Genomic DNA, 72,089 nt, shown 5'->3' on the forward strand with positions numbered 1-72,089 from the left:
ATTTATTCAACGTACTACTAGAAGTCATAGATACAGCAATCAGACAGGGGAAGAAAAGAGATAAAAGACATGAAAATTTGAAAGATAGAGTAAAACTGTAACTATTTGCAGATGACATGATACTATATATAGAAAACTCCAATGATTCCACCAAAAACCTATTAGAACTAATAAATTAATTCAGTAATGTTTCAGGCTACAAAATCAAGATATACATAAATTTCTTGTGTTTCTATACACTAATAACAGAGTGTTAGAAAACAAAATTAAGAAAACAATTCTATTTACAATTGCATCAAAAAGAATAAAATAACTAAGAATAAATTTAATCAAGGAGGTGAAAGACCTATACTCAGAAAATTACAAGACACTATGAAAGAAATTGAAAACAATACAAATAAATGGAAAGGTATACCATGCTCATGCGTTGGAAGAATTAATATTGTCAAAATGACCATACTACCCAAAGCAATCTGCAGATTCAATGCAATCCCTATCAAAATACCAATAGCATTTTTCACAGAACTTAAATAATTTAAAAATTTGTGTGATACCACAAAATTAAGAGGTATTTAACATCACTAATTATTAGAGAAATTCAAATCAAAGTCACAATGAGGTATCACCTAGCACTAATCAAAGTGGCAATCATTGAAAAGTCTACAAATAATAAATGCTGACAATGTTGGGGAGAAAAGAGAACCTTTTTGCACTGCTGTTAGGAATGTAAATTTATGTAGCCCCCATGGAAAACAATATGGAGGTTCCTTAAAAAACTAAAAATAGAGCTACCCAGCAATCCCACTCCAGGGTATATGTCCAGAGAAAATGCTCACCAACCAATGATTTGTTTAAGAAGGTGTGGTATAGATATACAATGGAATATTACTCAGCCATAAAAAAGAATAAAATATTACTATTTGCAGAAATATGAATGGACCTAGAGAATATCATACTAAGTGAATTAAATCAGAAAGAGAAAGGCAAATATTATATCACTTATATGTGGAATCTAAAAAATAATACAAATGAATCTATATTAAAAACAGAAACAGGGGCTTCCCTGGTGGCGCAGTGGTTGAGAGTCCGCCTGCCAATGCAGGGGACACAGGTTGGTGCCCCGGTCCAGGAAGATCCCACATGCCACGGAGTGGCTGGGCTCGTGAGCTATGGTCACTGAGCCTGCGTGTCCAGAGCGTGTGCTCCGCAATGGGAGAGGCCACAACAGTGAGAGGCCTGCGTACTGCAAAAAAAAAAACAAAACAAACAAACAAACAAAAAAAACAGAAACAGACTCTTAGACATAGGAAAAAAAAAAAAACTTTTGGTCACCAAAGGAGAAAAGAAGGGTGGGTAGGGATAAATTAGGAGTATGGTATTAAGAGAGAGAAACTACTATACATAAAATATGTAAACAACAGTGATTAACTGTGTGACATAGGAAATAATATTAAATATCTTCTAATAACCTATAATGGAATGTAATCTGAAAAAATATATGAATAGCCTTATGATATACCAGAAACTAACACATTATTGTAAATTAAATATACTTCAGTAAAAAAAAATTGAACTACCATATGGTCCAGGGATTTCAATTTTTGTATATATATCCAAAGAAAATTAAATCACTGTCTCAAAAAATAACTGCATTCCGTATTTATCGTGACATTATTCTCAGTGGCTAAGATATGAAAACATCCTAAGTATCTCTCAATGGATATTAAAGAAAATGTGATTTATATATACAATGCAATCTTCTTCAGACATAAGAGAAGAAAATGTTGCCATTTGTAACAGTTTTAATAAACTGTGACCACTTATCCTAAGCAAAATAAGCAAGACACAGAAAGACAAATATTGTATGATCTCTTTTAATGTGAAATCCAGGATAGTCAAACTTAAAGAACTCAAAAGTAGAATGGTGGTTTGCCAGGTGCTGGGTGAGGTGAGAAAAATGAGCACATATTGGTCAAAGCATAAATATTTTCAACTACAAAATGAAAAAATTATGGAGACCTAATTAAAAATATGATGACTAGAGATAATAATTCTGAATTGTATACTCATAATTTGCTAAGAGAATAGATCTTATGTTTTCTCTCAAAACATGAATAAGTAAATGAATAAATAGATAAATAATGGTAAGTATGTGAGGCAATGGATGTGTTGATTTTCTTGTGTGTGGTAATCATCTCATAATGTGTATTAAACGGTCAGGTTGTGCATCTTAAATATATACAATTTATGTATCAATTTTACTTCAATAAATCCTTGGGAAAAAGAAAGAAAGATGGATTTGCTATATGAATTTCAAGCAAAGCTAACCTCAGAAATAGAAAAAATGTTAGGGATAAAGAGCTATTACGTATGATAAAGACATCAAGTTTTTAACATCTTTATTGGAGTATAATTGCTTTACAATGATGTGTTAGTTTCTGTTTTATAACAAAGTGAATCAGTTATACATATACATATATCACCATATCTCTTCCCTCTTGCGTCTCCCTCCCTCTCACCCTCTTTATTCCACCCTTCTAGGTGGTCACAAAGCACCGAGCTGATGTCCCTGTGCTATGTGGCTGCCTCCCACTAGCTGTCTATTTTACATTTGGTAGTGTATATAAGGATATCAATTATTGAATCCTATATGTGTATACACCTAACGAAAGAGATGAAAAGGCACGAGGCAAAAATGGAAACTTTCAAGAAGAAATGCATGAACTCGATATTATACTTTGAGACTTGAACACCTTATATCAATAACTGACAGATCCAGCAAGCAGAAAATCAGCAAGGATATAGTTGAACTGAATAGCACATTTTCTCAGTTGGATCCAGTTGACATTTGTTTTAAAAATATCGAACAACAACAGAAAACACTTTTTTTCAAACCTCACATGAAATGTTCACAATAATAAGATACACCCTGATCCATAATATGCCTTAACAAATTTAAAAGAATAAACATCATACAAAATATGGTATCTTGTGTGAAAAATGTCATTGGTAATTACAGGGATTAAACTCAATCTGTAGATTTCTTTGGGTCGTAGAGTCATTTTTGCAATGTTGATTCTTCCAATCCAAGGACATGGTATATCTCTCCATCTATTTGTATCATCTTTAATTTCTTTCATCAGTGTCTTATAATTTTCTGCATACAGGTCTTTTGTCTCCTTAGGTAGGTTTATTCCTAGATATTTCATTCTTTCTGTTCCAATGGTAAATGGGAGTGTTTTCTTGAATTCACTTTCAGATATTTCATCATTAGTGTATAGGAATGACAGAGATTTCTGTGCATTCATTTTGTATCCTGCAACTTTACCAAATTCATTGATTAGCTCTAGTAGTTTTCTGTTACAATCTTTAGTATTCTCTATGTATAGTATCATGTCATCTGCAAACAGTGACAGCTTTATTTCTTCTTTTCCAATTTGGATTCCTTTTACTTCTTTTCTTCTCTGATTGCTGTGGCTAAAACTTCAAAAACTATGTTGAATAATAGTGGTGAGAGTGGGCAACCTTGGCTTGTTACTGATCTTAGTGGAAATGCTTTCACTTTTTCACCATTGACAATGATGTTGGCTGTGGGTTTGTCATATATGGCCTTAATTATGTTGAGGAAAGTTCCCTCTACGCCTACTTTCTGGAGGGTTTTTATGTTAATGGGTGTTGAATTTTATCGACGTTTTCTCTGCCTCTATTCAGATGATCATATTGTTTTTCTCCTTCAATTTCTTAATACGGTGTATCACGTTGATTGATTTGCGTATACTGAAGAATCCTTGCATTCTTGGAATAAACACCACTTGATCAGGGTGTATGATCCTTTTAATGTGCTGTTGGATTCTGTTTGCTAGCATTTTGTTGAGGATTTTTGCATCTATGTTCATCAGTGATATTGGCCTATAGTTTTCTTTCTTTGTGACATCTTTGTGTGGTTTTGGTATCAGGGTGATGGTGGCCTCGGAGAATGAGTTTGGGAGTGTTCCTCCCTCTGCTATATTTTGGAAGAGTTTGAGAAAGATAGGTGTTAGCTCTTCTCTAAATGTTTGATAGAATTCGCCTGTGAAGGCATCAGGCCCTGGGCTTTAGTTTATTGGAAGATTTTTAATCACAGTTTCAATTTCAGTGCTTGCGATTGGTCTGTTCATATTTTCTATTTCTTCCTGCTTCAGTCTTGAAAGGTTGTGCATTTCTAAGAATTTGTCCATTTCTAACAGGGTATCCATTTTATTGGCATATAGTTGCTTGTAGTAATCTCTCATGATCCTTTGTATTTCTGCAGTGTCAGTAGTTACTTCTCGTTTTTCATTTCTAATTCTATTGATTTGAGTCTTCTCCCTTTTTTCTTGGTAAGTCTCGCTAATTGTTTATCAATTTTGTTTATTTTCTCAAAGAACCAGCTTTTAGTTTTATTGATCTTTACTATCATTTATTTCTTTTTCATTTATATCTCATCTGATATTTATGATTTCTTTCCTTCTGCTAACTTTGGGGATTTTTGTTCTTCTTTCTCTAACTGCTTTAGGTGCAAGGTTAGGTTGTTTATTTGAGATGTTTCTTGTTCCTTAAGGTAGGATTGTATTGTTATAAACTTCCCTCTTAGAACTGGTTTTGCTGCATCCCATAGGTTTCAGGTCATTGTGTTTTCATTGTCATTTGTTTCTAGGTATTTTTTGATTTCCTGTTTGATGTCTTCAGTGATCTCTTGGTTATTAAGTAGTGTGCTGTTTAGGCTCCATGTGTTTGTATTTCTTACAGATTTTTTCCTCTAATTGATATCTAGTCTCATGGTATTGTTGTCGGGAAAGATACTTGATAAGATTTCAATTTTCTTAAATTTACCAAGGATTGATTTGTGACCCAAGATATAATCTATCCTGGAGAAAGTTCCATGAGCACTTGAGAAGAATGTGTGTTCTGTTGGTTTTAGATGGAATGTCCTATAAATATCAATTCAGTCAATCTTGTTTAATGTACCATGTAAAGCTTTTGTTTCCTTATTTATTTTCATTTTGGATGATCTGTCCATTGGTGAAAGTTGAGTGTTAAAGTCCCCTACTATGAATATGTTACTGTTGATTTCCACTTTTATGGGTGTTAGTATTTGCCTAATGTATTGAGGTACTCCTATGTTGGGTGCGTAAGTATTTTAAATTGTTATATATTCTTCTTGGCTTGATCCTTTGATCATTATGTAGTGTCCTTCTTTGTCTCTTGTAATAGTCTTTGTTTTAAAGTCTATTTTGTCTGATATGAGAATTGCTAGTCCAGCTTTCTTTTCATTTCCACTTGCATGGAATATCTTTTTCCATACCCTCACTTTCAGTCTGTATGTGTCCGTACGTCTGAAGTGGGTCTCTTGTAGACAGCATATATACGGGTCTTATTTTTGTATCCATTCAGCCAGTCTATGTCTTTTGGTTGGAGCATTTAATCCATTTACATTTAAGGTAATTATTGATATGTATGTTCCTACTAACATTTTCTTAATTGCTTTGGGTTTATTATTGTAAAGGTCTTTTCCTTCTCTTGTGTTTCCCGCCTGGAGAAGTTCCTTTAGTATTTGCTGTAAAGCAGGTTTGGTAGTGCTGAATTCTCTTAGCTTTTGTTGTCTGTTAAGCTTTTAATTTCTCTGTCGGATCTGAATGAGATCATTGCTGGATAGAGTATACTTGGTTGTAGATTTTTCTCTTACATCACTTTAAATATGTCCTACCACTCCCTTCTGGCTTGCAGAGTTTCTGCTGAAAGATCAGCTGTTAACCTTATGGGGATTCCCTTATGTGTTATTTGTTGTTTTTCCCTTGCTGCTTTTAATATGTTTTCTTTGTATTTAATTTTTGATAGTTTGATTAATATGTGTCTTGGCGTGTTTCTGCTTGGATTTATCTTCTATGGGACTCTCTGTGCTTCCTGAACTTGATTAACTATTGCCTTTCCCATATTAGGGAAGTTTTCAACTATAATCTGTTCAAATATTTTCTCAGTCCCTTCTTTTTCTCTTCTTCGGGGACCCCTTGAATTCGATTGGTGGTGTGTTTAATGGTGCTCCAGAGGTCTCTGAGACTGTCCTCAATTCTCTTCATTCCTTTTTCTTTATTCTTCTCTGCCATAGTTATTTCCACTATTTTATCTTGCATTTCACTTATCCGTTCTTCTGCCTCAGTTATTCTGCTATTGATCCCTTCTAGAGAATTTTTAATTTCATTTATTTTGTTCCTCAACTCTGTTTGCTCGTTAGTTCTTCTAGGTCTTTGTTAAACGTGTCTTGTATTTTCTCCATTCTATTTCCAAGAATTTGTATCATCTTTACTCTCATTTTTCTGAATTCTTTTTCAGGTAGACTGCTGATTTCCTTTTTATTTGTTAGGTCTGGTGGGTTTTTGCCTTGCTCCTTCATCTGTTGTGTGTTTCTCTGTCTTCTCATTTTGTGTAACTTACTGTGTTTGGGGTCTCCTTTGCACAGGGTGCAGGTTCGTAGTTCCTGTTGTTTTTGGTGTCTGTCCCCAGTGGCTAAGGTTGGCTCAGTGGGTTGTGTAGGCTTCCTGGTGGAGGTGAGTAGTGTCTGTGTTATGGTGGATGAGGCTGGAACTTGTCTTTCTGGTGGGCAGGTCAACGTCTGGTGGTGTGTTTTTTGGTGTCTGTGGCCTCATTATGATTTTAGGCAGCCTCTGTGCTAAAGGATGGGGTTGTGTTCCTGTCTTGCTAGCTATTTGCATAGGGTGTCCTGCACTGTAGCTTGCTTGTCACTGAGTGGAGCTGGGTCTTGGTGTTGAGATGGAGATCGCTGGGAGATTTTCACCATTTGATATTACGTGGAGCTGGGACGTCTCTTGCATACCAGTTTTCTGAACTTGGCCCTCCCACCTCAGTGGCACAGTCCTGATGCCTGGCTGGAGTACCAAGAGACTGTCCTCCACATGGTTCAGAATAAAAGGGAGAAAAGAAAGAAAGAAAGAGGAAGATAAAATTAAATAAATAAAATAAAGTTATTAAAATAAAATATAAGTATTAATAAAAAAATTTTAAATAATAAAAACAAAGAAGCAAAAATGGACAGACAGAATCCTAGGACAAATGATACAAGCAAAGCTATACAGTGACAATAACACACAGAAGCTTACACATACACACTCACAAAGAGAGAAAAAGGGGGGAAACATATATATTGTTGCTCCCAAAGTCCACCCCCTCAATTTGGGATGGTTTGTTATCTATTCAGGTATTTCACAGATGCAGCATACATCAGGTTGATTGTGGACATTTAATATGCTTCTCCTGAGGCTGCTGGGAGAAATTTTCCTTTCTCTTCTTTGTTCACAGAGCTCCCGGGTTTCAGATTTGGATTTGGACCCGCTTCTGCATGTAGGTCGCCGGAGTTTAAGGAGAAGCTGATTCGGGGGCTCTGGCTCACTCAGACTGGGAGAGGGAGGGGTACGAATGAGGGGCGAGCCTGTGGCGGCAGAGCCCCTGCGTGACATTGCAACAACCTGAAGTTTGCCATGCGTTCTTCCGGGGCAGTTTTCCCTGGATCACGGGACCCTGGCAGTGGTGGGCTGCACAGGCTCCTGGGAGGGGAAGTTTGGAGAGTGACCTGTGCTTGCACACAGGCTTCTTGGTGGAGGCAGCAGCAGCCTTAGCATCCCATGCCCGGCTCTGTGGTAAGCGCTGATAGCCGCGGCTCCGCCCATCTCTGGAGCTCATTTAAGCAGCACTCTTAATTCCCTCTCCTCTTACATCATGAAACAAAGATGCAAAAATAAGTCTCCTGTCTCTTTGGCAACTCCAGACTTTTTCCCAGACTCCCTCCCGGCAAGCTGTGACACACTAGCCTCTTCAGGCTGTGTTCACGTAGCCAACACCAGTCCTCTTCCTGGGATCCAACCTCTGAAGTCCGAGTCTCAGCTCCCAGCCCCCACCCCTCCCGGCGGGTGAGCAGACAAGCCTCTCAGCTGGTGAGTGCTGGTCGGCACCGATCCTCTGTGCGGGAATCTCTCCACTTTGCCCTCTGCACCCCTGTTGCTGTGCTCTCCTCCATGGCTCTGAAGCTCCACCTTCCGCCAACTGCAGTCTCCACCTGCGTAGGGGTTCCTAGTGTGTAGAAACCTTTCCTCCTTCACAGCTCCCTCCCACTGGTGCAGGTCCTGTCCTTATTCTTTGTCTCTGTTTTTTCTTTTACCCTACCCAGGTGCGTGGGGAGTTTCTTGCCTTTGGGTAGGTCTGAGGTCTTCTGCCAGCATTCAGTAGGTATTCTTTAGGAGTTTTCCCACATGTAGATATATTTCTTATGTATTTGTGGGGAGGAAGGTGATCTCCGCGTCTTACTCTTCCGCCGTCTTGAAGCTCCTCCCTCCCTTTCATCATTCTTAGTCAACATTGTACTGGAAATCTTATCTAATGAAATAAGAGAAGCAGGGCAAAATAAAGATACACACTTTGTGTAGAAATATAACCATGTTTTTTTCAGGTTACATAGCTATGTAGAAAATGCCTAAGAATAATAATAAAAAATAACATTCTTGAACTAATGAATTATTATAGTAGGTTGCAGGATACAGGGATTTAATATACAAAAAATTTTGTTTTCTTATATACCATGAAAGAATAATTGGAAATAGAAACTAAAAGCACAACACCATAACATTAATACCAAAAAAATTTGTCATAAATCTATCAAATTATGTGCAAGAGCTATATGAGGAAATTGTTCATGGAAAAGAAGGTTCAATATGTTAAGATGTCAGTTCTTCCCAACTTCATCTATAGATTCACAATGCCAATCAAAATCCCAGCAAATTACTTTGTGGATATATTTTTTAAAGGATTCTAATGTTTAGAAAGACAAAAACCCATATTAGCCAATGAAAAATTGAAAAAAAAATTTAAAGTTTTAGAACTGACCCTTTCTGACAACAAGATAAAGTTATAAAAAGACAGTGTAATATTGGTGAAAGAATAGACAAATTAATCAATGGAGCAGAATAGAAAACTCAGAAATACACACACAGAACTATAGTCAACTGATGTTTGACAAAAGATCAAAGGCAATACACTGGAAAAAGAATATTCTTTAAACAAATAGAGCTGGAACAACTGGGCATTCACATGTTAAAAAATGAATATGGACAATGATCGTATGCTTTCCACAAAAATTAACTCAAAATGGATATCAGACCTAAGTGTAAAATGCAAAATTCTTAAAATTCTGAAATAAAACATAGGTGAAAATCTAGATAACCTTGGGTTTGACAGAAAGTTTTTTGATACAACATCAAAGGCAAGATCCATATAAGAAAAATAGATAAGCTGGACCTCCTTAAAATTTCAAACTTCTGCTGTGCCAATTACACTCTTAAAAGAATGAGAAGATAAGCCACAGACTGGGAGAAAATATTTGCAAAGACATATCTGATAAATAATTTGTGTCCAAAATATGCAAAAATCTATTAAAACTAAACAAGACAACACAGATGAAAAACGGGTGAAACATCTGACCAGAGTCCTCACTAAAGAAGATATAGAGATGGCAAATAAGCAAATGAAATGACATTCCACATCATGTGTCACTAGAAAAATGTAAATTTAAACAACAGTAAGATACTACTACACATCTATTAGAATACGCAAAAGCCAAAAGGCTGACAACACCAAATGTTGTTGAGAATGTGGAACAACCGGCACACTCATTTATTACTTGTGGAAATACAAAAGAGTACAACCACTTTGGAAGACAGTTTAACAGTCTCTTACAAAACTAAACATACTCTTACAATACAATCCAGCAATTGCACTTCCGGGTAGGTACCTAAATGAGTTTAAAACTTCCGAACACACAAAAACCTACATAGCAGCTGTATTCAAAATTGCCCCAAATTTAAAATAACCAAGATCCCTTTCAGAAGGTGAATGATTTCTAAAACAAAAAGAGAAAACTATGGGGAACTCCCTGGAAGTCCAGTAGTTAGAACCCCATGCTTTCACAGCGGAGAGTTTGGGTTCAATCCCTGGTTGAGGAACGAAGAACCTGCAAGCCATGCACAGTATGATCAAAAACAAATCAAAACAAAACAAAAACTATGGTATTCGTTAAAGGAAATATTACTAATAACTACAAAGAAATGAGATTTTAAACCAAGGAAGTGCATAGAGAACTCATAAATAAGTATTGCTAAGTAGAAGCAGTCAACTCAAAGGCTACGTACTGTATGATTCCAAATATATATTCTGGAAAAGGAAAAACTATAGATGGCTAAAAGATCAGTGTTTCATGAAATAATGCTCAATATCCTTAATCATTAGAGAAATGCAAATCGAAACTACAGTGAGATATCATATCACACCAGTCAGAATGGCCATTATCAAAAAATCTACAAACAATAAATGCTGGAGAGGGGGTGGAGAAAAGGCAACCCTCTTGCACTTTGGAGGGAATGTAAATTGATACAGCCACTATGGAGAACAGTACGGAGGTTCCTCAAAAAACTAAAAGTAGAACTACCATACGACCCAGGAATCCCACTACTGGGCATATAACCTGAGAAAAACATAATTCAAAAAGAATCATGTGGAGAGAGGGGGAAGATGGCAGAAGAGTAACACGCAGAGAGCACCTTCCTCCCCACAGATACACCAGAAATACATCTACACATGGAACAACTCTTACAGAACACCTACTGAATGCTGGCAGAAGACCTCAGACCTCGCAAAAGGCAAGAAACTCCCCACGTAACTGGGTAAGGCAAAAGAAAAAAGAATAAACAGAGACAAAAGAATAGGGACAGGAGGCAGCCGTGAAGCAGGAAAGGTTTCAACACACTAGAAGCCCCTTCGCAGGCGGAGAATGCGGGTGGCGGAGTGGGGTAGACTCAGTGCCGCGGGGGAGAGTGCAGCAACAGGGGTGGAGAGGGCAAAGCGGACAGATTCCCACACAGAGGATTGATGCCGACCAGCACTCACCAGGCCGAGAGGCTTTTCTGCTCACCCGCCGGGGCGGGCCGGGCTGGGAGCTGAGGCTCAGAATTCGGTTGGAGCGCAGAGAGAGGACTGGCGGTGTGAACACAGCCTGAAGGGGTTAGTGCACCATGGATAGCCATGAGGGAGTCCGGGGAAAAGGCTTCACCTGCCGAAGAGGCAAGAGACTTTTTCTTCCCTCTTCGTTTCCTGGTGTGTGAGGAGAGGGGATTAAGAGCACTGTTTAAAGGAGCTCCAGAGACAGGTGTGAGCCGCGGCTAACAGTGCGGACCACAGAGACGGGCATGAGACACTAAGGCTGCTGCTGTCACCATGAAGAAACCTGTGAGCGAGCACAGGTCACTCTCCACACCACCCTCCCGGGGAGCCTATGCAGCCCGGCACTGCGAGGGTCCCGAGATCCAGGGACAACTTCCCAGGAAGAAAGCATGGAGCGCCTCAGGCTGGTGCAACGTCTCGCCAGGCTCTGCCACCGCAGGCTCGCCCCATATCGTGCTCCTCTCTCCCACAGGCCTGAGTGAGCCACAGCCCCTGAAACAGCGGCACGATTAACCCGGTCTTGTCTGAGAGAAGAACAGATACCCCCCAGCGACCTAAACGCAGAGGCGGGGCCAAATCCAAAGCTGAACCCCGAGAGCAGTGTGAACAAAGAAGAGAAAGGGAAATCTATCCCAGTAGCCTCAGGAGCAGTGGATTAAATCTCGACAATCAACTTGATGTACCCTGCATCTGTGGAATACATGAATAGACAACGAATCATCCCAAATTGAGGCGAGGGACTTTGAGAGCAACATTTATTATTTTTCCCCTTTTCCTCTTTTTGTGAGTGTGTATGTATATGTTTCTGTGTGAGATTTTGTCTGTATAGCTTTGCTTTCGCCATTTGTCCTAGGGTTCTATCCATCCTTGTTTTTTACTTTTTAAAAAAATTTTTACTTAATAATTATTTTTTATATTTTAATAACTTTATTTTATTTTACCTTATTTTATTTTATTCTCTTTCTTTCATTTTTTTCTAATTTTCCCCCTTTTAATCCAACCCATGTGGATGAAAGGCTCTTGGTACTGCAGCCAGCAGTCAGTGCTGTGCCTCTGAGGTGGGAGAGCCAACTTAAGGGCACTGGTCCACAAGAGACTTCCCAGCTCCATGTAATATCAAATGGCAAAAATCTCCCAGAGACCTCCGTCTCGAAACCAACACCCAGCTTCACTCAACGACCAACAAGCTACAGTGCTGGACACTCTATGCCAAACAACTAGCAAGACAGGAACACAACCCCACCCATTAGCAGAGTGGCTGCCTAAAATCATAATAAGTCCACAGACACCCCAAAACACACCACCAGACATGGACCTGCCCATGAGAAAGACGAGATCCAGACTCATCCACCAGAACACAAAAACTAGTCCCCTCCACCAGGAAGCCTACACAAACCATTGAACCAACTTTAGCCACTGGGGACAGACACCAAAAACAACGGGAACTACAAACGTGCAGCCTGCAAAAAGGAGACCATAAACACAGTAACATAAGCAAAATGAGAAGACAGAAAAACAAACAGCAGATGAAGGAGCAACACAAAAACCCACCAGACCTAACAAAAGAAGAGTAAATAGGCAGTCTACCTGAAAAAGAATTCAGAATAATGATAATAAAGATGATCCAAAATCTTGGAAATAGAATAGAGTAAATGCAAGAAACATGTAACAAGGACCTAGAAGAAATAAAGATGAAACAAGCAACAATGAACAGCACAATATTGAAATTAAAAATACTGTGGATGGGATCAATAGCAGAATAACTGAGGCAGAAGAACGGATAAGTGACCTGGAAGATAAAATAGTGGAAATAAGTACTACAGAGCAGAATAAAGAAAAAAGAATGAAAAGAACTGAGGACAGTCTCAGAGACTTCTGGGACAGCATTAAACGCAGCAACATTTGAATTATAGGGTTCCAGAAGAAGAAGAAAAAAAGAAAGGGACTGAGAAAATATTTGAAGAAATTGTGGTTGAAAACTTCCCTAATATGGGAAAAGAAATAATTAATCAAGTCCAGAAAGCACAGAGAGTCCCATACAGGATAAATCGAAGGAAAAACACACAAAGACACATATTAATCAAACTGTCAAAAATTAAATACAAAGAAAACATTAAAAGCGCAAGGGAAAAATAACACACAAGGGAATCCCCATTAGGTTAACAGCTAATCATTCAGCAGAAACTCTGCAAGCCAGAAGGGAGTGGCAGGACATATTTAATGTGATGAAGGAGAAATACCTGCAACCAAGATTACTCTACCCAGCAAGGATCTCATTCAGATTTGATGGAGAAATTAAAAACTTTCTTTTTTACATATGTTCCCATATCTCTTCCCTCCTGCATCTCCTGCCTCACCCTTCCTATCCCACCCCTCCAGATGGTGACAAAGCACCGACCTGATCTCCCTGTGCTATGTGGCTGCTTCGCACTAGCTATCCACCTTACGTTTGGTAGTGTATATATGTCCATGCCCCTTTCTCGCTTTGTCACAGCTTACCCTTCCCCTCCCCATATACTCAAGTCCATTCTATAGTAGGTCTCTGTCTTTATTCCTGTTTTACCCCTAGGTAATTCATGACATTTTTTTTCTAAATTCCATATATATGTGTTAGCATATGGTATTTGTCTCTCTCTTTCTGACTTCCTTCATGCTGTATGACAGACTCTCCGTCTATCCACCTCATTAAAAATAGCTCAATTTCGTTTCTTTTTATGGCTGAGTAATATTCCATTGCATATATGTGCCACACCTTCATTTTCCATTCATCCCATCATGGACACTTAGGTTGTTTCCATGTCCTGGCTATTGTAAATAGAGCTGCAATGAACATTTTGCTACATGACTCTTTTTGAATACTGGTTTTCTCAGGGTATATGCCCAGTAGAGGGATGCTAGGTCATATGGTAGTTCTATTTGTAGTTTTATAAGGAAACTCCATACTATTCTCCACAGTGGCTGTATCAGTTTACATTCCCACAAGCAGTGCAAGAGTGTTCCCTTTTCTCCACACCCACTCCAGCATTTATAGTTTCTAGTTTTTTTGATGATCGCCATTCTGACTGGTGTGAGATGATATCTCATTGTAGTTTTGATATGCATTTGTCTAATGATTACTGATGTTGAGCATTCTTTCATGTGTTAGTTGGCAGTCTGTATATCTTCTTTGGATAAATGACTCTTTAGGTCTTCTGCCCATTTTTGCACGGGGTTGTTTGTTTGTTATTAAGGTGTATGAGCTGCTTATAAATTTTGGAGATTAATCCCTTGTCAGTTGCTTCCTTTGCAAATATTTTCTCCCATTCTGACGGTTGTCTTTTGGTCTTGTTTATGGTTTCATTTGCTGTCCAAAGCTTTGAAGTTTCATTAGGTCCCATTTGTTTTTTTGTTTTGTTTTGTTTTTATTTCCATTTCTCTAGGAGGTGGGTCACAAAGAATCTCTCTGTCATTTATGTCATAGAGTGTTCTGCCTAAATTTTTCTCTAAGAGTTTGATAGTTTCTGGACTTACATTTAGGTCTTTAATCCATTTTGAGCATATTTTCTTTGTATGGTGTTTGGGAGTGATCTAATCTCATACTTTTACATGCATCTGTCCAGTTTTCCCAGCACCACTTATTGAAGAGGCTGTCCTTTCTCCACTGTACATTTCTGCCCCCTTCATCAAAGATAAGGTGGCCATATGTGCGTGGGTTTATCTCTGGGCTTTCTATCCTGTTGCATTGATCTATCTTTCTGTTTTTGTGACAGTACCATACTGTCTTGATTACTGTAGCTTTGTAGTATGGTCTGAAGTCAGGGAGCCTGATTCCTCCAGCTCTGTTTATCTTTTTCAAGACTGCTTTGGCCATTCGGGGTCTTTTGTGTTTCAATACAAATTGTGAAATTTTTTGTTCTACTCCTGTGAAAAATTCCAGTGGTAGTTTCATAGGGATTGCATTCAATCAGTAGATTGCTTTGGGTAATAGAGTCATTTTCACAATATTGATTCTTCCAATCCAAGAACATGGTATATCTCTCCATCTATTTGTATCATCTTTAAAGAAAAATTAAAAACTTTACAGACAAACAAAAGCTGAGAGAGTTTTTCAGCACGAAACCAGCTTTACAACAAATGCAAAAGGATCTACTCTGGGCAAGAAACACAAGAGAAGGAAAAGACCTATAATAACAAACTGAAAATAATTACGAAAATGGGAATAGGAACATACATATCAATAAATTTCTTAAATGTAAATGGATTAATGCTCCCACCAAAAGACACAGAGTGGCTGAATGGATACAAAAACAAGACCCATATATATGCTGTCTACAAGAAACCGACCTCAGACCTAGAGACTAGAGACACATACAGCCTGAAAGTGAGGGGATCAAAAAAGATATTCCATGCAAATGGAAACCAAAAGAAAGCTGGTGTACCATTTCTCATATCAGACAAAATAGACTTTAAAATACAGAGTTTTAGAAGAGACAAAGAAGAACACTACATAATGATAAAGGGATCGATCCAAGAAGAAGATATAACAACTGTAAATATTTATGTACATAACATAGGAGCACCTCAATACATAAGGCAAATACTAACAGCCATAAAAGGGGAAATCGACAGTAACACAATCAGAGTAGCGGACCTTAACATCCCACTCTCACAAATGGACAGATCAAACAAAATGAAAATAAATAAGGAAACACAAGCTTTAAATCATACATTAAACAAGATGTACTTAATTGATATTTATAGGACATTCCATCCACAAACAACAGAATACACATTTTTCTCAAGTGCTCATGAAACATTCTCCAGGATAGATCATACCTTGAGTCACAAATCAAGCCTTGGTAAATTTAAGAAAATTGCAACTGTATCAAGTAACTTTTCCAACTAGATATCAATTACAGGAAAAGATCTGTAAAAAATACAAACACATGGAGGCTAAACAATACACTACTTAATAACGAAGTGATAACTGAAGAAATCAAAGAGGAAATCAAAAAATACCTAGAAACAAATGACAATGGAGACTGGACGACCCAAAACCTATGGGATGCAGGAAAAGCAGTTCCAAGAGGGACGTTTATAGCAATACAATCCTACCTTAAGAAACAGGAAACATCTCAAATAAACAACCTAACCTTGCACCTAAAGCAATTAGAAAAAAAGATCAAAAAAAACCCCCAAAGTTAGCAGAAGGAAAGAAATCATAGAAATCAGATAAGAAATAAATGAAAAAGGGAAATGAGGGAAATGATAGCACAGATCAATAAAACTAAAAGCTGGTTCTTTGAGAAGATAAAAAAATAGATAAACCATTAGCCAGACTCATCAAAAAAAATGGAGAAGACTCAAATCAATAGAATTAGAAAAGCAAAAGGAGAAGTAAAAACTGACACTGCAGAAATACAAAAGATCAAGAGATATTACTACCAGCAACTGTATGCCAATAAAATGGACAACATGGAAGAAATGGACAAATACTTAGAAAGGCACAACCTGCCAAGACTGAATCAGGAAGAAATAGAAAATATGAACAGATGAATCACAAGCACTGAAATTGAGCCTGTGATTAAAAATCTTCCAACAAACAAAAGCCCAGGACCAGATGGCTTTGTAGGCGAATTCTATCAAACATTTAGAGAAGAGTTGACACCTCTCCTCCTCAAACTCTTCCAAAATATAGCAGAAGGAGGAAAACTCCCAAACTCATTCTACGAAGCCACCATCACCCTGCTACCAAAACCAGACAAGGATGTCACAAAGAAAGAAAACTATAGACCAATATCACTGATAAACATAGATGCAAAAATCCTCAACAAGATACTAGCAAACAGAATCCAACAGCACATTAAAAGGATCATACACCATGATCAAGTGGGGTTTATTCCTGGAATGCAAGGATTCTTCAATATATGCAAATCAAACAATGCGATGTACCATATTAACAAATGGAAGGAAAAAAACCATATGGTCATCTCAATAGATGCAGAGAAAGCTTTCGACAAATTTCAACACCCATTTATGATAAAAATTCTGCAGAAAGTAGGCATAGAGGGAACTTTCCTCAACATAATAAAGGCCATATATGAAAAACCCACAGCCAACATCGTCCTCAATTGGGAAAATTGAAAGCATTTCCACTAAGATCAGGAACAAGACAAGGTTGCCCATTCTCACAACTCTTATTCAACATAGTTTTGTAAGTTTTAGCCATAGCAATCAGAGAAGAAAAGGAAATAAAAGGAATCCAAATCAGAAAAGAAGAAGTAAAGCTGTCACTGTTTACAGATGCCATGATCCTATACATATGGAATCCTAAAGATGCTACCAGAAAACTACTAGAGCTGATCAATGTATTTGGTAAATTACCAGGATACAAAATTAATGCTCAGAATTCTCTGGAATTCCTATACACTAATGATGAAAAATCTGGAAGTGAGTTCAAGAAACATTTGCATTTACCATTGCAGCAGAAAGAATAAAACATCTAGGGCTAAACCTACCTAAGTGGACAAATGACCTGTATGCAGAAACTTATAAGACACTGATGATAGGAATTAAGAGTGATACAAATAGATGGAGAGATATAACATGTTCTTGGATTGGAAGAATTAACATTGTGAAAATGATTCTACTACCCAAAGCAATCTACAGATTCAATGAAATCCATATCAAGCTACCACTGGCATTTTTCACAGAACTAGAACAAAAAGTTTCACAATTTGTATGTAAACATAAAAGATCCTGAAGAGCCAAAGCAATCTTGAGAACAAAAAATGGAGCTGGAGGAATCAGGCTCCCTGACTTCAGACCATACTACAAAGCTACAGTAATCAAGACAGTATGGTACTGGCACAAAAACAGAAAGATAGATCAATGTAACAGGATAATAATCCCAGAGATAAACCCACGCACATATGGTCACCTTATCTTTGATAAAGGAGGCAGGAATGTACAGTGGAGAAAGGACAGCCTCTTCAATAAGTGGTGCTGGGAAAACTGGACAGGTACATGTAAAAGTATGAGATTAGATCACTCCCAACACCATGCACAAAATAAGCTCAAAATGGATTAAAGACCTAAATGTAAGTCCAGAAACTATCAAACACTTAGAGGAAAACATAGGTAGAACACTCTATGACATATATCCCAGAACGATTCTTTTTGTCCCATCTCCTAGAGAAATGCAAATAAAAACAAAAATTAAAAAATGGGACCTGGGTCTTCCCTGGTGGCACAGTGGTTGAGAGTCCGTCTGCCGATGCACTGAACATGGGGTCGTGCCCCGGTCTGGGGAGATCCCACATGCTGCGGAGTGGCTGGGCCCTTGAGCCATGACTGCTGGGCCTGCGTGTCCGGAGCCTGTGCTCCGCAATGGGAGAGGCCACAACAGTGAGAGGCCCGCGTACCGCAAAGAAAAAAAAAAAGGACCTAATGAAACTTCAAAGCTTTTGCACAGCAAAGGAAACCATAAACAAGACCAAAAGACATCCCTCAGAATGGGAGAAAATATTTGCAAATGAAACAACTGACAAAGATTAATCTCCAAAATTTACAAGCTGCTCATTCAGCTCAATAACAAAAAAACCAACAACGCAATCCAAAAATAGATAGAAGACCTAAATAGACATTTCTCCAAAGAAGATATACAGGCTGTCAACAAACACATGAAAGAATTCTCAACATCATTAATCATTAGGGAAATGCAGATCAAAACTACAATGAGATATCATCTCACACCGGTCAGAATGGCCATCATCAAAAAATCTAGAAACAATAAATGCTGGAGAGGGTGTGGAGAAAGGGGAACACACTTTCACTGTTAGTGGGAATGTGAATTGGTACAGCCACTATGGAGAACAGTATGGAGGTTCCTTAAAAAACTGCAAATGGAACTATCATATGACCCAGCAATCCCACTACTGGGCATATACCCTGATAAAACCATAATTCAAAATAGTCATGTACCAAAATATTTTTTGCAGCTCTATTTACAATAGCTCAGAGATGGAAACGACCTAAGAGTCCATCATCGGATGAATGGATAAAGAAGATGTGGCACATATATAGAATGGAATATTACTCAGCCATAAAAATAAACGAAATTGAGTTATTTGTAATGAGGTGGATAGACCTAGAGTCTGTCATACACAGTGAAGTAAGTTAGAAAGAGAAAGACAAATACCGTCTGCTAACACATATGTATGGAATTTAAGGAAAAAATGTCATGAAGAACCTAGGGGTAAGACAGGAATAAAGACTCAAACCTAGTAGAGAATTGACTTGAGGATATGGGGAGGGGGAATGGTAAGCTGTGACAAAGCGAGAGAGAGCCCTCGACATATATACGCTATCAAACGTAAAATAGCTAGTGGGAAGCAGCCGCATAGCAGAGGGAGATCAGCTCAGTGGTTTGTGACCACATAGAGGGGTGGGATAGGGAGGGTGGGAGGGAGGGAGACGCAAGAGGGAAGAGATATGGGAACATACGTATATGTATAACTGCTTCACTTTGTTATAAAGCAGAAACTAACACAGCATTGTAAAGCAATTATACTCCAATAAACATATAAAAGAAAAAAAAAGAATCCGCCTGCTAATTCAGGGGACATGGGTTCAAGCCCTGGTCTGGCATGATCTCACGTACCACAGAACAGCTAAGCCCATGGACCACAACTACTGAGCCTGAGCCCTAGAACCCTCGAGCCACAACTACTGAAGCCCGCAAACCATAACTACTGAAGCCCACGCACTTAGACCCCGTACTCTGCAACAAGAGGAGCCACCACAATGAGAAGCCCATGTACCACAACAAAGAGTAGCCCCCACTCTCTGCAACTAGGGAAATCCCACATGCAGCAGTGAAGACCCAATGGAGCCAAAAATTAATATAAATGAATAAATAAATTTATTAAATAATATATTATGCTAAATAAAATAAGCCAGGCACAAAAGTACAAATATTGTATGATTCCACTTATATGAGGTATCTATAATAGGCAAATTCATAGATACAAAAAGTAGAACAGCAGTTAGCAAGGGCTGGGGAGAAGGAGGGATGGGGAATTGTTGTTTAATGGGTACAGACTTTCTATCTGGGATGATGAAAATTTTCTGGAGATGGATGGTGGAGATGGCTGCACAACATTATGAATGTATTTAATGCCACTGAATTGTACACTTAAAATGGTTAAAATGCAGACAAAGCTATAATTAAAAAAAAGAGTCATGTACCAAAATGTTCATTGCACCTCTATTTACAATAGCCAGGACGTGGAATCAACCTAACTGTCCATCAACAGATGAATGGATAAAGAAGATATGGCACATATATACAATGGAGTATTACTCAGCTGTACAAAGAAACGAAATTGAGTTATTTGTAATGAGGTAGATGGACCTAGAGTCTGTCATTTGTAGTGAGGTGGATGGACCTAGAGTCTGCGAAGTAAGTCAGAAAGAGAAAAACAAATACCATATGCTAACACATATATATGGAATCTAAAATTTAAAAAATGATCATGAAGAACCTAGGGGCAAGACGGGAAGAAAGACACCGACCTACTACAGAATGGACTTAGGGTATGGGGAGGGGAAGGGTAAGCTGTGACGAAGTGAGAGAGTGACATGTACATATATATACTACCAAACGTAAAATGGACAGCTAGTGGAAGCAGATGCATAGCACAGGGAGATCAGCTCGGTGCTTTGTGACCACTTACAGTAGTGGGATAGGGAGGGTGGGAGGGAGGGAGACAGAAGAGAGAAGGATATGGGAACATATGTATAACTGATTCACTTTCTTGTAAAGCAGAAACTAACACACCATTATAAAGCAATTATACTCCAATAAGGATGTTTAAAAAAAACATTGTTTGCTTTATGATATAAATCACAGCAAGACCCTTTTTAAGATCCTTTTTGACCCACCTCCTAGAGGAATGGAAATAAAAACAAAAATAAACAATTGAGACCTAATGAAACTTAAAAACTTTTGCACAGCAAAGGAAACCATAAAGAAGACAAAAAGACAATGCATTTTAGGGGAATGGGAGAAAATATTTGCAAATGCAGCAACTGAAAAAGGATTAATCTCCAAAATATACAAGCAGCTCATGCAGCTCAATATCCAAAAAAAAAAAAAAAAAAAAAAAAACTAATCCAAAAATGAGCAGAAGACCTAAATAGACATTTCTCCAAAGAAAATATACAGATTGCCAACAAACACATGAATGGATGTTCAACATCACTAATCATTAGAGAAATGCAAATCAAAACTACAATGAGGTATCACCTCACACCAGTCAGAATGGCCATTATCAAAAGATCTACAAACAATAAATGCTGGAGAGGTTGTGGAGAAAAGTGAACCCTCTTGCATTGTTGGTGGGAATGTAAATTGTTACAGCCACTATGGAGAACAGTATGGAGGTTCCTTAAAAAACTAAAAATAGAGCTACCATACCACCCAGCAATCCTACTACTGGGCATATACCCTGAGAAAACCATAATTCATAAAGAATCATGTACCACAATGTCCATCGCTCTATTTATAATAGAGAAAACAAATACGTATGCTAACACATGTATATGGAATCTAAAAAAAATAGACAGAGAACGGACTTGAGGACATGGGGGGGGAGGGTAAGCTGGGATTAAGTGAGAAAGTGGCATGGACATATATACACTACCAAATGTAAAAAAGATAGCTAGTAGGAAGCAGCCGCTTAGCACCGGGAGATCAGCTCCATGCTTTGTGACCACCTATAGGGGTGGGATAGGGAGGATGGGGGGTAGATGCAAGAGGGAGGAGATTTGGGAATATATGTGGATGTATAGCTGATTCACTTTGTTATAAAGCAGAAACTAACACACCATTGTAAAGCAATTATATTCCAATAAATATGTTAAAAAAAAAAGAAGAATGAACAAGTGTTGTGAAACCATGGGGGAAAAGAAAAATGAGTCATGTACCACAATGTTCATTGCAGCTCTATTTACAATAGCTAGGACATGGAAGCAACCTAAGTGTCCATTGACAGATGAATGGATAAAGATTAAGTGGCACATATATACAGTGGAATATTAGTCATAAAAAGAAACGAATATGAGTTTTTGTAGTGAGGTGGATGGACATAGAGACTCTCATACAGAGTGAAGTAAGTCAGAAAGAGAAAAACAAATACCGTATGCCAACACATTTTTATGGAATCTAAAAAAACAATAGTCTGAAGAATCTAAGGGCAGAACAGGAATAAAGACGCAGACATAGAGAATGGACTTGAGGACAAGGGGAGGGCGAAGGGTAAGCTGTGACGAAGTGAGAGAGTGGCATTGACATATATACACTACCAAATGTAAAATAGATAGCTAGTGGGAAGCAGCCACATAGAACAGGGAGATCAGCTCGATGCTTTTTGTTCACCTAGAGGGGTGGGATAGGGAGGGTGAGAAGGATACGCAAGAGAGAGGAGATATGGGGATTTATGTATATGTACTGCTGATTCACTTTGTTATAAAGCAGAAACTAACACATCATAGTAAAGCAATTATACTCCAATAAAGATGTTAACAAAAAAATTAAAGAGAACAATAGAAATTTTCTGATACATGAAGTGCGGTAATATAATAGAAACCATTCTTCTTAGACTCTGAATTATTTTGTTAATACTTAATTGTACACATAATGAAGGATCCTTATGTATCATAGAAGGGACAATGGTAGGGAATGATACAAGCTTTGATAATATAGACATTTTCTCTCCTAATTTCCTTATAGTGCCAACTCTCTTCTAGTGGAACAAATGAATTAATCAAACATAGCTCATTAAGAAAGCATTTGACCATTAAAAAAAGAAATAAAATATACATGCACCCTAATGTTCATTGCAGCACTCTTTACAGTAGCCAAGACATGGAAGCAACCGAAATATCCATTGACAGAGGAGTGAGGAGTGGATAAAGAACATGTGGTATATATATACAATACTCACTCATAAAAAAGAATGAAATAATCCCATTTGCAACAAATGGATCGACCTAGAAATTGCCACACTGAGTGAAGTAAGTCAGACAGAGAAAGACAAATGTCATATAATAATGCTTATATGTGGAATCTAAAAAAAAAGTACAAATGAACTTATTTACAAAACAATAATAGAATCACAGATGTAGAAAACATCTGTGGTTTCGTCCCTGGTTAGCAGGGATGAAAGAGTTGTAGGGATAAATTGGGATATTTAGATTGACATATACACACTATTATATATAAAATAGATAACTAATAAAGACCCACACTACTATATTTAAAATAGATAACTAATAAGGACCCACTGTGTAGCACAGTGAAGTCTACTCTGTAATGACCTATATGGGAAAAGAATCTAAAGCGAGTGGATATATATAACTGATTCACTTTGCTCTACACTTGAAACTAACACAACACTGTAAATCAACTGTATTTCAATGAAAAATTTAGGATTAGGGAAACAACTTAAGTGTCCATCAACATATGAATGGATAAAGAAATTGTGATATATATATGCATACACACACACAGTGGAATAGTACTCTGCCATAAAAAGAGTGAAATTTGCAGCAACATGGATGGACTTGGAGGTCATTATGCTTAGTGAAATAAGTCAGACAGGGAAAGACAAATACTGTATTCCATAGTTATATGTGGAATCTAAAACATAAAACAAACCACTTTTTATAACAAAAAAGAAGCAGTCACATATATAGAGAACAAACTAATGGTTACCAGATGGGGGAGGGGCAATATGGTGGTGAGGGAGTGGGAGGCACAAACTGTTGGGTACAAGATAGCCTCAAGGATGTATTGAACAGCACAGGGAAGGTGGCCAATATTTTGTAATAACTAAATGAAAAGTAACATTTAAAATTGTGTAAAACATTTTTAAATAACTGAAATAAAAAGCTTAGTAAGATTAGAATGTTAGAGTGAATTTTGTCTCTTAAAAATTCTCACCCATGCTGAGAAAGTCCAGAAGTCATACCTTTCACCACGACTGTCAGAAAAAATTTGTGAAGAGAGCCCTGGCATTCTTGAAGAGGTCTCTGGGAACTGCAGTCACTAAATTGAGAAACATAAATGCAATGGGAGTAATTAGATACCTGGATGACAGGGCAAAGTAGCAGCACTCAACTGCCAAAAGCAAGGTGGGTGTCATTACCATAATAAACAGCAATGTCAAAACAGCAATCAGAATTGTCTGACTCACAAAAATCTATGGCATTGGTTAGTTGATCATAATGTTCCTAGAGGTGAAATAGATAGGAAGTCTACTAAATTCTTACTTAGATCTGTATAAGCAGAAAACTTCGAGGTTAAAGAAAACAAAAATCTAACTTGAATCATGAGTCAAAGCCCCTTAATTGTTCCCAGATTTGAGCCAGTTTACAGAGCCAAACCCCTTGAGTGAAAGGGAGGCCAGAACCCCTTGTGGAAGGACTTTGGTCTAAAAATTTATGCTGTTAATCTTTCTCCCTGCCTTCCATAATGTGACTTATGATCTTTTACCAGGGAAATTGTGCATTGGGGGAAAGAAAATAACTGGATCTTTTGAAGACTATGAGACACTGACTCTGAACTGGCACTAAAATGTCACTGGTCCACTAGATTAAGTAGGGACTTTTAGAGGTCAGGTGATCAATGGAGCTTCAGCACAGATTTATCTCACAGTGGGGCCATGGGGGCCTCACACCCATCCTCTAGTTATTTCCCCAATTCTGAAATGTATATTTGGAATAGACATATACAGTAGCTGGGGGGAATCCCTATATTGGTTCCCTGACCTGTACAATGAGGACTATTATGGTGGTAAAGGCCAAATGCAGGATTTGTATGCAGAAAACTACAAAACACTGATGAAAAAATCAAAGACCTGCGCATATTTTACTAGATTTATTTCTAAGTACTGCACTTTTGGGTGATAGTATAAATGTAATTGTTTTACAATATCATATTCCAAATGTTTGTTGTTCGTATATAGAAATACCATTCACTTTTTTATATTGACTCTATATCTTGCAAATTTGCTAAACTCATTTATTAGTTCCAGGAGCTCTTTTGCAGGTACTTTGGGATTTTCTACATGGACAATCCTTGTCAATGAACAGAGAGTTTTATGAAGTAAGTCAGAAAGAGAAAAACAAATATCATATATGAATGCATATATGTAGAATCTAAAAAACTGGTACAGATGAACCTATTTGTAGGGCAGGAATAGAGATGCAGATGTAGAGAATGGACATGTGGATATGGGGGTGAAGGGGAGGGTGGGATGAATTGTGGGATTAGGATTGACATATATACACTACCACGTGTAAAATTGTAGGAACCTGCTGTATAGCACACAGGAGCTCAGCTCAGAGCTCTGTGATGACCTAGATGGCTGGGATGGGGGTTGGGGGAGGTCCAAGAGGGAGGGGATATATGTATACATATAGCTAATTCACTTCGGTGTACAGCAGAAACTAACACAACATTGTAAAGCAATTATACTCTAATTAAAAAAGGAAATCAAAGACCTAAGTAAATGTAGAGATACATCTTGATCATGGATTTGAATACTAATAGTGTTAGGATATTCAGTCCTTCATAGTTTAATCTACAGATTGAGCAAAATCCATCAATATTTTTGTAGATATCAACAAGTCTGTTATAAAATTTGTATAGAAAGACAAAGTAACTAAAATAGTCAAACAAGTGTGTAAAAAGAAAAGAAAAAAATAATAACATTTAAGGAGTCACACTGATTTCTAGACTTATTCTGAAGCTCTATAATCAAAAGACTGGGTTTTTACAAAAAAATGGGAAATATGTGAGGTGATGGATGTGCTAATTGACATGAATGTAGTTAATCACTCCATAATGTATGTGACTATTAGAACATTACATTGGACACCTTTAAAAAATCACATTGCACATGTACCATGCTTTAGTCAATCATATTTTAGTAAGGTTGGGAAAGTGAGTTGGTTGCTAGTGAAAAGTTAGAAAACTTGTTCAATGAAACAGTATAGAAATGGCCAAAATAGATGCACACAAATATAATCAATTGATTTTTGAAAAAAGGGACAAAAGCAATTCAATGAAGAATGGAGAGTCTTTTTAACAAATGGTGCTGAAAAACTAGACAACCATATGCAAAAAAAGAAAAAAAAAAGAACCTCAGCACATGTCTTATACCTTAAACAAAAGTTAACTCAAAATGGGTCATAGATCTAAATGTAAAATGTAAAACTCTAAAACTTACAGAAGAAAACACTGGAGAAAATCTACCTTGGTTTTACAAAGAGTTTTAGATATAAAACCAAAAACACAATCCATAAAAGAAAAAAATTAATTGGACTTCATTATAATTAAAAACTTTTGCTCTTTGAAGAACACTTAAAAGAGATGGAAAGGATTAGCCACAAACAGGGAGAAAAATATTTACAAATCACATAGATAAAAACTCTCAAAACTACAATGAGAACACAAAAACCTAGTATTTAAAAAGGCAAATATTCAGACAAGACACTTTACGAAAGAAAATATAACAATGACAAATAAACTTATGAAAAGATATTCACCATTATTAATCATTAGGGAAATACAAAAATTAAGACCACAATGCAGCTGGTCACTGCACACCTATGAATGTGGTTAAAATAAGAAATTCTGACAATACCAAATGCTGATGAGGATGCAGACCGAATGAAACTCTTGTACTTTGCTGGTAGGGATGCAAAATGATAAAACTACTTTGGAAAACTTCATAAGCTGTTTTTTATGCAGTTAAATATACACTTACCACACAATACAACAACCCCAATCCTATCTATTTATCCAAGTAAAAAAATCCAAAAAACTAATATCCACAAACAAAACCCCTGCACTCAGATGTTTATAACACCTTTATTCCTAAATGCCAACAACTGGAAATAACTCAAATGCCCATCAAAATGTAAATGAATAAACAAACTGTGATATATCCATATGATGGAATACTACTCAGAAATAAAAGGAATGAACTACTGATTCACATATATCATGAATCAAACTTAAGTATATTTTGCTAAGTGAAAGAAGCCAGACCCCAAATGCTACATAATGTATGATTCTGTTTACAAAGACCTTGTGGAAAAGGTAAAGAATATAGGGACGAGTGGTTGCCAGTGATTGGACGTGAGAGAAGGTGTTGATTACAAAGAGACAATATGAAGAAAATTTTAAAGTTGGTGGAACTGTTCTTTGTGGTACTATGATAATGGACATATTTCATGCATTTGTCAAACTCTTAAAACTGTACACCAAAAAGAAAAAACTTTACTGTATGCAAACTGAAATAAAACAACTAGAATATCAGGAGAACGAAAGATACAGACAGAGACAAATAAATGCAACTATATTACAAATGAATGCCATAAGCACACTGAAAGGGATGGGGAAGAAAATGACTCTGTAATTATTGACTTTGGAAAACTATCTTATCTGATAGTGAGGCTAGAGACAAAGAGAACTGTACACTAACACCAACACTGTATTTAAATTGGTAAGTTGGTAAACTTGTTTCTTACATGGGCATAGATTAGAAATTCTGAAACTACTTTACATGTGGAACAGGTTGAACAAATACTATATTGCAGATAATGGGACCCAGGTTTCTGACTTCTGGATAAGGAAGTAAGAACACAAGAATCAACCTGAACATGTTCCCAATTGTCACAGTGGAAAAAAATTGAACAGTAATATAAATATGGTACTTAGTTACTACCCAGATAATTCAATAAATATCTGAGTCCATACTGTTAATAAATGTTTGAATAAGTAAATAAATGGGAGAGAAAAATACACCTCTCTCAAGAACTATGAAGGATTCAATATTTTGCCCTACTTAATACTGTGACAGATGTTGTTATGCTCATCAGTACAGGTTTTTCTCCTCTTTTTCTGGAGTTTTTAGCTAATTTGCATTTCCTAAATCCCTTCCAGTAAGATTTGGACTTTGAGTTCTGGCCATATGGAATTTTGGTAAAAATTATAGGTACAATTTAAAGACCTACCCCATAAATGGCTAGAACTATGCCATCCAGTATGATTGTCTTTAGCCACATATGGCTATTGAGCACATGGAAAATGGATAGTCTGAATTGAGATGTGCTGTAAGTGCAACATACACGCTAGATTCTGAAGACTTTGTATGAAAATAAATTTAACTATCTCATTAATAATCTTTATATTGATTGTATGTTGAAGTTATAATTTTAGGAGCATGTTGGGTAAAGTGCATTACTAAAATTACTTTTTACGTATTTTCTTTCGCTTTTTAATGTGATAATTGACAAATTTTAAAATACATATGTGTCTGAAGTCAGGAAGCCTGATTCCTCCAGCTCCGTTTTTCTTTCTCAAGTGTTTTCCTGTTTAGTTTGATGTAGTCCCACTTGATTTTTGTTTTTGCTGCTTGTGCTTTGGGTGTCATATCCAAAAAAATCATTGCCAAGACCGATGTCAAGGAAGTTTCTCCCTGTGTTTTCTTCTAGAAATTTTATGGCTTCACATGTCTCATTTAAGTCATTAATCCATTTTGAGTTAATTTTTATTAATAGTGTAAGATAGGGGTTCATTTTCATTCTTTTGCATGTGAATATCCAGTTTTCCAAGCACAATTTATTGAAGAGACAATCTTTTCTCCATTGAGTATTCTTGGCTCCCTTGCACATATGACTTATCTTAATATTTCTATTAGACAGCACCACTCTAGTAAACTCTTTCTCATTCTTTGTTTGATGGCCAGCTGGATAAGATCTGGCTGAGGATCATGAAGTCAGAGAAAATGGCTAGGTTTGAAGAGATCAAGGTGCTTTGTTCTCTGAATTACCAATTCTAGGAAAGCTGCCTACTGACCAGAAATGCCTGCATTGTACTGTTTCACGTGTAAGAAATTATTTTTTATATTGCACTACTAAGGTTTGGATGGTATTTGTAGAAGAAGTAAGCATATATTAATTAGTACAAATAGTGTGAGAAAGAGTCGAGCAAAATAAAAAGGATTCGGAGCATTGAGACAAGAATTTTAAACGAAGTCCTCAATGTGGCTCTCATTGTGACTATGATGAGTAGAGAAATTAAGGTAGTGAAAAAGGACATTAAATGAGAAGGAATGCAAACACAACAGCCTGAATGTAAGAGAACATTTTGTTTGTTCAAGGAGTACCAATGATTCCAGTGTGGAAGGAGCACAGTTAGATGATAGTTTGAACCTTTTGGAACTGCTGATATTCAATGTATTCTGACCTATGAACACAGAAATTTTATATACTTCAGCATCATGGTAGTGAGAGTGGTAGTGTTATCAGAAAGATAACAGAGTAGGGAAAAAAGAGTTGGACCATATATAGTCTTGTAAGAAACCCTAAGTACTTTGACTTTTCTTATGAGTGAAATGAGGAGCCGTTATAGGTTTTGTCTGATGTATGTGATCTGGCTATTAAGAAACAAGATCACGGAGGGCTCACAAGGACCTCCCTTTGCAGAGGGCTGCTGAGGCTTGTCCTCCGTCTATGCTTGATACACCAGAAATACATCTACACGTGGAACAACTCCTACAGAACATCTACTGAACGCTGGCAGAAGACCTCAGACCTCAAAAAAGCAAGAAACCCCCACGTACCTGGGTAGGGCAAAAGAAAAAAGAATAAACAGAGACAAAAGGATAGGGACAGGACCTGCACCAGTGGGAGGGAGCTGTGAAGGAGGAAAGGTTTCCACACACTAGCAAGCACCTTCGCGGGCGGAGACTGCGGGTGGTGGAGGGGGAAAGCTTCGGAGCCGCGGAGGAGAGCACAGTAACAGTGGTGCGGGGGGCAAAGTGGAGAGATTCCCGCACAGAGGATCGGTGCTGACCAGCACTCACCAGCCCGAAAGGCTTGTCTGCTCGCCTGCGGGAGCGGGCGGAGCTGGGAGCTGATGCTCCGGCTTCGGTCAGAGCGCTGGGAGAAGACTGGGGTTGGCAGCGTGAACACAGCCTGCAAGGGGTTAGTGTGCCACGGCTGGCCGGAAGGGAGTCCGGGGAAAATTCTGGACCCACCGAAGAGGCAAGAAACTTTTTTTTCCCTCTTTGTTTCCTGGTGCGTGAGGAGAGGGGATTAAGAACGCTGCTTAAAGGCGCTCAAGAGACAGGCGCGAGCTGCGGCTAAAAGTGCGGACCCCAGAGACAGGTATGAGACGCTAAGGCTGCTGATGCCGCCACCAAGAAGCCCGTGTGCGAGCACAGGTCACTATCCACACCTCCCCACCCGGGAGCCTGTGCAGCACGCCACTGCCAGGGTCCCGTGAACCAGGTACAACTCCCCAGGGAGAACGCACACTGCGCCTGAGGCTGGTGCAACGTCACGCCGGCCTCTGCCGCCGCAGGCTCGCCCCACATTCCGTGCCCCTCCCTACCCCAGGCCTGAGTGAGCCAGAGCCCCCGAATCAGCTGCTCCTTTAACCCCGTCCTGTCTGAGCGAAACACAGACGTCCTCCAGCGACCTACACGCAGAGGCGGGGCCAAATCCAAAGCTGAGCCCCTGGGAGCTGTGAGAACAAAGAAGAGAAAGGGAAATCTCTCCCAGCAGCCTCAAAAGCAGCGGATTAAAGCTTCACAATCAATCTGAAGTACCCTGCATCTGTGGAATGTATGAATAGACAACGAATCATCCCAAATTGAGGAGGTGGACTTTGAGAGCAAGATTTATGATTTTTTCCCCTTATCCTTTTTTTGTGAGTGTGTATGTGTATGCTTCTGTGTGAGATTTTGTCTGTATAGCTTTGCTTCCACCAATTGTCCGAGGGTGCTATCCGTCCGTTTTTTTACTTTAATCAAAGAAAGAAAACTACAGGCCAATATCACTGATGAACATAGATGCAAAAATCCTCAACAAAATACTAGCAAACAGAATCCAACAGCACATTAAAAGGATCATACACCATGATCAAGTGGGATTTATTCCAGAAATGCAAGGATTCTTCAATATACGCAAATCTATCAATGTGATAAACCATATTAACAAATTGAAGGAGAAAAACCATATGATCATCTCAATAGATGCAGAGAAAGCTTTTGACAAAATTCAACACTGATTTATGATAAAAACCCTGCAGAAAGTAGGCATAGAGGGAACTTTCCTCAACATAATAAAGGCCATATATGACAAGCCCACAGCAAACATCATCCTCAATGGTGAAAAACTGAAAGAATTTCCACTAAGATCAGGAACAAGACAAGGTTGCCCACTCTCACCACTCTTACTCAACATAGTTTTGGAAGTTTTAGCCACAGCAATCAGAGAAGAAAAGGAAATAAAAGGAATCCAAATCGGAAAAGAAGAAGTAAAGCTGTCACTGTTTGCAGATGACATGATCCTATACATAGAGAATCCTAAAGATGCTCCCAGAAAACTACTAGAGGTAATCAATGAATTTGGTAAAGTGGCAGGATACAAAATTAATGCACAGAAATCTCTGGCATTCCTATATACTAATGATGAAAAATCTGAAAGTGAAATCAAGAAAACACTCCCATTTACCGTTGCAACAAAAAGAATAAAATACCTAGGAATAAACCTACCTAAGGAGACAAAAGGCCTGTATGCAGAAAATTATAAGACACTGATGAAAGAAATTAAAGATGATACAAATAGATGGAAAGATATACCATGTTCTTGGATTGGAAGAATCAACATTGTGAAAATGACTCTACGACCCAAAGCAATCTATAGATTCAATGCAATCCCTATCACACTACCACTGGCATTTTTCACAGAACAAGAACAAAAAATTTCACAATTTGTATGGAAACACAAAAGACCCCGAATAGCCAAAGCAATCTTGAGAACGAAAAAAGGAGCTGGAGGAATCAGGCTCCCTGACGTCAGACTGTACTACAAAGCTACAGTAATCAAGACAGTATGGTACTGGCACAAAAACAGAAATATAGATCAATGGAACAGGATAGAAAGCCCAGAGATAAACCCATGCACATATGGACACGTTATCTTTGATAAAGGTGGCAGGAATGTACAGTGGAGAAAGGACAGCTTCTTCAATAAGTGGTGCTGGGAAAACTGGACAGGTACATATAAAAGTATGAGATTAGATCACTCATTAACACCATACACAAAAATAAGTTCAAAATGGATTAAAGACCTAAATGTAAGGCCAGAAACTATCAAACTCTTAGAGGAAAACATAGGCAGAACACTCTATGACATAAATCACAGCAAGATCCTTTCTGACCCACCTCCTAGAGTAATGGAAATAAAAACAAAAATAAACAAATGGGACCTAATGAAACTTCAAAGCTTTTGCACAGCAAAGGAAACCATAAACAAGACCAAAAGACAACCCTCAGAATGGGAGAAAATATTTGCAAATGAAGCAAATGACAAAGGATTAATCTCCAAAATTTACAAGCAGCTCATGCAGCTCAATAACAAAAAAGCAAACAACCCAATCCAAAAATAGGCAGAAGACCTAAATAGATATTTCTCCAAAGAAGATATACAGACTGCCAACAAACACATGAAAGAATGCTCAACATCATTAATCATTAGAGAAATGCAAATCAAAACTACAATGAGATATCATCTCACACCAGTCAGAATGGCCATCATCAAAAAATCTAGAAACAATAAATGCTAGAGAGGGTGTGGAGAAAAGGGAACACTCTTGCACTGCTGGTGGGAATGTGAATGGGTTCAGCCACTATGGAGAACAGTATGGAGGTTCCTTAAAAAGCTACAAATAGAACTACCATATGACCCAGCAATCCCACTACTGGGCATATACCCTGAGAAAACCATAATTTAAAAAGAGTCATGTACCAAAATGTTCATTGCAGCTCTATTTACAGTAGCCCAGAGATGGAAACAACCTAAGTGCCCATCATCGGATGCATGGATAAAGAAGATGTGGCACATATATACAATGGAATATTACTCAGCCATATAAAGAAACGAAATTGAGCTATTTGTAATGAGATGGATAGACCTAGAGTCTGTCATACAGAGTGAAGTAAGTCAGAAAGAAAAAGACAAATACCGTATGCTAACACATATATATGGAATTTAAGAAAAAAAAATGTCATGAAGAACCTAGTGGTAAGGCAGGAATAAAGACGGAGACCTACTAGAGAACAGACTTGAGGTTATGGGGAGGGGCAAGGGTGAGCTGTGACAGGGTTATAGAGGGTCATGGACATATACACACTAACAAACGTAGTAAGGTAGATAGCTAGTGGGAAGCAGCCGCATGGCACAGGGGTATTGGCTCGGTGCTTTGTGACAGCCTGGAGGGGTGGGATAGGGAGGGTGGGAGGGAGGGAGACGCAAGAGGGAAGAGATATGGGAACATATGTATATGTATAACTGATTCACTTTGTTATAAAGCAGAAACTAACACACCATTGTAAAGCAATTATACCCCAATAAAGATGTTAAAATAAATAAATAAAAATAAAGATTCTCCCGAAAAAAAAAAATAAATAAATAAATAAAAACAAAATATTGAGTAATAAAAGCAAGATGCAGAAAAATAACATACACATGTTTAAACTTATGTTCAGAATAAAGCTGAACCAAGTTAGATTACAAGACTTATCAGAGTTCTATTTCAGGCTTGCTTAAAAGGTCTTTTAAAAAAAAAAAACAAACATTTTCTTGAATATATGTGAGTGGACATATACATACACTTTAAAAAGGAATTGCTAAATAAGGTTGTTTAAGTACATGATTGGTTAGTTTTACAAAGTGTAGAGATGTCATATTCTTATCAGTTGCACAGTATATATATATATACCTGGGTCATAAGGACTCAGAGCCACCTTCCAGAAATATCAGGTGTGGTCCATTGAAAGAGAATGATTCTCTTTCCCTCACAGTATAGAGTAATTAATTATCCTTCATAATGAAATTTTTAAAAATAATTATGGAAAACAAAATGAATAATATCCATTTGTAAATAATATATGTATGAATATAAATATAAAGAGGGTTAGGATATGCAAAATTTGAATGATGATTGTTAGCGTTAGAGAGGAGGAAGGGAATAGGATCAGGGTTATAGAATAAAGGATTACATTTTATTGACAATATTTTATTTTAAAATGCTTCAATAAAAACAAGTAAAAATTTTAATGGAGAGTATTTAGTACTTGTAATATTGCTGTATACACTGTATTTTCAAAATACCATAAAAATGATGCTACAAAGAATTATTAAGACCTGAGTTTGCAAAATGACCACAGATTTCTAAGAGATTTTAGAAAAAAGGTTAGGGAAATAATGAGTGTTCATATTTTGCTTGAAGCCCTACGGAATGAGATTTACAGTGGATTTAGGGTGGATTATTTTCTTCAAGTGAATTTTCTGAATTTTACAGTGTCCACATTGTGCATGCAATTCTTTTGCAATCTGTGAAAAAGAAAAAAGAAGAAAAGGAATAAAAAATCTTCAAGAAGTAAAGTCTGAAAATGACCAGACAGTAAAAATTACTTGGATTGTGTCAAGATGGCAGACGAAGCACAAGCGCATTTCTCCTGTCCTACCTCAAATCCCTTTAAATGGCAGGAAAGGCAGGTTTCCGTATATAGAGAATAACATCCGAAGGGCACAGGGGGAAAAGAAAAGGGGAATTCTTGGAAGATGGAAAGCAGATGGGGCAGGGACACTGAGGTGGGGGTGGGGTAGGGGTGGGGAAAACGGGGGCCCTGAACTTGAGAGTGGGGGCAAAGCAGTCGGGGTGGGGAGTTGTGGGCAAGGAAAGGCGGCTCCAGATTTTGGAAAGGGGGTGGGGGCGGGAGATAGAAACTCCTCCCAGACCCAGGGCAGAGGTGGGCTTGAGAGTGGCGGGGGCGGGGAGGGTGGCAGTGTTTGGCAGGAAGGGGAGGCCTCTCTCCTGGCAGGAAGCTGCGCGACGGTGGTAAGAGGGAGGAGACTGCGGCTGCGGCAGCGGCTTCTGGGATCCCGATGTGGCAGAGGGGCCGTCACCGCCAACAAGGAGGTGGAGGGCCCGCGAGCCCGGTGTTGGAGACACTGCTGCCATCCTTTTCTCCTGGCCTGCTGTCCTCCTAGACACGCTCGTCGCCTAAGGATCCTCCCCTCCCAGCTCTTGCAAACTCCGAACTCGTCGCCTGCTGATTCTCTTTCACCACGGGTTCACAGCGGAGGCAGCAGTGAGGTGTCCGATTTGGACACGTGAGGCCTGCGATCCCCGGAATTGGGGAGGTGGGCGCTGGACTAGAGAATCGGAGGATGAGGGTTGGTGGATGCCAGGAGGGAAGATTGGGGTGTGTGCTGGGACAGGAGATGAGGGAGACTGACAAGGGTGATTTGGGGACGGGAGGGTGGGGGTAGGGGGAGCCAAAGAGCACCTGGATGGTATACAAAGGTGGCCCCAGAAAGAGAAATAGATTTGTTCTGGGCACCCAACAGCAAAATGGAGATGACCAGGAAGAGATACGAAGGAGAGGTGAACAACAAGCAGAAGCCATGGGGATGGGAGGCAAAACAGATGAAGAGCAGACGACAATGAGCAGGGGAAAAGGAGACTATGTAAGTGCAAATGGAGAGACAGGGTGGGAGCTAATAAACGGTGAATATCTGTGCCTGGTGTGGGGACCGCAGTATGCTAACAGGATAAGGCATTAGCCAAAGGAGCCTGCTCCCTCATGCTGGGGCCTCAACCACCAAAACCATCACCACTCCAACCCTCCAGCACAGCCAAATAAGTTTGGAGGGAGGACAATGTTGGCAAGCATCGAATAGCATTTTGATAGCCAGCATCCCTGCTGCACACATGAATAACTTGGGCTGTAATACATATACCTGGTGCCCAGGGAATTTGCAATGCAGAGAAAAAAACCTCACACTATAGTACACTAAATGTTTCTCCCTAGCCTCTTCCTCCCCCTGCAGGTATGAAGACCCCTCACAAAAAGGCAGCTGCAGGGCAGCAAACCAGGGAAATTGTCGATGGCCACAAAGGGTCTGAAAGTATGAGGAAGAAAAAGACTTCTCAAAAGAAGCAGAGAGGCAGACCTTCCTCCCAGCCCCGCAGGAAAATCGTGGGCTGCAGAATTTCACACGGATGGAAGGAAGGCGATGAGCCCATCACCCAGTGGAAAGGAACCGTTCTGGATCAGGTGCCTATAAATCCTTCTCTTTATCTGGTGAAATATGATGGAATTGACTGTGTCTACGGACTGGAACTTCACAGAGATGAAAGGATTTTAAAGCTTAAAATCCTTCCTGATAAGGTGCCATTATCTCGACTCAGAGATGTGCACCTTGCAAACACCATAATTGGTAAAGCTGTGGAACATATGTTTGAGGGTGAGCATGGTTCTAAGGATGAATGGAGAGGAATGGTCTTGGCCCAAGCACCTATCATGAAAGCCTGGTTTTATATTACCTATGAGAAAGATCCTGTCTTGTACATGTACCAGCTTCTAGATGATTATAAAGAAGGAGACCTCCGTATCATGCCAGAGTCCGGTGAGTCTCCTCCAGCAGAGAGGGAGCCAGGAGGAGTTGTAGATGGCCTGATAGGTAAACATGTGGAATATACCAAAGAAGATGGCTCCAAACGGATCGGCATGGTCATTCACCAAGTGGAAGCCAAACCCTCTGTGTATTTCATCAAGTTTGATGATGATTTCCATATCTATGTCTATGATTTGGTGAAAAAGTCCTAACTGTTAGGGTAAACTTTGCCACATTTGTGAAAACAAATGTGTACTTTGTAGACATGCAAAATAATGTTACTTTTCAGTGTATTGAAAGCTTTAGGGTCCCTGTTAATCTGACATCTTTGCCAGCATAACTGTTGTTTTGTCCTGAAAAATACAAATTTATGTGGCCATGACACGCTGTGTGTAAGGAATTTGTCATGTTGAAACGTTTGGGTGTGTTTGGTGGATGGGGCATGAAAGGAAGGAACAGCTGTAAATTCAGACTGTGAATAAAGATCAGCTAGTATCATAATCAGTCATCTAAAAATGGAATAGGACTTAGCTGGTCTGGTCTAGGGAGGGAGGAGGAGAAGGAACTAGAGATGAGCTGTGGGGGAAGGGAGAAGGGGAGGTGGCTGCTTAGCAGGAGGTGGGGAGGGGTCAAAAATGGAGAGGCTCCCTAGCAGGCGGGATGACCTAAGAGGGGGAGGCACACAACTGGGAGGGGGTGAAGAATAACAGAGGGAGAGTGAGATCTTGAGACTTAGAGGAAAACAGACAGAATAAATTGAGTAGAGAGGGACACAAGGACGTTTAGAAGAGATCCAGAGCAAGGGAGAGAAAGATGAAGTTGGCAGAGATCTGGGGAGAGGCTAAAATGATACTCAAATGGAGTTCTATGCATGAGTGAGGGGCCAGAAGGGGAGGGACATCGAGGAAAGAGGAATTCTAAGATGAAAGACTGACAGAGGGAGTGAGAATACAGACAACAAGATATGGGAAGTGTGGTCCATGAGAGATGGGAAGACCCAAGGAAAAATAGGACTTCTGGCAGTATCCAAATTGCCCTCCCTAGCTCTGTGCCCAAAGGAGGTGGCAACAGTCAAAGAAACCAGATGGACTGGAGCTTCCCTAGAAGGACATTTTGACAGGAATGTCTCAAGAGTTAAGCAGGAGCCAAGTTTATACCTAAAAGCCTTTTATAATATCAGGGAGTTCATGCCACACCCGCTGAGCAGAACCCAAACCCTCAGCCTAAACACACTAACATGGCACTCCATAAGCAGGGGCCTGTGGGCAGCTTCCTCGTATTTTCCAGAGGACCCAAGAGCAGTAAATCTCAGACCTGAAGGTCTTGGTTCCCTTCGCCTACACTGAATAAACGATTCTTGAGGGGAACAGGTCAGTGGGGTGCTCAGAACTTAAGAGATGTGCCACCTTGCATTTGGAAAGCATTTTATCCAGAAAAATGGAAACTTGCTAAACCCAGGTACAGCAGTCTCCTCACTGTTCTTCCTCCTCCTGGACTATACCTGGCCTCCTTACAGAGGAGGAGCATCAGAGGATTGAGCTTAATGTTTCTCTCCCGGGTGTGGGGAATACTTGACTGTCCATGCTTCTCTCAGCAGTTGCCTGAAATCACAGGTGACTTCACCCAATGCTTCACCAGATGGAGGTCTGCTGCCTCCAGAAGCCCCATTCTGGTTATATCCCAACAAAGCCATTGGCTACTGGCATTTCACAGGTACCTCCTGACCAGTCTTGCCCACTTCACGCACACGGGGAGCTGTGATGGAAATTTGTGCAGCTCTATTTCCTGGCGAGATAGATGGCATGCGCAGTTGGGCAGGGAGTTGTGACTTTGTATAACTAAGTCCTCCGACTGTATGGTACCACATAGGTGGTTGGTGGGGAGAGGGTGTGGTAACCCCCAATAAATTCCCTCAGAGGTACAATGTCCCAACACATGGGTCTTTGTCCTTCTCTCCTTCTTTCCTTTCCCTGGTCCAGCTGTGGAAGTTTCCTTCAAAACCCTCTCTCTGGTTTTCCTACTCCACACTTCACTGAAATATACCCCTACCCTCAAAGAAACAGTTCTGGTGACTCCCCACTGCCCAGGTTTCCTTAACTCCAGGCATAGCAGGGAGGTGGGGAGGCACGGAGCTTCCAGGAGTTGATAGAAGTTGGTAATTCCAGTTCATTCTCTCCACCCAACATGGCCTGAAGCTGTTTGTCTCAAGAATTACACAAGGCAAGCCCACCTCACCAGAACAGGGATAAGTTTTCTTTCATACAGCACATAATTCAGCCTAGCAAACACCTGCAGGCCACTCATGGGCCAATTTCAGCCCGCTGTCATATTTTGCTTGATCGTCATGTTTTTATCATTCTCCATTTTAAAATTAGCTACTTAGACATTTGGGGGATTTCACATTTCAAAAATCCACATTTCTGGCTTACCTGAAAAAATAAAAACAAAATCAATAGACCAAGGATTAGGGCCCACATTCCAATAAGGATACAAGCAGCTGGCTCTGAGGAAGGGCTCAGCCATTTTAGACTCAGAATGCTCTCTCAGTGGGGCCACACCCCAAGTTGGCCTTCTTCACTCTAATAAAATGCCCAGTTGTCTCCTGGAAGCACTTGCATTGGTAGTTTTGGGGCTAGACCCAAGGAAAACTGCCTAACCCCACTTTGGCTTACTTTAACCCCATTTGCTTTTTAATTTATTTGCTCTATCTTCATCTCACCAATACTTAGTTCAGGTGGTCTCTCTGCCAGGCAGTGTTCTAGACACAGGTCCTTATGATATGGTTATAAACAAAAGAAACAAATAAATAATCTTATCTTCATGGAACTTTCATATTAGTGTGGGAGACAGACAGTATCCAAGAGACAATAAGTAAAATATAAAGTAGTTTCAAAGTGATAAGTGTTAAGAAGGAAAAAATGAACAGGGGGACTGAAATTCCAGGGAGGAGGTTGAAGAGATGGCCTCACTGAGAGCCTGGATTTTGCGTAAAGACCTGAAGGCAGTGAGAGAGCTGACCCTGTGGCTGTCTGGGGAATGAGGATTCCAATTAGCAGGGACAGCACGTGCTGAGGTCCCAAGGCAGAGGTAGGCCTGGCATGTTCAAGGAACACTGAGGATACCAGCATGGCTGGAGCTGAGTTAGCAAGGTAGAGAATATCAGGAAGTGAGTTCAGAGAGGTGATGTGGATCTGGGAGAAGCAGATAGCTTGGAGCCTTGGAGGGTCTATAATGGAATTTGACTTTTACAGTGAGTGTGGGGAGGAGTCATTCGAGTATTTTCAGCAGAGGCTGGATATGATTTGTTTTATATTTTTCACAGGATCATTCTGGAAAGTCTGGAGTGTTATCTGTTTGTGGTCAAGTTTGGGAAAAGGAAGATAAAATATACCAATGAAACAGAGTAGAGACCTAAAAATAGATTTACATATAGGAAACTTATGTCATAATAGAGGTGATATTTCAGATGAATGATGAAAAGACATTTTATTCAATAAATGGTGCTCCATTAATCTGTTTCCCATATGGCAAAAAAATAAGCATAAATCCCTTCAACGCATCCTACACACAAAAGGAAAATGGAAAAATGTTAATGCTTAAATTTAGAAGGTAATACTTATAAAAATTTTAGTATAAGATGAAAGTGAGTGTTTTTTTCCCTATGTAAATGGGAAAGATTTATTTTACAGGCAAAATATGCGCAAGTAATGAAGGGAAAGTTTGATATGTTTATTTTAAAATATGCAAGCCCCAAATATCAAAAATCATCATATACCAAGTGGAGTCAATGTGATAAGGTTACAAACTGTGATAGTCAAAATGAATTAAAGAAAAATATATTCAGTGAGAAAATAATAGAGTCCATAGAACACTGGGTAAATATATGAATAGGGAATTCAAATAGATCACAGTCAACAAATATACATTACCTTGATCTGCTGCTCATTACCTTAATCTTGTCCATAATATGTCATCTTCTAACATACTACATAGTTTACTTAGTTAATATGTTTATTGTTTCCCTACCAGAATGTAAACCCTGAAAGTGCATGAGTTTTCTTCCTTAGAATAGTATCTGGCATAACGTAAGTGTTTAATAAACATTTGTTAACTATATGAATCTCATCAGTAACTAGGGAAATGAAAATTAAAGTAACATGATCTCACACACATTAGATCAGCTACACATGTGAAGTTTGAAAATACATATTGACCAGTTAAACAAGTGGGAGATCCTATACACTCTAGGTGAGCATTTGTCAGAGAGAAATTTGCCATTATCTAGTGATAGCCTAGATAGAAGCCGGCATATTTCCAGCAATTTCATGTTTATATATTGTTGGAAGGCAATTCTGTGTGTGTCTCACATGTTACTGTACATATGGCAAGTAAAACACCGAGAATTCTTTCTTTTGAGGTGTCTTTTGAAAGATGTTTGAGTGGTGAACAGCTTTGGAAGATAGACATAGTATCTCTCTCTCTGAAGTAAAAAGCAGGATTGCTTAGTCTTTGGAAGATAGTGATTTCCTCTGGGACAAAGGGCAGGAATGCTTACTCCAATATAATAAAGATAATGTCTCTTTCAAGAGCAAAGGAAAGGGATGCTTACTGCTCCATATAAAAGTTTGAGGTTCCCAAACTGATGTTTCCTCCTTTGTAATTCAACTTACCTTATATGTATGTGTCATGTAACCATTCTTCATAACTCTGTAGGAAGTGGGACTCAGGCTTATAGGGTAAAAACACTGATATTCAGGCTATTTTTATTACTGTGAATAATAAACTATCCTTTGTCTCTGACCAAAAGTCTCATATGTTCTACTGGCACCCAAGAAACTGTGGCTGGTAACTTGTTAGCTCACAAATATGGTAAAATTTCATAATCTTCAATCTTCTTGATACTTGTAGCGATGAGGATAAAAGCTGACAGAGACATGGCTTTCTGTAAGAGGAAGAATGAGGACCTCACGAGCCAGTTAATGGAATTTGAGGGTAATTTATGAGAATTTATGGTGAATGTACAAATCAATTATGCATAAATAGTCCTTAATCTTTTAATGAGGTGGAATTGGGGAAGTAGTTGCAGGATGAGAGCTGAGGGCTCCCTGTCCCCAATGAGGTCAAAGGTCATATGCACCTGTCTGAGTATGATGGGAAATTTTGGCAAAGGGAAAGTGTCAAACTTCTGTGGGCCTGTTAGATATGGATGCTCAAGTCACTATTTTACCCAGATCGCTGGAAGAAAATGGCATAAAAATGAGCTAATGGGGATTGGGCTGGTGGGAAAGGAAGGTGGGAAAAGGAAGCCAGTATGACCTTCTGAGTGAATCCTTTTGGGCCAATTCAGTGCACTCTAGTTGTTACCTCTAATCTGAATATATAGTGGGAACAGATATTTGTATTTCTCTGCCCCATAAGTGCCAGATGAAATTCAGCCACATGTAGAGGAGTATTAGTAAGGTGCATAAATCATTCTCCCACCAACCTCCCTGTTCCCTTCTGGGTGCAGAGAATCCCAAGAGGAAAAAAAATCACAGTCCAGATTTAAAGAATTGAAGGAAGCTTAGGTGGTAAGAAGTTCAAGGACAGCCATATGCAAAAAAGCTGCAGCCTTAGAGAGGGTTATTGTCAAATTCACTTGTTTCTGCTATACTCTCAGCTGTTGCAGACAATGTGACTGTAGTTGAATCCATTACACAGACTAATGGTACATGGTACACTTTTAAATGTTGACAACACCTTCTTTCCCGTACTACTGACATCTGAGGATCAAGATCTTTTAGCATTCACATGAAAAGGTCTCCAATATATGTTTCTTGTACTTCTTCAGGGTTACTTAAACTCCACTGATGTTTGCCAAACTTGGATAGGTCAGAATTTAGAACAAGTGCTTCTACACTCTGATTTCCAAACTTTTTACTATATACTTGATATCCTGATGGTTGATAGTCAGAAGCCTTAGTTTCAACTGCCCAGGCCAGAAAGAGTGGCTGAAAATCCCCAACAAAATTCAAGAGCCTGCTTACTAAGTAATGTTTCTCAGTAGTATGTGGGCAGATTTATAATATTCAGTCCTTCAAACAGTCAAAGAAAACTTGCCTTTTTAAACCCCCTCCCCACCAAAAAGGAAGCTCAGCAGCTAACTGGATCCTCTGGATATTGAAAACTGTTATTACTTGGACATCGTATTTGGTTCTTTATATCAGGTACTCACAAATTAGCATCTTTAATTGTGGCCCAAAACAACATTCTGCTGTGGATATTGTCCAACAACCTGTGTCATACTCTCTACCTTTGGGGCCCCACAACTATAATGACCCCTTTGAGATTTAAGTCTCTGGGACTGATGACTATCCAATTGGAATCAATAACAAAGGGAAGCAACATCTGCCTGTTTGCAGATAGCCAACATTAATAAAATTTTTAAAACATTCAAGACAATGATGTCTTTTTTGTAGATATAACCATATACTAAAAGCATAATAACATATGAAAAACGTATGAATGAAAATAATTGACCTAGAAAAGGGCCCTCACCAGAATCCAACCATGCTGAGTTCCATGCTCAGTTTCTTGGACTTCCAGCCTGCAAAACTGTAAGAAATAAGTTTCTGGTGCTTATATGACACACACTTTATGGTATTTTGTTATAGCAACCTAAATTGACTAAGATATATAATATATACTTACAATAGAATATTACTCAGTAAGAAAATGGAATAAAGTTCTAATAGATGCTACAATGATGATGAACCATAAAAAAGCTGTGCTAAGTGAAAAAAGCCAGACAGTAAAGGACAAATACTATATGACTTCATTTGTAAGGATTATCTGAATAGGCAAATTCAGAGAGACAGTAAGTTAACAATGATTAAAAGGCAAATTTTATGTTCTATAAATTTTATCACAATAAAAGGAGGTTAATAGTAAAGGCATCCATGAAATGGCAAAGTAAGCACCTCCAAAAGTTTGCCTGTATATAAAGGCAATATCAGAAAAAGTTATCAGAATCAACATTTTGAGAGCTCTGGAAATTTATCAAAGGCTTGCAGCAACCCAGGGAATATTTTGTTAAGAAAAATAAATGAATCTCAGTAAGAACAGTGAGCTTCATGGTATTACAAATTATCCCAATCTAATCTCCCAGTTTCCAGTCCTCAGTACCTTGAACAATAACAGGCCACATTCTGAGTATTGGAAAGAGCAGAATGAGGCTGGAGCTTCCCCCCAAAAGACATAATTTGACTTGTTTGGTGGTTCCATTGAAGATGTCAATCAAAAGACTTGTTTTTATTATACCTCACTCAAACTTATCCAATACTAATAGCTTCTGGGGAGGCGGGGAGAGCATTTGTTCAATGTTTTAAGAGCACAACTGGCTGAGTCAATGGATAACAGTTTGAGGCAAACAGTAGACTAAATAAAATAAATGAGGAATGAAGTGTCCTTAGGGGCTTTGAAAATCTCTGACATATTCCTGGGGATATGGAAAGCCACCTTCATGTGTAGGGCTTTGTGCATAATCAGGAAAGACATTATTCCCCTAAACTCTCATTTATGGTGGACATTTAGGCTCTCTGAAAGCAGTAAGTGAAGGCTAATGCAAAGTGGTAAACTACCTGGTTCTATATATGCCAACATACACAAAGTGACTGGAAGACTTATTGGTAACAAGTGATTAAAGTTTAATCAGATTATTTGTTGACAGATTACTTGTTGACTGCTAAGCTCATTGAATTTGAGACCTCAATAGACATACATGAAAAAGTACAAATATTACAGAATTAGTTCAGAAAAGTCATGAAACAAACAACAACTATTATAACGAACAGCAATAAAACAAACCTTGGGGATGGGGGGAGAAACATAATTCTAACATTGCCATATTATGTTATTTTAAATGTCCAGTTCTCAAACAAAAATACAAAGCATGTAAGAAATAAGAAGGTATATACCATATACAAGAAAAAGAGCAATCGGTATAAACTGTCCCTGAGGAAGGGCAAAGATTGGACTTAAAGACATAAATCAGCTATTTTTAAAATATTCATAGGAGGACACTGGCCAAGATGGTGGAGTATAAAGACCCTGAGTTCACCTCCTCTCACAAACCCACCAAAATCACAAATATTTGCAGAACAACCATGAATGAAAAAGACTGGAACCTACCAGAGAAGATATTCTACAAGTAAAAACATAAAGAAGGAAGCAAAAGGAGACAGGTAGGAGGGGTGGACTTGCAATATAATCAAGTCCACACCCCTGGGTGGGTGACCTACAAAATGAAGAATAGTTATATTGCAGAGGTTCTCCCACAGGATGAGAGTTCTAAGCCTCATGGCAGGTTCCCCAGCCCAGGGCGTCCTGCACCAGGAAGACAAGCCCACAGAGCAGGCCAGTGGGGCTTAATTTCAGGAATCACACAGGAATAGGAGAAATAGAGACTTTACTCTTAAAGGGTACACACAAACCTCAAATACACCAAGACTCAGGGCAAAAGCAGTAATTTGATAAGAGCCTGGGCCAGACCTACCTGCTGGTATTGGAGAGTCTCCTGGAGAGGCAGGAGGAGAGGGTAGCTCTGGCATACCCTGGGGACATAGACACTGGTGTAGTCATATTTGGGAACATTCTACCACATGAAAACTGCTGCTAGGTGCTGCCACTTTGGGATCCTGCCTCTAGCTCATTAGCCCCAAGACCTGGCCCCACCCAACAGCCTGTAAGTGCCAGTGCTGGGACACCTCAGGCCACCCAACTAAAAGGGCAAGAACACAGTCCAAACCATCAGCAGACAGGCTTCCTAAAGAATTACTGGGCCCACAGCTGCCTCTAGACACATCCCTAGGCATAGCCATGCCCACCAGAGGATCAAGACCCAGCTCCACTAACCAGTGGGCAGACAACATCCCTGCCCTCCAGGAACCCTGCATGAGCCCCTAGAACAGCCTCACCGACCAAGGGGCAGATTCCAGATGCAAGAAAACCATGATACGGCAGCCTACAAACCCAGGCCGCCCACAGAGGCCAGACCTACCCTGGGACCAGGTGGACCTTGGCACTGACACTAGCAGTCCAACACAAGCTTGAGGACACCCCAGACAACATACCTAACGATGTTAGGAACCACCCCCAATACCAGCTATCTGAAACAAGCTCTGGGATTCCTAGGTCCTGCAGCCAGACTCCAGGATGAGCTCTGTGTGCCAGTAGTCCAGCACTAACCTAAGGATGTGACTTTACCTGCCAGTGGGCAGGCAACAACCCTGGAGTCTTCAGAACACAGAATCCACACACCAAGGAGCCAGCACTAGCACAAGAACTCCCTAGGGTTCTGCAGAAAGCCTCCTCAAGATCAGGCTCTGAAACAGCAGCTAGCAGCAACAACATAAGGCAAGGCCTGGCAACCAATCAGGTTAGGGGCCAACCAAGCCTTCTGGACTGTGCAGACAGTAAGCCTGCCACAACAGAGGGACCTACGCAGCCCTCTTACAGGGGACACTTTGAGCATATAGGTGAGTGACAAGAGGGGAAGTAAACTGCTGGGGTGCATAGGACATCTCCTAAACAGGCAATTTCTCCAAAGTCAAAAAACATAACTAACACACCACATACTTAAAAATACAAATAGTAACTTAGACAAAAAGAAGTGCAGAGTACTATGTTCTACATGAAGGAATAAGAAAACAAACCCAGAAGAAAAACTAACTGAAGTGCAGATAGACAATCTACCTGGGAAAGAGTTCAGGGTAGTGATCAGAAAGATGATCAAAGAACTCAGGAGAAGGCTGGATGCACAGAGCAAGAAGTTAGAAGTTTTTAACAAAGACAAAATATAAAGAACAACTAAACAGAGATGAAGAATACAGTAACCAAATGAAAAATACACTAGAAGGAATCAGAAAAAAAGAAGAAAAGAATGAAAAGAATTTACGGGCATGTTAAGAGACTTCTGGAAAAACATCAAGTGCACTAACATTTTCATTATAGGGGTCCCAGAAAGAAAAGAGAGAGAGAAAGAGCCTGAGAAAATATTTGAAGACATACTAGCTGGAAACCTCCCTAACCTGGAAAATGAAAGAGTAACTCAAATCCAGGAAGCTCAGGGAGTCCCAGACAGGTTTGAACTAAGTGGAAAAAACCAAGACACATTATAATTGAAATGACAAAAGTGAAAGTCAAAGAGAGAATATTAAAAACATCAAGGATAAAGAAACAAATAATATACAAGGGAGACAAGAAGCCTCAGATCAACTCTGATGTCGCAAATGGACATACTTCCCTGCTAGCAACATTTCCAAAAAGCTTAACAGTTCATCAGTCCTCTGATTTTAAAGGAAAGGCATAAGGGAGCAAAAACAATAGGGCTGTGTGAGGCTTGGAAATAGCAAGTGATGTATAAAAGATGCTCAACCAGCGACAGCTGTGTTTCCAATATGCAGAGCCACAGACTGAAAACCCCACGACATGCTTAATGTTGAGAGTGAAAATGGCACCCTCGCACACACAGTCTTGAATCCAGACCATGTTACAGTAAGTGACAACCCAGTAGTTCTTGGAACTCTGAAATAGCTGTGCTGCTGATGGGGTCTTGGTGCTCCGGCCTGGTGTCAGGGAGAGCCAAGTTAAGGACTTTGGACCACCAGAGACCTCCCAGTCCCACATAATGACAATCGGTGAGAGCTCTCCCAGAGATCTCCACGTCAAACAAGACACAGCTCCACCCAGCAGCCAGCAAGGTCCAGCACTGGATGCCCCATGCCAAACAACTAACAAGACAGGAACATAACCCTACCAATTAGCAGAGAGATTGCCCACTACCTACATACTATGCTGCAATACTATGTTCGCAGGCACCCCAAAACACACCACAAGACATAAAACTGCCCACTAGAAAGACAAGATCCAGCCCCACCCACCAGAACAAAGACACCATTGCCCTCCACAAAGAAGCCTATACCACAAGCCACTGGACCAACCTTACCCACTGGGGGCAGACACCTAAAACAAGGGAAACTACGAACCTGCAGATTTTGAAAAGGAGACCACAAACACAGTAAGTTAAACAAAATGAGAAGACAGAGATATATGCAGCAGATGAAGGAGCAAGGTAAAAATCCACCACACCAAACAAATGAAGAGAAAATAGGCATTTTACCTGAATAAGAATTCAGACTACTGATAATAAAGATGATCCAAAATATTGGAAATAAAACGGAGTAAACAAAAGAAATGATTAACAAGGAACTAGAAGAACTAAAGAGCAAACAAACAATGATGAACAACACAATAAATGAAATTAAAAATGATCTAGAAGGAATCAATAGCAGAATAACTGAAGCAGAAGAATGGATAAGTGACTTGGAAGATAAAATAGTGGAAATAACTACTGCAGACCAGAATAAAGAAAACAGAATGAAAAGAATTGAGGACAGTCTCAGAGACCACTGGGGTAACATTAAATGCAACAACATTCGAATGATAGGGGTCCCAGAAGAAGAAGAGAAAAAGAAAGGGACTGAGAAAATATTTGAAGAGATTATAGTTGAAAACTTCCCTAATAAGGGAAAGGAAATAGTCAGTCAAGTCAGGAAGAACAGAGAGGCACATACAGGATATATCCAAGGAGAAACATGCCAAACCACATATTAATCAAACTATCAAAAATTAAATACAAAGAGAAAATATTAAAATCAACAACGGAAAAGCAACAAATAACATAAAAGGGAACCCACATAAGGTTAACAGCTGAACATTCAGCAGAAACTCTGCAAGCCAGAAGGCAGTGGCAGGACATATTTAAAGTGATGAAAGGGAAAAAACTACAACTAAGATTACCCTACCCAGCAAAGATCTCATTCAGATTCAATGCAGAAATTAAAATTTTACAAATAAGCAAACATCAAGGGAATTCAGCACCACAAAACAGCTTTACAAAAAAATGCTAAAGGGACTGCTGTAGGCAGGAAACCCAAGAGAAGGAGGAGACCTACAATGACAAACACAAAACAATTAACAAAATCATAATATGAACACACATATCGATAACTACCTTAAATGTAAATGGATTAAATGCTCCAACCAACAGACATAGACTGGCTGAATGGATACAAAAAAAAAAAAAAAACACCCATATATATGTTGTCTACAAGAGACCCACTTCAGACCTAGGGACAGATGCAGACTGAAAGTGATGGGATGGGAAAAGATATTCCATGCAAGTGGAAATCAGAAGAAAACTGGAGTACCTATTCTCATGTCAGACAAAATAGACTTTAAAATAAAGACTATTACAAGACACAAAGAAAGACACTACATAATGATCAAGGGCTTATCCAAGAAGAAGATAAAACAATTGTAAATGTATATGCACTCAACATAGGAGCACCTCAATACATAAGGCAAATGCTAACAGTCATAAAGGGGGAAATCAACAGTAACACAAAAATAGTATGGAACTTTAACACCCAACTATCACCAATGGACAGATCATCCCAACTAAAAATAAATAAGGAAACAAACTTTAAACAACACATTAAACAAGATGGACTTAATTGATTTTTATAGTACATTCCATTCAAAAACAAAAGAATACACACTTTCTTCTCAAGTGCTCATGGAACATTCTCCAGCATAGATCATATCATGGGTAACAAATCAAGACTCCATAAATTTAAGAAAATTAAAATTGTATCAAGTATATTTTCTGACCACAATGCTTTGAAACCAGATATAAATTAGAGGCAAAAAAACCTGTAAAAAATACACATACATGGAGGCCAAACAACACACTAAAAAATAAGCAAGAGATCGCTGAAGAAATCAAATATGAAATCAAAAAATACCTAGAATCAAACGACAATGAAAACAGGAGGGCCCAAAACCTATGTGATGCAGCAAAAGCAGTTTGTTTTTTTCTTAAACATCTTTATTGGACTATAATTGCATTACAATGGTGTGTTAGTTTCTCCTTTATAACAAAGTAAATCCATTATACATATACATATACCCCATATCTTTCCCCTCTTGCGTCTCCCTCCCTTCCACCATCCCTATCCCACCTCTCTAGGTGGTCACAAAGCACTGAGCTGATCTACCTATGCTATGCGGCTGCTTCCCACTAGCGATCTATTTTACATTTGGTAGTGTATATATACCCATGCCACTCTCTCACTTTGTCCCAGCTTACCCTTCCCACTAACTGTGTGCTCAAATCCATTCTGTAGTAGGTCTCCATCTTTATTCCCGTCTTGCCCCTAGGTTCTTCATGACAATTTCTTTTTTTAATTATTTTTTTACTTTCCATATATATGAGTTAGAATATGGTATTTGTTTTTCTCTTTCTGACTTACTTCACTGTGTATGACAGACTCTAGGTCCATCCACGTCACTACAAATAACTCAGTTTTGTTTCTTTTCATGGCTCAGTAATATTGCATTGTATATATGTGCCAAATCTTCTTTATTCATTCATCTGTCAAAGGACAGTTAGGTTTTTTCCATGTCCTGATTCCTGTAAACAGAGCTGTAATGAATATTGTGGTACATGACTCTTTTTGAATTATGGTTTCTCGGGGTATATGCCCAGTAGTGGAATCGCTAGGTAATATGGTAGTTATATTTGTAGTTTTTTAAGGAATCTCCATACTGTTGTCCATAGTGGCTGTATCAAATTATATTCCCACCAGACATGCAAGAGAGTTCCCTTTTATCCACTCCGTAACCAGCATTTATTGTTTGTAGATATTTTGATGATGGCCATTCTGACAGGTGTGAGATGATATCTCATTGCAGTTGTGAGTTACATTACTCTAATGATTAATGATGTTAAGCATTCTTTCATGAGTTTGTTGGCAATCTGTATATCTTAGGAGAAATGTCTATTTACGTATTCTGCCCACTTTTGGATTGGCTTGTTTGTTCTTTTGATAATGAGCGGCATGTGCTGCTTGTAAATTTTGGAGATTACTCCTTTGTCAGTTGCTTCATTTGCAAATATTTTCTCCCATACTTAGGGTTGTCTATTCCTCTTATTTATGGTTTCCTTTGCTGTGCAAAAGCTTTCAACTTTGATTAGGTCCCAATTGTTGACTTTGCCTTTATTCAAATTTTTCTAGGAGGTGGGTCAAAAAGGATCTTGCTGTGATTTATATCATAGAGTTTTCTGCCTATGTTTTTCCTCTAAAAGTTCTATAGTATCTGGACTTACATTTAGGTCTTTAATCCATTTTTTTTACATCTTTATTGGAGTATAATTGCTTTACAATGGTATGTTAGTTTCTGCTTTATAACAAAGTGAATCAGTTATACATATACATATGTTCCCATATCTCTTCCCTCTTGCGTCTCCCTCCCTCCCACACTCCCTATCCCACCTCTCTAGGTGGTCACAAAGCACCGAGCTGATCTCTCTGTGTTATGAGGCTGCTTCCCACTAACTATCTATTTTATGTTTGGCAGTGTATATATGTCCATGCCACTCTCTCACTTGGTCACAGCTTACACATCCCCCTGCCCATATCCTTAAGTCCACTCTCTAGTAGGTCTGTGTCTTTATTCCTATCTTACACCAAGGTTTTTCATGACATTTTTTTCTTAAATTCCATATATATGTGTTAGCATACAGTATTTGCCTTTCTCTTTCTGACTTCACTCTGTATGACAGACGCTATGTCCATTCACCTCACTACAAATAGCTCAATTTCGTTTCTTTTAATGGCTGAGTAATATTCCATTGTGTATATGTGCCACATCTTCTTTATCCATTCATCCGATGATGGACACTTAGGTTGCTTCCATCTCCTGGCTATTGTAAATAGAGCTGCAATGAACATTTTGGTACATGACTCTTCTAGAATTATGGTTTCCTCAGGGTATATGCCCAATAGTGGGATTGCTGGGTCATATGGTAGTTCTATTTGTAGATTTTTAAGGAACCTCCATACTGTTCTCCATAGTGGCTGAACCAATTCACATTCCCACCAGCAGTGCAAGAGTGTTCCCTTTTCTCCACACCCTCTCCAGCATTTACTGTTTCTAGATTTTTTGATGATGGCCATTCTGACTGGTGTGAGATGATATCTCACCGTAGTTTTGATTTGCATTTCTCTAATGATTAATGATGTCGAGCATTCTTTCATGTGTTTGCTGGCAATCTGTATATCTTCTTTGGAGAAATGTCTATTTGAGTGTTCTGCCGTAATTGGATTGGATTGTTGGGTTTTTTTTGTTATTGAGTTGCATGAGCTGCTTGTAAATCGTAGAGATTAATCCTTTGTCAGTTGCTTCATTTGCTAATATTTTCTCCCATTCTGAGGGTTTTCTTTTGGTCTTGTTTATGATTTCCTTTGCTGAGCAAAAGCCTTTAAATTTCACTAGGTCCATTTGTTTATTTCTGTTTTTATTTCCATTTCTCTAGGAGGTGGGTCAAAATGGATCTTGCTGTGATATATGTCATAGAGTGTTCTGCCAATGTTTTCCTCTAAAAGTTTGATAGTTTTTGGCCTTACATTTAGGTCTTTAGCCCATTTTGAGCTTTTTTCTGTATATGGTGTTAGGGAGTGTTCTAATCTCATACTTTTACATGTACATGTCCAGTGTTCCCAGCACCAATTATTGAAAAGGCTGTCCTTCTCCACTGTACTTTCCTGCCTCTTTTATCAAAGATAAGGCGACCACATGTGCGTGGGTATATCTCTCGGCTCTCTATCCTGTTCTACTGACCTATATTTCTGCTTTTGTGCCAGTACCAAACTGTCTTCATTACTGTAACTTTGTGGTATAATCTGAAGTCAGGGAGCCTGATTCTTCCAGCTCTGTGTTTCGGTCTCCAGATTGCCTTGGCTATTCGGAGCCTTTTTGTTTCCATACAAATTGTGAAAATATTTGTTCTAGTTCTGTGAAAAATGGCAGTGACAGTTTGATAGGGATTGCATTCAATATGCAGATTGCTTTCGGTAGTAGAGTCATTTTCACAATGTTGATTCTTCCAATCCAAGAACATGGTAAATCTCTCCATCTATTTGTATCATCTTAGTTCTTTCATCAGTGTCTTATAATTTTCTGTATAGAGGTCTTTTTTCTTCTTAGGTAGGTTTATTCCAAGATATTTTATTATTTTTGTTGCAATGGTAAATGGGAGTGTTTTTTTAAATCATTATTACAGTATAATTGCTTTACAATTGTGTGTTAGTTTCTGCTTTAGAACAAAGTGAATCAGTTATATATATACATATGTTCCCATATCTCTTCTTTCTTGCATCTCCTTCCCTCCAACTCTACCTATGCAACCCCTCTAGGTGGTCACAAAGCACTGAGCTGATCTCCCTGTGCTATGCGGCTGCTTCTCATAGCTATCTACCGTACGTTTGGTAATGCATATATGTCAAAGCCTCTCTCTCGCTTTGTGCAGCTTACTCTTCCCCCTCCTCATATACTCAAGTCCATTCTCTAGTAGGTCTCTGTCTGTATTCCTGTCTTACACTTAGGTTCTTCATGACAGTTTTATCTTAAATTCCATACATATGTGTTTGCATTCTTCATTTGTCTTTCTCTTTCTGACTTACTTCACTCTGTATGACAGACTCTTGGTCTATGCACCACATTACAAACAGCTCAATTTCGTTTATTTTAATGGCTGAGTAATATTCCATTGTATATATGTGCCACACTTCTTTATCCATTCATCCGATGATGGACACTTTGGTTGTTTCCATCTCCTGCCTATTGTAAATAGAGCTGCAATGAATATTTTGGTACATGACTCCTTTTGAATTATGGTTTTCTCAGGGCATATGCCCAGTAGTGGGATTGCTGGGTTATATGGTAGTTTTATTTGTAGTTTTTTAAGGAATCTCCATATGGTTCTACATAGTGGCTGTACCAATTCACATTCCCACCAGCAGTGCAAGAGTGTTCCCTTTTCTCCACAGCCTCTCCAGAATTTATGGTTTCTAGATTTTTTTCCTTTCTTTTTTTTTTTAACATCTTTATTGGGGTATAATTGCTTTACAATGGTGTGTTAGTTTCTGCTTTCTAACAAAGTGAATCAGTTATACATATACATATGTTCCCATATCTCTTCCCTCTTGCGTCTCCCTCCCTCCCACCCTCCCTATCCCACCCCTCCAGGCGGCCAAAAAGCACTGAGCCGATATCCCTGTGCCATGTGGCTGCTTCCCACTAGCTATCTACCTTACGTTTATTAGTGTGTATATGTCCATGACTCTCTCTCGCCCTGTCACAGCTCGCCCTTCCCCCTCCCCATATCCTCAAGTCCGTTCTCCAGTAGGTCTGTGTCTTTATTCCTGTCTTACCCCTAGGTTCTTCATGACATTTTTTTCTTCTTAAATTCCATATATATGTGTTAGCATACGGTATTTGTCTTTTTCTTTCTGACTTACTTCACTCTGTATGACAGACTCTAGGTCTATCCATCTCATTACAAATAGCTCAATTTCGTTTCTTTTTATAGCTGAGTAATATTCCATTGTATATATGTGTCACATCTTCTTTATCCATGCATCCGATGATGGACACTTAGGTTGCTTCCATCTCCGGGCTATTGTAAATAGAGCTGAAATGAACATTTTGGTACATGACTCTTTTTGAATTTTGGTTTTCTCAGGGTATATGCCCAGTAGTGGGATTGCTGGGTCATATGGTAGTTTTATTTGTAGTTTTTTAAGGAACCTCCATACTGGTCTCCATAGTGCCTGAACCAATTCACATTCCCACCAGCAGTGCAAGAGTGTTCCCTTTTCTCCACATCCTCTCCAGATTTATTGTTTCTAGATTTTTTGATGATGGCCATTCTGACTGGTGTGATATGATATCTCATTGTAGTTTTGGTTTGCATTTCTCTAATGATTAATGACGTTGAGCATTATTTCATGTGTTTGTTGGCAGTCCATATATCTTCTTTGCAGAAATGTCTATTTAGGTCTTCTGCACATTTTTGTATTGGGTTGTTTGTTTCTTTGTTATTGAGCTGCATGGGCTGCTTATAAATTTGGACATTAATCCATTTTCAGTTGCTTTATTTGCAAAAATTTCTTCCATTCCGAAGGTTGTCTTTTGCTCTCGTTTATGGTTTCCTTTTCTGTGCAAAAGGTTTGAAGCTTCATTAGGTCCCATTTGTTTATTTTTGTTTTTATATCCATTTCTCTAGGAGGTGGGTCAGAAAGGATCTTGCTGTGATTTATGTCATAGAGTGTTCTGCCTATGATTTCCTCTAAGACTTTGATAGTTTCTGGCCTTACATTTAGGTCGTTAATCCATTTTGAGCTTATTTTTGTGTATGGTGTTAGGGAGTGATCTAATCTCATACTTTTACATGTACGTGTCCACTTTTCCCAGCACCACTTATTGAAGAAGCTGTCCTTTCTCCACTGTACATTCCTGCCTCCTTTATCAAAGATAAGGTGACCATATGTGCATGGGGTTATCTCTGGCATTTCTATCCTGTTCCATTGATCTATCTTTCTGTTTTTGTTCCAGTACCATACTGTCATGATTACTGTAGCTTTGCAGTATAATCTGAAGCCAGGGAGCCTGAATCCTCCAGCTCCGTTATTTGTTCTCAAGATTGCATTGGCTCTTCAACATCTTTGTGTTTCCATACAAATTGTGACATTTTTTGTTCTAGTTCTGTGAAAAATGCCAGAGGAAGTTTGATATGGATTGCACTGAATCTGTAGATTGCTTTGGGTGGTACAGTATTTTTCACAATGTTGATTCTTCCAATGCAAGAACATGGTATGTCTCTCCATCTATTTCTCTCATCAGTGTCTTATAATTCTCTGCATACGGGTCTTTTGTCTCCCTAGGTAGGTTTATTCCTAGATATTTTATTCTTCTTGTTGCAATGATAAATGAGAGTGTTTTCTTGATTTCACTTTCAGATTTTTCATCATTAATATATATGAATGCCACATATTTCTGTGCATTAATTTTGTATCCTGCTACTTTACCACATTAATTGATCGGCTCTAGTAGTTTACTGGTAGCATCTTTAGGATTCTCTCTGTATATTATCATGTCATCTGCAAACAGTGACAGCTTTACTTCTTCTTTTCCGATTTGGATTCCTTTTATTTCCTTTTATTCTCTGATTGTTGTGGTTAAAACTTCAAAAACTATGTTGAATAAGAGTTGTTAGACTGGACAATCTTGTCTTGTTCCTAATCTTAGTGGAAATGCTTTCAGTTTTTCACCATTGAGGATGATGTTGGCTGTGGGCTTGTCATATATGGCCTTTATTATGTTGAGGAAAGTTCCCTCTATGCCTACTTTCTGCAGGGTTTTTATCATAAATGGGTGTTGAATTTTGTCAAAAGCTTTCTCTGCATCTATTGAGATATCAAATGGTTTTTCTCTTTAATTTGTTCATATGATTTATCACATTGATTGATTTGCGTATACTGAAGAATCCTTGCATTCCTGGAATAAACCCCACTTGCTCATGGTGTATGATCCTTTTAATGTGCTGTTGGATTCTGTTTGCTAGTATTTTGTTGAGGATTTTTGCATCTATGTTCATCAGTGATATTGGTCTGTAGTTTTCTTTCTTTGTGACATCCTTGTCTGGTTTTGGTATCAAGGTGATGGTGGCCTCGTAGAACGAGTTTGGGAGTGCTCCTCCCTCTGCTATGTTATGAAAGAGTTTGAGAAGGATACGTGTTAGCTCTTCTCTAAATGTTTGACAGAATTCGCCTGTGAAGCCATCTGGTCCTGGGATTTTGTTGGTTGGAAGATTTTTAATCACAGTTTCAATTTCAGTGCTTGTGATTCATCTGTTCATATTTTCTATTTCTTTCTGATTCAGTCTTGGCAGGTTGTGCATTTCTACGAATTTGTCCATTTCTTCCAGGTTGTCTATTTTATTTGAATAGAGTTGCTTGTAGTAATCTCTCATGATCTTTTGTATTTCTGCTGTGTCAGCTGTTACTTCTCCTTTTTCAATTCTATTTCTATTGATTTGAGTCTTCTCCCTTCTTTTCTTGGTGAGTCTGGCTAATAGTTTATCAATTCTGTTTCTCTTCTCAAAGAACCAGCTTTTAGTTTTATTAATCTTTGCTATCCTTTCCTTCATTTCTTTTTTTTTTGAAATTTATTTTTTTAACATCTTTATTGGGATATAATTGCTTTACAATGTTGTGTTAGATTCTGCTTTATAACAAAGGGAATCAGTTTTACCTATACATACGTTCCCATATCTCTTCACTCTTGCGTTTCCCTCCCTCCCACCCTCCCTATCCCACCCCTCCAGGCGGTCACAAAGCACTGAGCTGATCTCCCTGTGCTATGCGGCTGCTTCCCACTAGCTATCTACCTTACCTTTGGTACCGTATATATGTCCATGCATCTCTCTCGCTTTGTCACAGCTCACCTTTCCCCCTCCCCATATCCTCAAGATCGTTCTCTAGTAGGTCATTGTCTTTATTCCTGTCTTACACCTAGGTTCTTCAAGACATATTTTTCCATAATTTCCATATATATGTGTTAGCATATGGTATTTGTCTTTCTCTTTTTGACTTACTTCACTCTGTATGGTAGACTCTAGGTCTATCCACCTCATTACAAACAGCTCAATTTCCTTTCCTTTTTTTTTTTTTTAGCATTTTTATTGGTGTATAATTGCTTTACCATGGTGTGTTAGTTTCTGCTTTATAACAAAGTGAATCAGTTATACATATACATATGTTCCCATATCTCTTCCATCTTGCGTCTCCCTCCTTCCCACCCTCCCTATCCCACCCCTCCAGACGGTCACAAAGCACCGAGTTGATATCCCTGTGCTATGTGGCTGCTTCCCACTAGCTATCTACCTTACGTTTGTTAGTGAATATATGTCCATGCCTCTCTCTTTCTTTGTCACAACTCACCCTTCCCCCTCCCCATATCCTCAAGTCCGTTCTCTGGTAGGTCTGTGTCTTTATTCCTCTCTTACCCTTAGGTTCTTCGTGACAATTTTTTTTCTTAAATTCCATATATATGTGTTAGCATACGGTATTTGTCTTTCTCTTTCTGACTTACTTCACCCTGTATGACAGACTCTATGTCTATCCACCTCATTACAAATAGCTCAATTTCGTTTCTTTTTATGGCTGAGTAATATTCCATTGTATACATGTGCCACATCTTCTTTATCCATTCTTCTGCAGATGGGCACTTAGGTTGTTTCCATCTCTGGGCTATTGTTAGCAGAGCTGCAATGAACATTTTGGTACATGACTCTTTGAGTTATGTTCTTCTCAGGGTATATTCCCATTAGTGGATATGCTGGGTCATATCGTAGTTCTATTTGTAGATTTGTGTGTGTGTGTGTGTGTTTGCGGGCCTCCCAATATTGTGGCCTCTCCCCTTGCGGAGTACAGGCTCCGGATGTGCAGGCTCAGCGGCCATGGCTCATGGGCCCAGCTGCTCCACAGCATGTGGGATCCTTACGGACCGGAGCACGAACCTGTGTCCCCTGCATCGGCAGGTGGACTCTCAACCACTGCGCCACCAGGGAAGCCCGATTTGTAGATTTTTAAGGAACCTCCATACTGTTCTCCATACTGGCTGTACCAATTCACATTCCCACCAGCAGTGCAAGAGTGTTCCCTTTCCTTCACAACCTCTCCAGGATTTATTGCTTCTAGATTTTTTGATGATGGTCATTCTGACTGGTGTGAGATGATATCTCATTGTTGTTTTGATTAGCATCTCTCTATTGATTAATGATGTTGAGCATTACTTCGTGTGTTTGTTGGCAGTCTGTGTATATTCTTTGGAAAAATGTCTATTTAGGTCTTCTGTCCATTTTTGGATTGGGTTGTTTTTTTTTTTTGTTATTGAGCTGCATGAGCTGCTTGTAAATTTGGGGAATTAATCCTTTGTCAGTTGCTTCATTTGCAAATATTTTCTCCCATTCTGAGGGTTGTCTTTTGGTCTTGTTTATGGTTTCCTTTGCTGTGCATAAACTTTGACGTTTCATGAGGTCCCATTTGTTTATTTTTGTTTTTATTTCCATTACTCTAGGAGGTGGGTCAAAAAGGATCTTGCTGTGATTCATGTCATAGAGTGTTCTGCCTATGTTTTCCTCTAAGAGTTTGATAGTTTCTGGCCTTACAATTAGGTCTATAATCCATTTTGAGCTAATTTTTTGTATGGTGTTAGGGAGTGATCTAATCTCATACTTTTACATATACCGGTCCAGTTTTCCTAGCAGCACTTATTGAAGAGGCTGTCCCTTCCCCACTGTACATTCCTGCCTCCTTTATCAAAGATAAGGTGACCATATGTGCGTCTGTTTATCTCTGGGCTTTCTATCCTGTTCCATTGATCTATCATTCTGTATTTGTGCCAGTATCACAGTGTCTTGATTACTGTAGCGTTGTAGTATAATCTGAAATCAGGGAGCCTGATTCCTCCAGCTCCGTTTTTCTTTCTCAAGATTGCTTTGGCTATTTGGGGTCTTTTGTGTTTACATACAAATTGTGAATATTTTTGTTCTAGTTCTGTGAAAAATGCCATTGGTAGTTTGATACTGATTGCATTGAATGTGTAGATTGCGTAGGGTAGTAGAGTCATTTTCAGAATGTTGATTCTTCCAATCCAAGAACATGGTATATCTCTCCATCTATTTGTATCATCTTTAATTTCTTTCATCAGTGTCTTATAATTTTCTGCATACAGGTCTTTTCTCCACTTAGGTAGGTTTATTCCTAGATATTTTATTCTTTTTGTTGCAATGGTAAATGGGAGTGTTTTCTTGATTTCACTTTCAGATTTTTCATCATTAGTGTATAGGAATTCCAGAGATTTCTGTGCATTAATTTTGTATCCTGCCACTTTACCAAATTCATTGATTACCTCTAGTAATTTTCTGGTAACATCTTTAGGATTCTCTATGTATAGTATCATGTCATCTACAAACAGTGACAGCTTTACTTCTTCTTTACCAATTTGGATTCCTTTTATTTCCTTTTCTTCTCTGATGGCTGTGGCTAAAACTTCCAAAACTCTGTAGAATAAGAGTGGTGAGAGTGGGCAACCTTGTCTTGTTCCTGATCTTAGTGGAAATGCTTTCAGTTTTTCTCCATCGGGGACGTTGTTGGCTGTGATTTTGTCATATATGGCCTTTATTATGTCAAGGAAAGTTCCCTCTATGCCTACTTTCTGCAGGGTTTTTATCATATATGGGTGTTGAATTTTGTCGAAAGCTTTCTCTACATCTATTGAGATGACCATATGGATTTTCTCCTTCAACTTGTTAATATGGTTTATCACATTGATTGATTTGCATATATAAAAGAATCCTTGCTTTCCTGGAATAAAACCCACTTCATCTTGGTGCATCATTCTTTTAATGTGCTGTTAGATTCTGTTTGCTAGTATTTTGTTCAGGATTTTTGCATCTATGTTCATCAGTGATATTGGCCTGTAGTATTCTTTCTTTCTGACATCCTTGTCTGGTTTTGGTTTCAAGGTGACGGTGGCCTCATAGAATGAATTTGGGAGTGTTCCTCCCTCTGCTATATTTTGGAAGAGTTTGAGAAGGATGGGTGTTAGCTCTTCTCTAAATGTTTGATAGAATTCGCCTGTGAAATCATCTGGTCCTAGGCTTTTGTTTGCTGGAAGATTTTTAATCACAGTTTCAATTTCAGTGTTTGTGATTGGTCTGTTCATATTTTCTATTTCTTTCTGATTTAGTCTTTGCAGGTTGTTCATTTCTAAGAATTTGTCCATTTCTTCCCGGTTGTCCATTTTATTGGCATAGAGTTGCTTGTAGTAATCTCTCATGATCTTTTGTATTTCTGCAGTGTCAGTTGTTACTTCTCCTTTTTCATTTCTAATTCTATTGATTTGAGTCTTCTCCCTTTTTTTCTTGATGAGTCTGGCTAATGGTTTATGTATTTTGTTTACCTTCTCAAAGAACCAGCTTTTAGTTTTATTGATCTTTGCTATTGTTTCCTTCATTTCTTTTTCATTTATTTCTAATCTGATTTTTATGATTTCTTTCCTTCTGCTAACTTGTGGGTTTTTTTATTCTTCTTTCTCTAATTGCATTAGATGCAAGTTTAAGTTGTGTATTCGAGATGTTTCCTGTTTCTCAAGGTAGGATTGTATTGCTATAAACTTCCCTTGTAGAACTGCTTTTGCTGCATCTCATATGTTTTGGGTCATGGTATCTCCATTGTCATTTGTCTTAGTTATTTTTTGTTTCCTCTTTGATTTCCTCAGTGATCACTTCGATATTATGTAGTGTATTTTTTTTCCTCCAATTGTGTGTATTTTTTACACATCTTTTCCTGTGCTTGATAACTAATCTCATAGCATTGTGTTCAGAAAAGATACGTGATACAATTTCAATTTTCTGAAATTTACCACGGCTTAATTTCTGACCGAAGATATGATCTATCCTCGAGAATGTTTCATGAGCACTTGACAAAAATGTGCATTCTTTTACTTTTGGATGGAAAGTCCTATAAATATAAATTAAGTCCATCTTGTTTAATGTATCATTTAAAGCTTGTGTTTCCTTATTTATTTTCATATTAGATGATCTCTCCATTGGTGAAAGTGCGGTGTTTGTTACAGTACCTTACTATGAATGTGTTACTCTCAATTTCCCCTTTTATGGCTCTTAGTATTTGCTTTATGTATTGAGGTGCCCCTATGTTGGGTACGTAACTATTTACAATTGTTATATCTTCTTCTTGGATCGATCCCTTTAACATTATGTCGTGTCCTTCTTTGTCTCTTTTATTAGTCTTTTTTCTTTCTAATATCTTTATTGGGGTATAATTGCTTTACAAAGGTGTGCTAGTATCTTCTTTATAACAAAGTGAATCAGTTATACATATACATATATTCCCAGATCTCTTCCCTCTTGCATCTCCCTCCCTCGTACGCTCCCTGTCCCAGCCCTCCAGGTGGTCACGAAGCACCGAGCCAATATCCCTGTGCCATGCGGCTGCTTCCCACTAGCTATCTACCATAAGTTTGTTAGTGTATATATGTCCAAGACTCTCTCGCGCCCTGTCAAAGCTCATCCTTCCCCCTCCCCATATCCTCAAGTCCATTCTCCAGTAGGTCTGTGTCTTTATTCCTGTCTTACCCCTAGGTTCTTCATGATATTCTTTTTCTTAAATTCCATATATATGTGTTAGCATATGGTATTTGTCTTTTTCTTTCTGACTTACTTCACTCTGTATGACAGACTCTAGGTTATCCACCTCATTACAAATAGCTCAATTCCGTTTCTTTTTATGGCTGAGTAATATTCCATTGTATACATGTGCCACATATTCTTTATCCATTCATCTGAAAATGGACACTTAGGTTGTTTCCATCTCCAGGCTATTGTAAATAGTGCTGCAATGAACATTTTGGTACATGACTCTTTTTGAATTTTGGTTTTCTCAGGGTATCTGCCCAGTAGTGGGATTGCTGAGTCATATGGTAGTTCTATTTGTAGTTTTATAAGGAACCTCCACACTGCTCTCCATACTGGCTGTACCAATTCACATTCCCACCAGCAGTGCAACAGTGTGTTCCCTTTTGTCTACACCCTCTGCAGCATTTACTGTTTCTCAATTTTTCGATGATGGCCATTCTGACTGGTGTGAGATGATATCTCATTGTAGTGTTGATTTGTATTTCTCTAATGATTAATGATGTTGAGCATTCTTTTGTGTGTTGGTTGTCAGTCTGTATATCTTCTTTGGGGAAATGTCTATTTAGGTCTTCTGCCCATTTTCGGATTGGGTTGTTTGTTTCTTGTTATTGAGCTGCATGAGCTGCTTGTAAATTTTGGAAATGAATCCTTTGTCATTTGCTTCATTTGCAAATATTTCCTCCCATTCTGAGGGTTGTCTTTTGGTCTTGTTTACGGCTTCCTGTGCTGTGCAAAATCTTTGAAGTTTCATTAGGTCCCTTTTGTTTATTTTTGTTTTTATTTCCATTTCTCTAGCAGGTTGGTCAGAAAGGATCTAGCTGTGATTTATATCATAGAGTGTTCTGCCTATGTTTTCCTCTAAGAGTTTGATCGTTTCTGGCCTTACATTTAGGTCTTTAATGTGTATTGAGCTTATTTTTGTGTCTGGTGTTAGGGAGGGATTGATCTAATCTCATACTTTTACATGTATCTGTCCAGTTTTCCCAGCACCACTTTTTGTAGAGGCTGTCCCTTCCCCACTGTACATTCCTGCCACCTTTATCAAAGATAAGGTGACCATATGTGCCTGGATTTATCTCTGGGCTTTCTATCCTGTTCCATTGATCTATCTTTCTGTTTTTGTGCCAATACCATACTGTCTTGATTACTGTAGCTTTGTAGTATAGTCTGAAGTCAGGGAGCCTGATTCCTCCAGCTCCGTTTTTCGTTCTCACGATTGCTTTGGCTATTCGGGGTCTTTTGTGTTTCCATACAAATTGTGAAATTTTTTGTTCTAGTTCTGTGAAAAATGCCAGTGGTAGTTTGATAGGGATTGCATTGAATCTATAGATTGCTTTGGGTCGTAGAGTCATTTTCACAATGTTGATTCTTCCAATCCAAGAACATGGTATATCTCTCCAACTATTTGTATCATCTTTAATTTCTTTCAACAGTGTCTTATAATTTTCTGCATAGAGGTCTTTTGTCTCCTTAGGTAGGTTTATTCCTAGATATTTTATTCTTTTTGTTGCAGTGGTAAATGGGAATGTTTTTTTTGATTTCACTTTCAGATTTTTCATCATTAGTATATAGGAAAGCCAGAGATTTCTGTGCATTAATTTTGCATCCTGCTACTTTACTAAATTCATTGGTTAGCTGTAGTCGTTTTCTGGTAGCATCTTTAGGATTCTCTATTTATAGTATCATGTCATGTGCAAACAGTGACAGCTTTACTTCTTCTTTTCCGATTTGGATTCCTTTTATTTCCTTTTCTTCTCTGATTGCTGTGGCTAAAACTTCAAAAACTATGTTGAATAAGAGTGGTGAGAGTGGGCAACCTTATCTTGTTCCTGATCTTAGTGGAAATGCTTTCAGTTTTTCACCATTGAGGATGATGTTGGCTGTGGGCTTGTCATATATGGCCTTTATTATGTTGAGGAAAGTTCCCTCTATGCCTACTTTCTGCAGGGTTTTTATCATAAATGGGTGTTGAATTTTGTCAAAAGCTTTCTCTGCATCTAATGAGATATCAAATGGTTTTTCTCTTTAATTTGTTCATATGATTTATCACATTGATTGATTTGCGTATATTGAAGAATCCTTGCATTCCTGGAATAAACCCCACTTGCTCATGGTGTATGATCCTTTTAATGTGCTGTTGGATTCTGTTTGCTAGTATTTTGTTGAGGATTTTTGCATCTATGTTCATCAGTGATATTGGTCTGTAGTTTTCTTTCTTTGTGACATCCTTGTCTGGTTTTGATATCAAGGTGATGGTGGCCTCGTAGAAGTAATTTGGGTGTGTTCATCCCTCTGTTATATTTTGGAAGTTCTCTAAATGTTTGATAGAATTCGCCTGTGAAGCCATCTGGTCCTGGGCTTTTGTTTGTTGGAAGATTTTTAATCACAGTTTCAATTTCAGTGCTTGTGATTCATCTGTTCATATTTTCTATTTCTTCCTGATTCGGTTTTGCCAGGTTGTGTATTTCTAAGAATTTGTCCATTTCTTCCAGATTTTCCATTTTACTGGCATAGAGTTGCTTGTAGTAATCTCTCATGATCTTTTTTATTTCTGCACTGTCGGTTGTTACTTCTCCTTTTTCATTTCTAACTCTATTGATTTGAGTCTTCTCCCTTCTTTTCTTGATGAGTCTGGGTAGTGGTTTATCTGTTTTGTTTACCTTCTCAAAGAACCAGATTTTCGTTTTATTGATCTTTGCTATTGTTCCCTTCATTTCTTTTTCATTTATTTCTGATCTGATTTTTATTATTTCTTTCCTTCTGCCAGCTTTGGTTTTTTTTTGTTCTTCTTTCTCTAATTGCTTGAGGTGCAAGTTTAGGTTGTTTATTCGAGATGTTTCTTGCTTCTTAAGGTGGACTTGTATCGCTATAAACTTCCCCCTTAGAATGGCTTTTGCTGCATCCCATATGTTTACAGTTGTTGTGCCTCCATTGTCATTTGTTTCTAGGTATTTTTTTATTTCTTCTTTGATTTCTTCAGTGATCACTTCATTATTAAGTAGTGTATTGTTTAGCCTCCATGTGTTTGTAGTTTTTACAGATCTTTTCCTGTAATTGATATCTACTCTCATGGCATTGTGGTCAGAAAACATACTTGATACAATTTCGATTTTCTTAAATTTACCAAGGATTTATTTGTTACCCAAGATATGATCTACCCTGGAGAATGTTCCATGAGCACTTGAGAAAAATGTGTATTCTGTTGTTTTTGGATGGAGTGTCCTATAAATATCAATTAAATCCATCTTGTTTAATGTATCATTTAAAGCTCGTGTTTCCTTATTTATTTTCATTTTGGATGATCTGTCCATGGGTGAAAGTGGAGTGTTAAAGTCCCCTACTCTGAATGTGTTACTGTCAATTTTCCCTTTTATGGCTGTTAGTATTTGCCTTATGTATTGAGGTGCTCCTATGTTGGGTGCATAAATATTTACAATTGCTATATCTTCTTCTTGGATCGATCCCTTGATCATTATGTAGTGTCCTTCTTTGTCTCTTCTAATAGTCTTTATTTTAATGTCTATTTTGTCTGATATGAGAATTGCTACTCCAGCTTTCTTTTGGTTTCCATTTGCATGAAATATATTTTTCCATCCCCTTACTTATGTCTGTATGTGTTTCTAGGTCTGAAGTGGGTCTCTTGTAGACAGCAAATATATGCGTCTTGTTTTTGTATCCATTCAGCCAGTCTGTGTCTTTTGGTGGAAGCATCTAGTCCATTTACATTTAAGGTAATTATCGATATGTATGTTCCTATTCTCATTTTCTTAATTGTTTTGGGTTTGTTATTGTAGGTCTTTTCCTTCTTTTGTGTTTCTTGCCTAGAGAAGTTCCTTTAGCAATTGCTGTAGAGCTGGTTTGGTGGTGCTGAACTCTCTCAGCTTTGGCTTGTCTGTAAAGTTTTTATTTTCTCCATCAAATCTGAATGAGATTATTGCTGGGTAGAGTAATCTTGGTTGCAGGTTTTTCTCCTTCATCACTTTCAGTATATCCTGCCACTCCCTTTTGGCTTGCAGAGTTTCTGCTGAAGGGTCAGCTGTTAACCTTATGCAGATTCGCTTGTGTGTTATTTGTTGTTTTTCCCTTGCTGCTTTTAATATGTTTTCTTTGTATTTAATTTTTGACAGTTTGATTAATATGTGTCTTGGCGTATTTCTCCTTGGATTTATCCTGTATGGACTGTCTGTGCTTCCTGGAATTGATTAACTATTTCCTTTCCCATATTAGGGATGTTTTCAACTATAATCTCTTCAAATATTTTCTCAGTCCCTTTCTTTTTCTCTTTTTCTGGAACCCCTATAATTCGAATGTTGTTGCATTTAATATTGTCCCAGAGGTCTCTGAGACTGTCCTCAGTTCTTTTCATTCTTTTTTCTTTATTCTGCTCTGCAGTAGTTATTTCCACTATTTTATCTTCCAGGTCACTTATCCGTTCTTCTGCCTCAGTTATTCTGCTATTGATCCCATCTAGAGTATTTTTAATTTCATTTATTGTGTTGTTCATCATTGTTTGTTTCATCTTTAGTTCTTGTAGATCCTTGTTAAATGTTTCTTGCATTTTGTCTATTCTATTTCCAGGATTTTGCATCATCTTTTCTATCATTATTCTGAATTCTTTTTCAGGTAGACTGCCTATTTCCTCTTCATTTGTTAGGTCTGGTGGGTTTTTAGCTTGCTCCTTCATCTGCTGTGTGTTTTTCTGTCTTCTCATTTTGCTTATCTTACTGTGTTTGGTGTCTCCTTTTTGCAGGCTGCAGGTTCGTAGTTCGTGCTGTTTTTGGAGTCTGTCCGCAGTGGCTGAGGTTGGTTCAGTGGGTTGTGTAGGCTTCCCGGTGGAGGGGACTTGTGCCTGTTTTCTGGTGTATGAGGCCATATCTTGTCTTTCTGGTGGGCAGGTCCGCTTCTGGTGGTGTGTTTTGGGGTGTCTGCCGACTTAGTATATTTTGGGCAGCCTCGCTGCTAATGGGTGGGGTTGTGTTACTGTCTTGCTAGTTGTTTGACATAGGATGTCCAGCACTGTAGCTTGCTGGTCATTGAGTGAAGCTGGGTGCTGGTGTTGAGATGGAGATCTCTGGGAAATTTTCGCTGTTTGATATTATGTGCAGCTGGGAGGTCTCTTCTGGACCAGTGTCCTGAAGTTGGCTCTCCCACCTCAGAGGCTCAGCACTAACTCCTGGCTGCAGCACCAAGAGCCTTTCATCCACACGGCTCAGAATAAAAGGGAGAAAAAGTAGAAAGAAAAATTAGTAGAAGTAAAAAGAAAGAAAGAAAGAAAGAAAGTAGGGAGGGAGAGAGGGGGCAAGGAAGTAAGGAGGGAAGGAAGGAAAAAAGAAAGAAAGATGATAAAGTAAAATAAAATAAAGTAAGATAAAATATAATAAAGGTAATAAAAATGAAAAAATAATTATTAAGAGGAAAAAACCCAAAAAACAAAAAAATGGATGGTTAGAACCCTGGAACAAATGGTGGAAGCAAAGCTATACAGACAAAATCTCACACAGAAGCATACACACACACACTCACAAAAAGAAGAAAAAATCATAAATCTTGGTGTCAAAGTCCACCTCCTCAATTTGGGATGATTCGTTGTCTAAAGGAGGGAAGGAAGGAAAGAAAGAACGAAGATAAAGTAAAATAAAATACAGTTATTAAAATAAAAAGTAATTATTAAGAGAAAAATTTTTAAAAAAATGGACGGATAGAACCCTCTGATAAATGGTGGAAGCAAAGCTATACAGACAAAATCTCACACACAAGCATACACATACACACTCACACAAAAAGGAAAAGGGGATAAAATAATAAATCTTGCTCTCAAAGTCCACCTCCTTTCTTTGGGAAGATTCGTTGTCTATTCATGTATTCCACAGCTGCAGGGTACATCAAGTTGATTGTGGAGCTCTAATCCGATGCTTCTGCGGCTGCTGGGAAAGATTTCCCTTTCTTTTCTTTGTTCTCACAGCTCCCAGGTGCTCAGCTTTGGATTTGGCCACACCTGTATGTGTAGGTCACCTGAGGGCGTCTGTTCTTTGCTCAGACAGGACGGGGTTAAAGGAGCCGCTGATTCGGAGGCTCTGGCTCACTCAGGCCGGGGGTAGGGAGGGTCACGGAGTGAAGGGCGAGCCTGCGGCAGCAGAGGCCAGCGTGACGTTGCCCCACCCTGAGGTGCACCAAGCGTTCTCCCCGGGGAGTTGTCCCTGGATCCCGGGACCCTGGCAGTAGTGGGCTGCACAGTCTCCCCGGAAGGGGGGTGTGGATAGTGACCTGTGCTCGCACACAGGTTTCTTGGTGGCAGCAGCACCAGCCTTAGCGTCTCATGTCTGTCTCTGGGGTCCCCGCTTTTAGCCGCAATTCGCGCCCGTCTCTGGAGCTCCTTTAAGCAGCGTTCTTAATCCCCTCTCGTCGTGCACCAGGAAATAAAGAGGGAATAAAGTCTCTTGCCTCTTCGTCAGGTCCAGACTTTTTCCCGGACTCCCTCCCGGCCAGCCGTGGCGTGCTAACCCCCTGCAGGCTGTGTTCACGCAGCCAACACTAGTCCTCTCCCTGCGCTCCTACCGAAACCCGAGCCTCAGCTCCCAGCCCCGCCCGCTCCGGCCGGGGAGCAGACAATCCTCTTGGGCTGGTGAGTGCCGGTTGGCCCTGATCCTCTGTGCGGGAATCTCTCCACTTTGCCCTCCGCACTCCTGTTGCTGTGCTCTCCTCCGTGGCTCCAAAGCTCCCCCACTCCGCCACCCGCAGTCTCCGCCCGTGAAGGGACTTCCTAGTGTGTGGAAACCTTTCCTCCTTCACGGCTCCCTCCCACTGGTGTAGGTCCTGTCCCTATCCTTTTGTCTCTGTTTATTTTTTTTCTTTTGCCCTACCCAGGTACATCGGGGAGTTTCTTGCCTTTTGGGGGGTCTGAGGTCTTCTGCCAGCGTTCAGTAGGAGTTCTGTAGGAGTTGTTCCACGTGTAGATGTATTTCTGGTGTATCTGTGGGGAGGAAGGTGATCTCCACATCTTACTCTTCCGCCATCTTCCCGGAAGTCTCTAGAACTGCTTTTGATGCATCCAATAGATTTTGGATGGTCGTGTCTCCATTGTAATTTGTTTCTAGGTACTTTTTTATTTCCTCTTTGATTACTTCAGTGATCACTTCGTTATTAAGTAGTGTATTGTTTAGCCTCCATGTGTTTGTATTTTTTACCGGTCTTTTCCTGTAATTGATATCTAGTCTCATAGCATTGTGGTCAGAAAAGATACTTGATTTCAATTCCAGTTTTCTTAAATTGACTAATTCTTTATTTGTGACCCAAGATATGATCTATCCTGGAGAATGTTCCAATGAACACTTGAGAAAAATGTGTATTCTCTTATTTTTGTATGGAATGTCCTATAAATATCAATTAAGTCCATCTTGTTTAATGTATCATTTAAAGCTTGTGTTTCCTTATTTATTTTCATTTTGTTTGATCTGTCCATTTGTGAAAGTGGGATGTTAAGGTCCACTACTCTGATTGTGTTACTGTCGATTTCCCCTTTTATGGCTGTTAGTATTTGCCTTATATATTGAGGTGCTCCTATGTTACATACATAAATATTTACAGTTGTTATATCTATTTCTCGGATCGATCCCTTGATCATTTTGTAGTCTCCTTCTTTGTCTCTTGTAATAGTCTTTATTTTAAGGTCTATTTTGTCTGATATGAGAATTGCTACTCCAGCTTTCTTTTGATTTCCATTTACACGGAATATCATTTTCCATCCCCTTACTTTCAACATGAATGTGTCCCTAGGTCTGAAGTGGGTCTTTTGTAGACAGCATATGTAGGGCCTTGTTTGTTTGTTTGTTTTACATCTTTATTGGAGTATAATTGCTTTACAATGGTACGTTAGTTTCTGCTTTATAACAAAGTCAATCAGTTATACTTATATATATGTTCCGATATCTCTTCCCTTTTGTGTCTCCCTCCCTCCCATCCTCCCTATCCCACCCTTCTAGGTGGTCAGAAAGCACCGAGCTGATCTCCATGTGGTATGAGGTTGCTTCCCACTAGATATCTATTTTACGTTTGGTAGTGTATATATGTCCATGTCACTCTCTCGCTTTCTCACAGCTTTCCCTTCCCCTCCCCATTTCCTCAAGCCCATTCTCTAGTAGGTCTGTGCCTTTATTCCTGTCTTAGCCCTAGGTACTTCATGACAGTTTGTTTTTCTTAAATTCCACATATATGTGTTAGCATATGGTATTTGTCTTTCTCTTTCTTACTTACTTCACTCTGTATGACAGACTCTAGGTCTATCCACCTCATTACAAATAGCTCAATTTCTTTTCTTTTTATGGCTGAGTACTATTCCATTGTATATATGTGCCACATCTTCTTTATCCTTTCATCCAATGATGGGCACCGAGGTTGTTTCCATCACTGGGCTATTGTAAATAGAGCTGCAATGAACATTTTGGTACATGACTCTTTTTGAATTTTGTTTTTTTCAGGATATATGCCCAGTAGTGGGATTGCTGGGTCATATGGTAGTTCTATTTGTAGTTTTTTGAGGAACCTCCATACTGTTCTCCATAGTGGCTGTACCAATTCAAATTCCCACCAGCAGTGCAAGAGTGTTCCCTTTTCTCCAAGCCCTCTCCAGCATTTATTGTTTCAAGATTTTTTGATGATGGCCATTCTGACTGGTGTGAGATGATATCTCATTGTAGTTTTGATTTGCATTTCTCTAATGATTAATGATGTTGAGCATTCTTTCATGTGTTTGTTGGCAGTCTGTATATCTTCTTTGGAGAAATGTCTATTTAGGCCTTCTCCCCATTTTTAGATTGGGTTGTTTGTTTTTTTGTTATCGAGCTGCATGCCCTGCTTTTAAATATTGGAGATTAATCATTTTGTCAGTTGCTTCATTTGCAAATATTTTCTCCCATTCTGAGGGTTGTCTTTTGTTCTTGTTTATGGTTTCCTTTGCTGGGCAAAAGCTTTGAAGTTTCATTAGGTCCCATTTGTTTATTTTTCTTTTTATTTCCATTTCTCTGGGAGGTGGGTCAAAAGGATCTTGCTGTGGTTTGTGTCATAGAGTGTTCTGCCTATGTTTTCCTCTAAGAGTTTGATAGCTTTTGGCCTTACATTTAGGTCTTTAATCCGTTCTGAGCTTATGTTTGTGTATGGTGTTAGGGAGTGATCTAATCTCATACTTTTACATGTATCTGTCCAGTTTTCCCAGCACCACTTATTGAAGAGGCTGTCCTTTCTCCACTGTACATTCCTGCCACCTTTATCAATGAGAAATATGTGAGTGGGTTTATCTCTTCGCTTTCTGTCCTGTTCCATTTATCTATCTTTCTGTTTGTGCCAGTACCATACTGTCTTGATTACTGTAGCTTTGTAGTACACTCTGACGTCAGGGAGCCTGATTCCTCCAGCTCAATTTTTCGTTCTCTATATTGCTTTGGCTGTTCAGGGTCTTTTCCCTTTCCATACAAATTGTCAATTTTTTTTGTACTACTTCTGTGAAAAATGCCAGTGGTAGTCTGATAGGGTTTGCATTTAATCCGTAGATTGCTTTGGGTAATCAAGTCATTTTCACAATGTTGATTCTTCCAATCCAAGAACATGGTATATCTCTCCATCTATTTCTATCATGTTTAATTTCTTTCATCAGTGTGTTATAATTTTCTGCATACAGGTCTTTTGTCTCATTAGGTAGGTTTATTCCTAGATGTATTATTCTTTTTGTTGTAGTGGTAAATGGGAGTGTTTCCTTGATTTCACTTTCAGATATTTTATCATTAGTGTATTGGAATGCCAGAAATTTCTGTGCATTAATTCTGTATCCTGCTACTTTACCAAATTCATTGATTAGCTCCAGTAGTTTTCTGGTATCATCTTTAGGATTCTCGATGTATAGCATCATGTTATCTTTAAACAGTGACAGCTTTACTTCTTCTTTTCCAGTTTGGATTCCTTTTATTTCTTTTTCTTTTCTGATTGCTGTGGCTAAGAGTTCCAGAACTACGTTGTGTAAGAGTGGTGAGAGTGGGCAACCTTGTCTTGTTCCTGATCTTAGTGGAAATGCTTTCACTTTTTCACCATTGAGGACAATGTTGAATGTGGGTTTGTCATATATAGCCTTTATTATGTTGAGGAAAGTTCCCTCTGTGCCTACTTTCTGCAGGGTTTTTATCATAAATCAGCATTGAATTTTGTCGAATGCTTCTCTGCATCTATTGAGATGGCCATATGCTTTTTCTCCTACAATTTGTTAATATGGTGTATCACAATGTTTGATTTGTGTATATTGAAGAATCCTTGCATTCTTGGAATAAACCCCACTTGATCACGTTGTGTGATCCTTTTAATGTGCTATTGGATTCTGTTTGCTAGTATTTTGTTG

General features: G+C 38.8%; 1 protein-coding gene across 1 annotated transcript; it reads left to right on the forward strand.

Moving 5' to 3' along the window:
• Nucleotides 1-35,981: 35,981 nt before the first annotated feature.
• LOC132417800 (spindlin-2) lies at nucleotides 35,982-36,841 on the forward strand. Its single transcript, XM_060001595.1, has one exon. The coding sequence runs from the start codon at nucleotides 35,982-35,984 to the stop codon at nucleotides 36,756-36,758; it is 777 nt and encodes a 258-aa protein (XP_059857578.1). The 3' UTR covers nucleotides 36,759-36,841.
• Nucleotides 36,842-72,089: the final 35,248 nt, after the last annotated feature.

The sequence above is a fragment of the Delphinus delphis genome, chromosome X (genome assembly GCF_949987515.2).
Source record: "Delphinus delphis chromosome X, mDelDel1.2, whole genome shotgun sequence".
Taxonomy (NCBI): Eukaryota; Metazoa; Chordata; class Mammalia; order Artiodactyla; family Delphinidae; genus Delphinus; species Delphinus delphis.

Bases quoted from the DNA above. Each gene is read 5' to 3' on its own strand.
- LOC132417800 (XM_060001595.1), top strand. From the start codon at position 35,982: ATGAAGACCCCTCACAAAAAGGCAGCTGCAGGGCAGCAAACCAGGGAA.